Source organism: Ictidomys tridecemlineatus, chromosome 3 (assembly GCF_052094955.1).
Source record: "Ictidomys tridecemlineatus isolate mIctTri1 chromosome 3, mIctTri1.hap1, whole genome shotgun sequence".
NCBI classification, from domain to species: Eukaryota; Metazoa; Chordata; class Mammalia; order Rodentia; family Sciuridae; genus Ictidomys; species Ictidomys tridecemlineatus.
The window spans coordinates 124,432,340-124,493,287 of record NC_135479.1 but is presented as its reverse complement, the minus strand read 5'-3'; the positions used below and the strand labels follow the sequence as shown (position 1 = coordinate 124,493,287).

The window sequence follows — 60,948 nt, the reverse complement described above, 5'->3', positions numbered from 1 at the left end:
TATCTGTATCTCTCACAGTATAAAACTTTCAATAATTCTGGGAATCTTTAAAATCCAAGTGCCTTCCTTCTTGAGCTCCAGCTGCTGAAATTTATTTTGAGTAAAATCAGGCTCTGGTTGAGACATCAAGTCATTTATTCAGTTCCTAAGATGGCAATATTGGAGAGGTGGTAAGTAGAAAATGGCAGATTAGCTCAAAACTTTAAAAACATGCCTAGAGACTTCCCAACTGAACCTCTACATTTTTTCCTCCAGAAGAAAACCAGATTTAGTATGCTTCTCTGCTATTTTTGCTAAAAGGATTACTTTCTATTTTGATCAACTCTTGCCTAGAACATAGTTTCTGAGGGTCTTGCCAATATTTAAAGTAAAAAAATTTCATAGGGCCATAATGGTACCAATAAGTAAATAAGAAATAAGCAAAATAGGCTTCTAATCATCTAACATGTTCTTATTCCTAAAGGATTTGTTAAGCTCAGTAGAAGCCACTGGAGGTGGCTCAGTGGTAGAAGGCTTGCCTAGCATGGGGATCCTGGGTATGATTCCCAGCACCACACCCACACATACACAAAAATTTAAAAAATTAAATCAGGATCTAATTTACAGGAAAATTTGGACATAATCTACCAGTCTAAAATGAAATTATGCAAAGAAGTAATAAATGTTAGCTATAAAAAATAGCACTCAAAAATCATCCAAACACACGATCTTTCAAAAGTTGAGGGCTTTTAATTGAACAGAAGATACAATTTTTGATGAAAGTGATCAAAGCGTTCAATGCATGAATTTAATTAACTTGCATACGGCAAGGTAGGTGAGCCACAGAATTCTCACACACCATAATATAACAAAGGAACAATGTTGTCAGAGAATTATCTTCAGGTGAAGAAGTTTAAATAGAGTAAGAAATACACTATACATAAACATACCCACAAAAAGCCTAAAACTCAGGTTGTAACAAAGGGACCTACAACTGAAACAAATAAAATTTGAGAAAAGGGATTCAGTAATCTTTACAAATAATCTTAAGAGCAGACATTTCTGAATCAGATTGTTAATGACTAAAACACCCCAAAACTTTCAACAGCATTTTAGTGTAACCATGCAGATTTCCATTAAATATTAATTTTTTTGCTTATTTCCTTTCTCTTTCTCAAACTCAGCTATCTGATTAAATATATTGAGTAAATTTTGAGGTAAATTTTTTTTAACTCTGCTTTCTGATTGCTCTTTGCTATTTAGTCCATCTTCTTCTGGAATCTCTGTTTTGTTATCTTCCCCAGAATTGTCCTCTCTTTCATATTCTTGATTTGTATTTAACCGGTATCTTTGCTCATGTCTACTGAAATCACGTGATCCAGAATAAGCGTATTTTTTGTGTTTTTCAACTGACTTCCAAGAGTAGTCTGAACTTGCTGGTGAAGTGGAATACCTCACGGAACCTGGCTCCCACCTTCTATAGTGCTCTTTTCTTCCCTCTATGTCTTTTTCAAATCTCCTGTGACCATACATTTTTATCTTGTCCTCTGAATTCCTATAGAAGGAATCTGAGGAATTTCTTCTACTGGAAAAATGTCTTTCTGATTTATATGGCTTTTCAGTTTTGCTACTACTTGCCTGGGTTTTATAGCTATTGTAAAAATCTCTTGGATCTTCAGACCTACCTCCAAAATCATCTGGTATTTCAGCTGAAGAGGAAGAAAGAGGGCATTTATCCTTCTCTTTTACCTGTGTCTTTTGATATTGAAACCTGTCTTGCTTTTCCAGTAGTTTTTCCACTTCTTGTTTTTGGTTAAGAAAAGATGCAGAAGTATTACTTGGAACTGGATAGCACTCCTCTTTCCTATTCTGATCTATCTGACTTGAGGATGCCCTAGATGAATGCCTTTTGGAACTTCGAGAAGACTCTGACCGGTTCCTCTTTCGTTTCTTATGCCTTCTGTGATCAGAAGAGGAAGAGGATGAGGAAGAAACTGATTCATCAGCAGAAGAAACACTTGAAGAGGAGGATGATTTTCTTCTTTTCTTCTTTAGCCTAAAAAAAACCCAGTTCACTCATCAGATAATGTTAAATACAGAACTGTTATTAAATTATCCATAGTTATTTTAATCCTATTGTTTCACTTACATATTTCCTACAAGCTGTAGCTCAGATAAATGATGAAACAATAATCTGTTACTATGAGGTCCAATTTTTATCATCAATCATGACTTCTGGGAAAAATACCTATGTGGACAGGTGTCACTGTAAGCAGGTCAATTCTGAAGGAAACAGTGACATTTTCAATACTACCTTAAAAACTAAAACTATATTAACACACAGGGAGAAAACTGAAGTTTCATATCTGACCCTCTCTAGTTTCATAGTTTCTCCACCTTAGCACAACTAACATTTTGGACCAAATAGCTCTTTGTGAGGGTGTAGGTCCTGTGTATTGCAGGATGTTGAACAGAATCCTTGACCTCTGTCCACCAGATGCTAGTAGCATACCACCACTTATAACAACCAAATATCTTCAAACACTGATAAAGGTTTTTTGGGGAACAAAACCATCCCTAGATAAGAACCTGCTCTTCTAAAACATTTCTTCATGACAGAAAATCAAAATAACTTATTCTATATTTTAATTCTAAGATTAATTTTTTTTTGCATAATCTTTTATAGGAAAACAAGTTGAACACATACTTGTTAAGAATTCTTAAGACATTATCATTTGAAATACTTTTTTTTTTTTTACTTACTTTACCTCCTTATGGCACTTTGGGCTCAACTCAGTAGTTGCTTTAAGTTAAAAAATACTGAATATTATAGTTTACCTTTTCTCCTCTTTTAAGAGCTTACGCAACTTTTCTGCACTTGTTTCTATTTTCTTTGTTTTCTGCTTTTCTTCCTTTTCAGCTTGTTTTTCTCTTAATTCCAAAGATTTCTTTTAGAACCCAGATATCGGAAAAAACCACACGTTAAAAATAGCAGAATATGCAAAATAATATTCAAAAGACCACCCCCAACCAGAAACCCAATTTATTTTAATCAAATCACCATATTGCCAGCATTAAACAGTATTTGATTTTAACATAAAAAAATTAATCACATAGATGTTTGGCATTAATCATTGGAATGGCCAGAACAGTATTGAGGACCATATTGCAGTTGGTATCCCATGAAAAAAGGGGAAGCCATTGCAGTGGTACCAATGACCCAGAGTGCAAGAAGGGGGGAAAAAAAAAAGCATGTGGAAAAAAAGGAATTTTTTAAAAATTGAAAAATTTAAATAAGATATAAATTTTAAAGGTCAGATGCAAATACATATATTCCATTAATGTGAATTGAAGGGAGGAAATCACCACGTTCAAATACAAACCATTTTAAAAATAGCACAGCCCAGTTGGATGCATGATTACATAAGATATCATTTTCCAGTTTGTGGATGGGGATGAGCAGCACCAGATGTCACAGACACAGCAGCAATGGTCCAATTCAGAAGAAAATGCATGAGAAAACATCATCATCAGTATTACAGGAAAAGGCAGATGAAAATATGTCTCAAAAAGATTTTTATAATTAACTCAATTATACAGTAGCAACACTGATAATTTCATATTTACCAAGTAAGCCCATAGATAGTTTTCATACCTTTATACTGAATTTAGGTAAAAGGAATTTTCTTATAGGGCTATTTTTACTTTTGAATATAAACAAACAAAGAGGAATAGGCACTATGAAGCAATGCCAAACCTAATCAGGATAAGCTAAACCTAAAAAGGAACTTCATAATGTTCCACTAGGTAATCAAAAGTTTTTCCTAGAACATTATACTTTGGTATTACTTTTAAATATCTCTAGGTTTCTAAGAGGAAATAAAGAATCACCTGCATATATTTATGAAGTTTCTGCAAAGCATCCTCTGCATCTTTAAAAGTCTCATCCAAAGCCAAAGCTTTCTTATAGTAGCTTTCAGCATTTAAAAACTTTTCTTCTTCTTCTAGCCTAAAAGGAAGATTTAGCATTTTTATACAAACAGTAAAATCACCCAAATACACATATAGGCCAGAGGCTTATATGATGGAACTTATTAGGGAAAAGTCATGTTTACCAAATTATTTTCTAAAAACCACACCTAAACTATTTTTCTCACTGTAATTTATTTGATAAAAAAAGACTCCATAAAACAAATGAAAACCTATTACTAATAACTAACAATATTGGCAGATTTATTGTAGAAATACAGAAAGATACATGATAAATTGATGTCTGCAAATTTAGGGTGATCTCAAGCTTTAACATAAAATTATGTATATTGTCTTTTTTCTAGTAGTTTATAAAAAAATTTTCCTTTTTATAAAAATTTTTCCCCCAGAAAATCCACTGTTAACTTTGGGAATACACACACACACACACACACACACACACACACACACACACACGTATATATATCACAACTAGTTTGTAGATAATCATTAAATAAAGCCCAGATATCCATGCTGTGAAAAATCAAAATTAGAAAGTTTGGACACAGAGTAGTGAAAGTACTTTGTAAGATGCTTTTAGTTCAAAGAAGGAAAGGTACTGTAAAACTAACATCAGGATCAGTTTTGTGGCAGTAGACTAGATATAGGTAGTAAAGAATAAATCAAAGATCATCAATATTTCTGGTTTTAATAACTGGTTGATTTTGCCATTCCTCAGCTAAAAGATACCCAGTACATGGAAAATAAGACAAACATACCTTAGTAGGTAATAGCAATGTATCTAGAGAAAGTAAAGCAGTTCCAATCACTAATTAGAAGTATTTGTGAGTTAAAAAAAAAAAAAAAGTACTGCAAAATATTTGAAAAAACATTAGAAGAAAAACTATGCTATTAATCATGAACTGGCTCAATTATTAAAGCAGGCTATTACCAAATGATACTTAACAAGCATTACATTTCTTCAAAAAACACTACAATAAAATTCCACTGATCTGTTTGGTCATTAATTATTTGCTACGTAAGGCATTATGCCAGCATCTCAGTAATTATGTTTTTTCTTAGTGATTTGCTCTACCATTTAATTTGAATTTGTGGGTTTTTCCTGGATAGAGTTAGAGGCTGAAAATCTTATTCACAGATAGCAAAATCTTATTCACGATTAACTGAAGAACTCTCACTCTCTCTACACACACAAAATTTTTTTTCCTCAAATATTTTTTAGTTGGTGAGGGACCTTTATTTCATTTATATTGACGTGGTGCTGAGAAATCGAACCCAGTGCCTCACACATGCTAGGCAAGTGCTCTTCCACTGAGCTACAACCCCAGCCCCTTAATATATATTTTTGATGTTATATTATTAGAATGATTAAATTAGAAAGTAAATTCTTCATTATTAGAAAACTCCTAGTATATGTCTTGAAAAAAAAAATACTCTGGTACTTTTCCATCTATATTTTTATGAAATGAGAATATTCAGAGCAATAAACTTGAGACACCAAAATACACCCAATCATAAAAACTTGGAAATAAGGCAGGGAGGGGAAGAATTCAAAAGGACTATATTTAAAAAATATTTTCATCCAAAACTGAAATGAAAGGTGTTTTGAATTGAGTGAGCTAAAGATGCTTTTTCCTTATGTAAGGTTTTAATAGTAGCTGGTTCCATATTAGATCTCTAAGTTTGACACTTACTGCCCTCCTCTTTCTACAAGTGTTTGGCAGAGGTATTTTCTTGCATTTCTGTGAGTTGGACAGTTTTCCAATGCAAGCTCAAAATCTTCTATTGCTTTGTTCAGACTTCCTTTTGTTGCATATCTAGAGATATTAAATAAGAAAAATGTAATCTTGAGCTATTTATAAATATTTTTCAGATTTATCTTGTAAATATTCCTTAAAAATCCATAATTCACTTACAATGCTCCACGAGCTACCAAAGCTTCCACATTTTGCTTATCTATTTCCAGAGCTTTATTGTATTCATTCATAGCATCCACGTGGCGTCCAACCTTAAAATAATCAACTCCAATCTTCACACTAAAAATCACAAACATTTCATAAAATATCTAATAAAATTTTAATAAGTTTTAAAAGCAAAAGTCTTGAAATTTGCAACATACAAGAAGCACTCAGCATTCTGATATTTTTATAATAATTATGTTGATACTACAGTCAATCAATTTAATTTTGAAAGACATTAAAAATGCTGGATGAACTTAAGTCTGTTTTTTACAATGTAAGACCAATGTGATACCTACAAAATAGGCTAATGACAAAAAAACTTTATTTTATATGTATGAACACACGCTGATCTTAATGATTTAAGAATGCCTGACTTTCCGTACTCTTTTAGACTACATGATATAAGTGTTAAAACAAAACATCTTCCTACCACTTTAAGGCCCAAGACGCAGACTGTTTCTTTCTTAATGCAGAAGCATAATCATCTTCAGAGAAATTTTTGCTATTAAAAGAAAATCAAAGTTAGACTATAAACACTTTAAAACTAACTATACTTCACTCTGCCTGACATACAGGCACTCAACATTGAATGAAACTCAAGCAAGCAATCTGTATTCCATTTACATAGCAAAATCCTTCAACTGTCAGAAATGAATATTACTGTTAAATATTATTTTTTCTTAAGCACATACAAAAAATTTTTATAAAGTTTTTGCATCCCTCTTTACTTGGTCACATGATACACAACTGATCATGGATAAGAGTACTGTCCTGAAGCAGATGAAATTACCCAGTTCATTCAACCTGTCGCATATTTCTTTTGCTAGGCCAATGATGGTCAATATGTTATGTAACCTTTGAGTTTAGCCCATTCCCCTTACCACCTTAGAGAATAATACTGATGTTACTATACCTTTGTAAGCCTCTCATTAAAGATGGTGGATTAGATTCATCTATTCCAAGTTTTTCTAGAAGGAATTCAACTACTCCAGGATTAACAAATCCCAGAGAACTCTGCATGATATTTTCATAGGACTCCAAAGAATTACTATTTAGTTCAACACTCCTCCTTGGGGTGGGGGGGACAAAAATGCAAAAATTCAAGAATAACAAATAATTAGCATATCCCATTTCTTTAAAGATATATTATCATAAGATAAGGTTTAAATACTAATAGCATTTTTTTGTCTTTTATGGAAGTAAGTGGCACTATTATAAGATGGTTCATTCTACCAAATTTGAAATGCTCTGAGGATTAGAAAAATAAGATGAACTCATTTTATAATAAGAGAAATTAAAATTCCATCATTTTCAGAAGCCTGACTTGACTAAATTTGCTATTTTAATTCAAGAAATTTGTAATGAGCATTGTTGAGACAGTATGGATAAATACCTGTAATACAAAGGAAGCTCCTCAGAAGTAATTACACCTAGTTTAATACCAGACAGGTGTGGTGGAAGAGCTGAGCTATAAAGAGATACTGCAAGCTTTTCATGGTATCTGTCGATATCCTTGATTCCAGCTTAAAAGAAAAAAACTGATTAATAAAAAACAAACTAAAATATATATTAAATAAAACTTTCTCAACACTACCCTTATTAGACTACATTTTCAAAATTAATAAAAAATAAACAGCTGACTTTGTTATTAGTATGATGAACATGCTTACCTCGAATGATGTCACCAGTTTGGTAATATGATAAAGGATCCCCATGGTTACTGTGAGAAGGCACATCTCTTAATGGACAAAGAGCCTGCAATTAAAAATTCGTGAAAACACTATTCATCTCACTTTTTGTTGAGAACAGTATCTTTTCTCTTAGTTTTAAATTGTTCAATATAAATAGCTAATAATTGACATGAACATTTAAACAACCAACATTCTACAGTCTATTTTTTTTAATAACGATACAGTGATAATTCAATACATGTATAAAATGTGTAATTATCACACCAAGATAATTAGCATTTCCAACTTTTTATCATTTCTTTCTAGTTGGAGCCTTCAAACTCCTCTAGTTCTTCAAAAAATATATAATAAATTGTTGTTAACTATAGGCACCCTACTATGCTTCAGCACACTAGAACTTATTCCTCTTACCTAATTATATTTTGGTACCCATTAACCAATTTCCTTCTATCCCCCCATTCCCCTCTCAGTCTCTGGTAACCACTATTCTAGCTTTTCCTTTGAGATCAACTTTTTAGTTCCACATTATAAAGGAGAACATGCAATATTTTTCTTTCTGTGCCTAACTCATTTCTTAGTAGAATATCCTCTAATTCCCTCCATGTTGCCATACATGAGAGAGTTTCATTCTTTTTTCAAGGCTGAATAATATTTTTAATTGTGTACATATCTCATTTCCTTATCTATTCATCCATTGATGGACTCGTAGATTAAGCTAAAGTCTAAAATTTAAATAAGGATTTTAGTTACAAGAAATTTCCATGTCCAAACACAATAAACATTTTTAGTTCAGTTCAAATGGTAAAATCTCATGAATTGTTTTCTTTAGTTTTAGGAACCAAAAACAGATTTGCATTTGACAACAATAAAACTATAATCTGCTCATAAAGAACAGGATTCCAATAAAAATGAAACTTGAATTCTTCAAAGTTCTGCTTTTCTTCCTTTCTATGTGCCTGGACAGATAGCAAATATCAAATCTTTAAAAGTGACACATTATTAATTCAAGACTATTTATCTTAGGCCTTATTATCAATAGACAAATTTTATATTTATGTAAATTATAAATCACAGAAATTTTTTTCTAAATTATCCACATTCAAATGTCTAATGCTAAATATAAAATAACCAAGAATATGTTCAACTAGAAGATATAATTCCAGAATACCAATGGACTTCACCATGCCCATTTCTCAGTATGTAAAAAAGGAAACCCCTCCTGTAGCCAGAGTCCACAAAACCTCTAAATTCAGAAATGGAGAAAGAAGCTGTAACTCTCTCACCAGTAACTTTTATTTTTTAAGGAAAACTATTTTTATCCAATGTTTAATTTCCAAAGCAGATATGCTTAAACACAACTGGATGCAAACACATAATTTTTTGCGGAGATGACTATCAAAAACAGAAGTAATGTAGATAGGTGAAAAGACAGCAACTTACTGTGATTTCTAAGTGGGATATATCTCTCATGATGCCACTTCCTAAACAGATCAATACCATGAAAAAACCAAATTCTCGAATAGAACTAATTCTTCCAATCACTATATCACCACGCTCAATATCACGAAAAAACAGCTCTCTCCGGTCCATACTAGGTATCTCCATGAATTGCTCTAGAGGTGGCATGACTGCATAATGATCTGAAAAAAAAAAAAAGAAAGAAAATTTAACATCACTAACAATAGTTTTGACTTGTTTTATCTGAAGGACTGTTAAATCAAACTTCCTATGTTAGAAAGGTTTGGAGACTAAACTCACCTTCATTGTCTTCATTAACTTCAGAAGTTGCAGGTGCATCCGATTTCCAGGAAAGTGCAAAAAGCAGATCTGCTTTTTTGGAGATGAATTTTTGTATTTCAATGTTGTCAACTCTTTTCTCTTTTCTTAAAAGAAACAAAAACTTATGAAAACTTGTTTATTTGCAAAGCCGTTTCATGTCTAAACTTCTGATTATGAAAAACCCACTCCGTACAGCCCAGGAAAAAGTTTTAACCGGGCACTCCCCTCATCCGACAACTTGGAAGCGGAGGGCGGGAAAACCTAGAACGTGGCGCCTCCGGCTTCAGATAAGAAAGCCCTAGAGATTATAACTAAGGAATCCGTGGCTCGATCTAGCAGTACCAGAAAGTTCAGCTCGAAATCCTCCTTGCACACAAACCTGGTGCGCCAACCTTCTTTCACTCAGCACTCTGCACCAGCTAGCCAGTCTCACGTGCCACCGCTCCGCTTCTTTTAGGTGCAGCCCGGGGCTGCGGGAGCAGAGCCCGAGTGGAAGGCGTCCCCACCCCGGTCTCACAGCGGCGCAGCAGCACCATTACCTGCCCTGTAAGTGCTGCTGGGGCGGCGGGCCGCGGGCGGGCTCGGATGCCGACCCTAGGAGGCTCCGGAAGTGCGGATTGTCCTGCTGTTCGTTCCGCAGTAGGGAGAGCAATGACGACCCGTGGCAATTCAGCGACTGACGTAGAAGATCCCGGTCCATGGTGAGAGGCTGCGGGGTCCGAGAGCCGGTGGACTGCTAGGACCCAGTTCCGTGTCTACTGCTTGAGCCCGTGATCCCGGAGGCTGAGGCAGCAGCCTAGCAGCCGCCGGAAACACACACTTACTTGGTCACCTCCCGGAAGTGTTCCTGAGGCGCCCCGGTGGCCGCGCGGCGGAGCTCTACTTCGTTCTCGCGAAACCAAGCGAGATTACGGAAGCCGGAAGGAGAGCGCTAAGCTTATTCTGTGTTGGGGACTGAGTGGGCTTTCAGGTAGACTGCTTTAAAAAATTGACGTGGTGAAATAACCCGATCTCTAATCTAGGGTGAATAATTCATTTTCATGAGGCGGTGCAAAATGCCAGTACCTGAGTGAGAACATAAATCAATGTCTGTGTGGGGGATGTAATCACATTTAAACGGCTGCCCTGGAAAGGTGACCTGGAAGACTAAAGTGCAGAAGAAAGGAAGGGAGCTAATATTTTTTAATCAACTGGAGTTGTGTTTACTATTCTTACTCCATTTACTGTTAGCGATTTTAGAGTTACAAAAGACATATGCATATGCCATTCTAATGTTATAGCTTTACCCCTAGTAGAGGATAAGCAGGATTCATTAAGGATGATACTTATTGGATGCCTATTGTATATAGAGTAGTAACAAGAGAAATTAACTCTAAGCAGGTGTACTTGAAACCCAGTTGGAGATTTTCTAACTTTGGTTAATCCTGGTCTTAAGTGGAGGTAGCCACATTAGGTGCCAAGGAGAGACTTCTTAACTCCCACATACACAGTCATATTTGAATTTATTTTCTGTTGGGACAGATAAGGTTTTGATTTTGAAGGGGACGGAACACTGGATCTTTGATAGGATTGGAAGGAATGAGGAGAGCAAGTGAAGGGACTAGTTTGCTTCTCATTTTGGAGAAAGTAGTCTTGCTTATGTTGCTTCTCAAGGTGAGCACTGAAAGAAAATACTTTTTTTCCCACTTCTTTGCTATCTTAAAAAAACTTAAAAAAATATTTTTCTAAGAAACTTCCGGATTAAACAATATGAATAATTAAGCAAAGGGGAGAGAGGGAGAGAGGGAACAGTCGAGGTGGAGAAAATGGGTAAGGCTGGCCAGGCAAAACACATCTCTGATGTCTAACTTTAGGCTGATTTTTAATGTGATGTCAAATTTCATCTTTAAATAAACACATATGTACATCCTTTAACAAACACTCTAGATCCTGGAAATATAAAAATGAAGAAAACACTTCTGGGATGAAATTATGTCATTTGCCAAAAAAAAAAAAAAAAGGATAGAACTTAAGAACTTTATGTTAAATGAAATAAGCCAAATTTACCAAGTCAAAGATCAACAGTTTGCTCTCACATGTGGAAGCTAGGGAGTAAAAAGGAAAAGAAAAGTGGTGGGGACCTCATGAAAATCTAAGGGAGATCAGTAGAGAAAAAGGACCAGGGGGAGGGAGGAGGGGAGAGAAACACGAACTACTAGAGAATGACACTGGTCAAATTATCTTTTCATATTGTGTGCATGTATGAATATGCAACAATGAATCTGACCATTATGTACAATTATAATGCACCAATAAAAAAATTGAAAAAAACCCACTTCTGTTTCTTGAGTGGCTCACAGTTCACTGACGGAATAGACATAAGAAGGAAAAAATTTGGCACAGTGAAAAGTTCTATTGTTGTGAACACATATTAGGGTGTCTGTTAGGTCTCTCTTTGGGAAGTGAGGTAACAGAAGTTGCTGTGGATAAGAGGGAGAGGGGAAGGCAAGTATGTGTGGTCCAGGCAGAGGGACCAATATAATTAAAGATAAGAGGTATGAAAAAGCAAGATGCATTCTGGAGATCACACGTGTGATTGAGGTAGGTGGGGACATATTAGTTTATAGACATTTTCATTACATAAGTGTGTCATTTGAGGAGGGGTACAGATGTTGATAAAATCTCCTTTTTCCTCTGTGTGCACATACACACCCAGTTTAAAATAATAATTTATTTAGCAAAGAACATAAATTAGGTTAAGTAAGGTAGTCACATTAAATAGGAGCAGAAGCAGCATATCTCAGTATAGCTTTTCTTGGATCTTCCAGGGTTCCCAAAATAATATGCACAGCTGCTAGCTTATCTGCAAAAGATAAGGTCTTTTTTTTAAATTTCAGGAACTTTCATATTACCATTTGTAAAGGACATACAAATAATCTATTCATTTATAAGGACTATCTGTTGACAATTTTTTTTTCTTGTTCTTGATCCTGATGCAAACAATTTCAATAAGACCTCATTCTTATCTGGGGTTAAGGATGAGATGAATGTGTCAGGGAAGGCAGGTAGGAAGTAAGACCCCAGGGGGTCTATTATTTTATGTCTTCTTTTCACTTCTGAGCATCTTTTTATGGCTCTCTCTCTCTCTTTAAAATAGGCTTTTTTTTCTTAGAACATTTTAAGTTCATAGCAAAATGGAGTAAAAGGTACAGAAATTTCCCATGTATGTCCTATTGCTACATATACATAGCTTTCCCTATTATCAACATCCCCCACCCCCAGTGGCATATTTGTTATAGCGAATGAACCCACACTGACACATCCTATCACTCAAACTCTAGTTTACCTTAGAGTTTACTCTTGATACAGTTTATGGATTCGGACAAATGTATAATGACATGTGTTCAACATTATAATATCATGCAGAGTGTTTTTGCTATCCTAAAAATCATCTGGGTTCTGTCTGTCTTGACCCCAGAACTAGTGGCAACCGTTGAACATTTTACAGTTTTTGTATTTTTTCTTTCCCAGAATATATAATTGTGATCATAAAGTATGTAGTTTTTCAGACTGAATTCTTTCACTTAATAATTTAAATTCCTTCCATGGCTTGATGCCTCACTTGTTTTTAGTGTTGAATAATATTTAATTATCTGGATGTGCCATAGTTTATTTATCCATTCACCTACTGAAGGGCATTTTAGTTTCTTCTAAATTTTGGAGATTATGAATGACATTGCTATAAACATCCATGTGCAGGTTTTTATATGAACATAAGTTTTCACTTTTGGGGGGTAAATACCAAGGGGTGTGATTATTGAGTCATATGTTAAGAATATGTTTAGTTTTGTGAGAAAGACCAAAGCGGCTGTGCCATTTTGTATTCCCACCAACAATGAATGAGAGTTCCTGTTGCTCCGCACCATCACCATTGGTGTTGTCAATGTTTAGGATTTTGATCATTCTAATTGGTGTGTAGTGGTATCTTATCTTAAATTGCATTTCCTTAATGACATACAATGTGAAACCCCTTTTCATATGCCTATTTACCATCTGTACATCTTCTTTGGTGGGATGTCTGTTAGGGTCTTTGGCCCATTTTTAAATTGGCTTGCTTGTTTTCTTATCATTGAGTTTTAAGAGTTCTTTGTATATGCCTTTTGTAAATATTTTCTTCCAGCCTGTGGCTTATCTTTTTAGTCTTTTGATGGTATCTTTTGTAGAGCAGAAATTGTTAATTTTAATGAGGTTTAGCTTATCAATCTTTGCTTTTATGGATCATGCCTTTGGTATTGTATTTAAAACATCATTACAAAAACCACGTTTATCTTGATTTTCTCCTGTGTTATCTTTTTGGAGTTTAGTGGTTTTGTGCTTTATATTTATATCTATGATACGTTTTAAGTTAATTTTGTGAAGGGTACAAGGCCCATGTGTACATTTACTTTTCTACAAGTGGATGTTCTGTTATTTCAGCACTATTTATTGAAAGAACTGACTTTTCTCTGCTATATCATTCTGCATCTTTGTCTAAGATGAATCGACTGTACTTATGTGGGTCAATTTCTATGCTCTCAATTCTTTGGTATCTGTTTTTCTATTCTTTCTCCAGTTCCACTGATGAACCCAGCCTAATTCCATCTTAAGATTGGGAGTCATCTCGTCACAAAGTCATGAAAAGTTAATTTCTGTTTTACTATAAATTACTGCAATTTCTAAACTCGCTTGGAATGCCTGCCTGTGCCTTGAACTCACCCATGCCTGGCTTTCCTTGACCAGATAACAACTCTCTCTGAAACCTTAGTGGAGCCTAATAAATTCTGATTTTCCCTGACCAGATAACAACCCTCTCTGAAACCTCAGCAGCACTTCATAAATTCTGGTATTGGGACCTAAATTACTCCCTATCTTGAAATGTTGAACCATTTAGGTCATTAACCTACCACCTGCCTTTGTATTATGCTTGTCAAAATCTTGTTATCTGTAAATTCTCAAGACACCTCCCTTTTGCAACATTTTTGCTATAAAACCATGCTCAGAGAGCTGGGGTACTGTTCTCTAGCCAAGGGTTTTTCGGGAGAGAGTCCTGGACAGAATTACAAGCTTGATTTAATTTGATTTAAAATTGGAGTCGGTGGTCTTTTCTTTATGTCGTGGTTTTAACACTGCATGGTCTTTTGTTCCTTTAACAGTAAGTCTCAAAGTCAGGTGTTCCAACTTTGTTCTCCATCTCTCAACCCCCACTTTTTTTTTTTTGGAGGGGGAACAATCTCTTTTTGTTACTTAAGCCATATTGAGTAAATTTTTGGTTGGGAACCAAGAGTCTTAACTAATACACTAAGAAGTCACAAACTAGTAGCCTCTGCCTCTTTCACTCTGCCATTTTGAGAATGAAGAAACAAAAGTGGAGAGGTTAATAAATGCTTTTGCTGTTCAAATACTAACTTTAGAATCCTGTCCATGACTGTAAATCTAACCATCTTTCTACTATGCAGTGCAAGTTTAATGAGTTAGCTGACATTGTGTTTCTTGAGGATGTAGTTTTAAATATACATGTATGGAACTTATTTTGTTTCTAAATATTGGGATAATTTTAGGTGTCAACCTGTCTGTGAAGATATTTTTTAATGAGATTAGCATTTGAATCTGTGAATACAGTAAGGTAGATTGCCCTCTCCAGCATAGGTGGGCTTCATCCAATACATTAAGGACCTGCTTATAACACAAGCTGAGGAAGGAGGAATTTGTGCCTTTGTCCTGACTCAGTGCTTGTGCTGGGACATTTCAGTTCATCTTCTGCCTTCAAATTGAGAATTACATAATTGGCTCCTCATTCTCAGGCCTTTGGAATCAGACTGAATTGTACTACGAGCTTTCCTGGGTCTCCAACTTACAGATATCAAATCAAAGTGTTGAGAGCCACAGCTGAAGGGGCCCCAGCAAACTTCCAGCTGCCAGCAAACTTCCAGCTGCCAACTGATTGGCTCCTCTGCGGTGATGCTCATTGGGCTGTTTCCCTGCCCTTTCAGACCACGGAGCTGCTCATTGGGGGACTTTTTTTGGCTCCGCCCATGTGACCCAGCCAATCGGCCTCAAGAGCAGGAGGAGTGGGGGAGTTTGAGAGGCTTGTGGGAAGCCAGTGGTGGCAGTTGGGCTCTGAGGGTTTTTCCTGAGGAGCTGTGTGGTTTGGCGTGTGTGGTTCTAAAAATAAAGTTTGTTTCTTTTGACAAGTGGCTCCTGAATTGTGCCCTGCCAGACTGAGGCATCAAAGGGCTTCTCAGTCTCTCTAATGCTCCATGATCATGTGAACTAATTCTTCATGATATGATATAAATGTGTATATATCCCCTTTATTTCCATGAAGAATCCTGGCTAATGCACACATCCATTATTATGCTAATATTTAACAGTAGCCTTTAACCTTTTTTCCCCAATAATGGGGCATTTGGTTTCTTTCCTAAGCACATAGTGCAAGATATGTAGATTATAGTTTTGCTACCATATTATGTTGCTAGCTGTGTTCTATTCAAAATTCTTCTATTTAAAGTCACCCAAAGTGACTCAAGAAAGATTGAGATATACTAATAGAAAGTCTAGCTAATCAGCCAGAACTCATCTCTATTATTAGAGGAATAATTAGAACTATAAGTCAATCTGACTGATAAGGATTGATACATCTTCATTCATTCCAATAGTCTTTGAAAAGATTCTAACTTCTCTTTTTCCCATCAAAGAACAACACATCTCTTCAAGATTGGAAACATTGTCAGGCTAAACCACTTGAGGGTGCTATAAGATCATTGTGGTATCAAGTGTATATACTTTACCAAAAATTCTGAGTACCAAACAAGGAATCAGGGATAAGGAACCTATCATACAGAATTATTTTAGATAATTATGTCTCTATTATTTCTCCATCTTTTAGTGACCAGTAAATGTTTTGAGGATTTTATTTTAATGTAAATAATTCTCAATGCCCAGAATTGATTAACTTGGGATTTTTAGTTTACTTTTTCCCCCTAGAGGAAAGTTCACTGGTTTTAATTCCAATCTAGGCTGGTTAGTTCTGAAGAGGCCCAGAGTGAACATTGTACAATTCCAGAGTGAGGGGACAGAGTAGAGGTACATTTGCACCCTAACCCCTGTATGGTATGCATCCTGGAGGTGTGCAGTGCCTGACCTTATGTAGTAGCCATCTGTAGTGGTGACCTCCCAGCATTTCTTCCATGTTTGGTCTTTGTTTACAAACAAAGCTAGGAAATAGAAGATATTTCAGAGTAAATCCATCATGATTTGAGGTGGGGGGGAATGATTGAAACGTGTGTAATACTGACATGAAATGGGTTTGTTTGCTGATGTTCAGATAGTTATGACTGCTTATAAAGACACACTTCTTAAATTCTTAGATTCTCATTTTGTAGTAATTTTTCAGAATGCTATACAAAGAACATGGGAGGATTACAACCAAGAAAAATTGAAAGCTTGATGTAAATAGGTACTATTATTTGTCAATAATCCTGAATTGCTTTGATACCCAATTCAATGCAAATTAGCCATTTTTTAAAAAACATGAGAGCAATTCATTGTTAATTATGAAATAGCAACTTTTTTTTATTTTATTGATGAAAGCACCAAGAGAATTTCAGGAATTAGAAATGTATTGGTTGGTTATCTTATTACCTTTCTTAATGGAATGCACAGGAAGATTCAGTATATCAGGGGAAGGATTTAACTTTGGTCCTGGATACTTTAGATATGGCATTTGATTATCTGTAGACAGAGTGGTCAGCCTGTCAAATGCATTAATGTATTCATTCATCGAATATTTGTTGAGAGTTAGGCACAGTTTCAAATGTTAAGGATGTAACAGTGGAAAAAATATATTCTGGAGGGAGATAGATAATGAGCAATCAACATAGTAAATGAGTAAACGATGTAGTACATTAACATCCTGCAGAAAAAGGATAGGTAAGGGGCATTGAAAATGCAGGGGGATAGGTGTAGTAGTTTTAATTAGAATAGTTAGGAAAGGTCTCATTGAAAAGGTGACATTTAAGCCAATACTTGAAGGAGGTGAGGCATTTGTCATTTAACTTATTTGAGAAAAAAGGCAGAGGAAACAGCCAGAACAAAGGCCATAAAGGGAAAGGCATTTGGTATATTTGAGGAACACCAGGAAGACAATGTGGCAGGAACAGAGTGAGCATGCAGGTGTATGGTTTTGTGGCCACTGCAGGAACCTGTTTTTCACTGAGAGTGGTTGGGAGTCACTTCAAGGTTTTAGGCAGAGGGGATTATGATTTTCATTATAAAAGCATCACTTTGGTGACTTTAAGAGCTGAAATCAACTAAATACCTATTGTTCCTAAGTGGGAGGGAATTTGATATAAGGATAAATATCTCTTCTTATTTCTTAAGAAATATAATTTTACTTTAAAATTTACCTGTCATTGCATAGAGTGAGAACATGAAATTTTAATGGAATCAGACTAAGATGTAAGAAAGTATTACTCTGAGGTCTGTATTTACCATAGTGGAAAGAGCATTAGCCCAGGAGAATTTGGGGCAAATCATCTAATCTCCTACCCTTCTCTTGTCACTTTTAATATTAAGGGGTTAGACAGTGAACTTTGAGATATAACTCTCAATGTTCTCTGTCAGAAGATAGAAACAGTCCAAGTGATAAGACTGTGTGTCTGTCTTTAAGCCACTGTGCTTTTTCCAAGTAATCGGTATGAAGTTATTTTCTTATTGTACTGCAGTGCTGGTAAGCATGTGTTCCTACTGTGGCTGGTCCCTTTAAATGAATAAGATTCTGTTTTTCTTGTGGTTGTGGTTACAAGAAGGACCAGCAACAGAAATCACAGGAAGAGATTGGCTAATCACTGTTATAAAGTCTCAGTGTGATATTTCTATGAGGTATGAAGATTCTGGGCACTGATATTCCATTTTTCCAGTGCAGACATTCCCTAGCTGGGGATGTAGCTCAGTGACAGAGCACTTGCCTAGCATGGGTGAGGCCTTGGGTTTCATCCCCAAGGAGTCAGGGGGACCTCAGTGTAGAACTTCAAGTCTAGCATGGCAGTCTGATATATTCTAATCCAACTAACTGAACACTATTGTAGAAATCACACTGATGATATATTGATGGTTAGATATCATTGCTATATAGATCAGGAACTCAATATTAAGTATCAATATATTCTACCATGGAAAGCCAGCTTTAGTTAGAAATTTGTTCATGAGCCTTGAATAAAAAAATGCAAATCAACAAAGACAAAAGGTAAAAAAAGCAAAGAAAACAAACAAAAAGCCAATGTAGCCTATCAGGTGATGTTAATGACTGTCATTATCAAACTATGTAATATTATGAATTTATTTCCTGTATGTGGATATTCTGCTAAGGGAATCAATGATCTGTTCACCTTGGCACACTTTCCCAGTTCTCTCTCTCTTTTTCTCTCTCCCTCTCTCCATATATGTGTGTGTGTGTGTGGGGGTGGTATTTGAAAACTGCTTTCAAATGCAGTTTTCATTTTTAAAAAACATTCTGAATATGGAAGTCCAGTGTAAAAAAGAGATGACAACCATTGAGGCAAGTCTGGAAGCAATGACAGGAAGATAGTGAGAACTCAACCCAGTAATTCCTTTTCCTTTTAGTTCCCACCCTCCCATCCCGTGTGCACATCAAATTGTGGCTGGAGAGGTAGCTTTAAGAAATGTCTCAGACTTGTTAACAGATCACTTCTGCAGGCAGAGTTCTATATCTTCGATCAGGTTACAGTTAAAGTTAAAATCGTATGCTAATCAGTCTCTGTCTATACTTCAGTCACTTTGCAGTTGTGCATTTCTCATATACTCCATCCACACACACATTTTCTCTTCTACTTGTATCCAATTGAAATTGGATGATGATTCCTGTTCATTATGCTTTGACCTTTCCTAGTTTCACTTTCTCAGAAGGTAATTTTATTTTCCAGTTCAGGAGGGCTCAATAAATCCCTTAAAAAAACCTTCATAATCTGGTCTTTGCCTATGTGTCCTAACTGATATTCAACCCCTCTCCTTCAATGATCATTAGGATTAAATCACATAGATTTTGTTATCTTCTAAATACTCCAAATTTTTCTCACCTCATATATTTTGTTCTTGCTGTTTTCTGAAATGTGCTTCTTTTAATTTTCTTTCTTTTTATCTTTGGGTTTCACCATAAAGAATACTTCTTCTCTAGGCTGGGGTTGTAATTCAGTACTAAAGCACTTGCCCGACATGTTTAAGGCACTGGGTTAGATCCACATAAAAATAAACAACAAAATAAAGGTATTGTGCCCATCTACAAATAATACATATATGTACATATACATATATATATCCTTTAGAAAAAAATAATATTTCTCCCTCATAGCACTCCACTTATTTTCTTGTTTTAATCAATTTATTTGTTTTAATTAGTTATACATGACAGCAGAATGCAGTTTGATTCATAGCACACATTTTTCACTTCTCTGGTTATACATAAAGTAGAGTCATATTATTCGTACAATCATACCTGTACTTAGGGTAATGATGTCCATTTCATTCCACCATCCTTCCTACCCCCATGCCCCCTCCCCTCCCCTCCCCTCCTCCTCCCATCCCTTCCTTCCCCTTTTCACACATTTATTTTCATTGTAATACTTAACATAGTTGTTTTTAAAAAATCTTATAATTTTTTAATGAGTGCATTGTAATTATGTGTATTAGATTCACTATTACATATTCATTCATGCACACAACATAATTTGGTGAAATTTTAATATAGTTAAAATAGAATACCTGTCCCATTAAACTCTAAGATATATAAAGACAGGACCATATCTGTCTTGCTCATGACTCTGTACTCAATGATTCACTCAGTGCCTGGTGCACATCAGGCACTAAGTGAAAAATAACTATTTATAAAATGAGTGAAAAAATAACTATTTAAAACATTTGCATGTACATATTACATTTATTTAGAGTAAGGGATGGGACATAATATATCATATATATGATGGAGCAAGGCTTAGTTAACAGGCTGAGTGGAAGGGACCTGAAAATCAACTTCAGTTGGGGCAATAGGGTCATCTGTTGGCTTGGGAGGTAGTTATGGCAAACAGAGCATGGCATTTGGAAATAATGGCACCAGACAAAGGCATTATTTTACAACATAGATACATTTTATCCACAATGCAGAATGGATTAAAAATGCTTTTTGGACAGGTGCACGGAACATGGTGACTCAGTATTCCAGGAGTATGTCACTTGATTTGTTTTTTAACTTGATTCTAAAGGAGGAGGGTTTTTTTTTTGTAAGCTTAGGTATAGGTTAAATAATTACTAATCAGAAAAGCAATTGTAATCTTCTTTTCTCTTCCCTTTATCCCAGCACTTCCCACTCAGGTTTCCAGGTTCACATTTGGTTTTCCCTTTTATGTAGTTGTTGATTTAATTTTATTTGTGAATAGGTATATTTTCTCTGTGGTGTTCTGTGCTTTCAGAACAAATAGCACCAACAGGATGTATATTTAAAAAGAGACTTCGTGTAAGTAATTGACTCGTGATTATGGAGCTGGCAAGTCTAAATATATAGGGTGGGTTGGCAGGCTGAAGTTCAAGGAAGAGCTAATGCTGCATTCTGCAGGCTGCCTGATGGAAGAATTTCCTGTTGCTTTGGGAATATTAGTCTTGTGTTCTAATCAGCTCTTCAAGGGATTGGATGAGACCTCACATAATGGTGAGCAATCTGCTTTATTCAAAATCCATTGATTTATAAGTTAGTCTTATCCAAAAACACCAACACAGAAATATCCAGAATAATGTTTGACCACAGATTTGGGGACCATGGCTCAGCCAAGTGGACACAAAATTAACCATCAAAATTGTGTTCTACTTCAATGCCATATTTTAAAATGATGAAGCCAATCTGGAGCAGTGCATCACCATGATGGTGAAGCAGCTGTAAGCCAGGCTATATGAAGAACAGCTGAAGGAACCTGTAATGTTCAGAAATTCTGCATCACATTGTCCATATGCAGTAGCAGTGTGAGCTGAACCACTGCTTTTTACTTATAACAGAGGAGTAATATGAATTATAGAGATTTCATAGGTTTTTGATCTAAAATTGCATTGATTTCATTTAAAGGCCTTTATCAATAGATAAGTGTATAATTTTCTAAACCTGTAATGTTTTTATTTTGCCACTTATAAGATATAGGATTTAAGATATTTTTTTTCTCCATGGTGATTTCTGGAAAATAACTTTCATGTTGAATACTAGGTATAAAATCATCACCATTTTACATAGGTTATTGACGTGAGATGTATTCTATAGCTGAACTATCAAATATCACTCCTAGTTGTAGCAATCTAGGGTTTTGCTGTTAAACATTTCATTCCCATTTCTGTGGCCATATTTCAATTCCTCTCACCAAAAATAGTAAACAAACCAACTATCATATGAGGAAAAGTTTTTGGCTTTGCTTTTGTTTTATTTTTTCTTGATTTTTCATTAGCAGATGATCCAAAATTTATTATACTCATTTTCATTGGCATCATGGAGACTAGCATGAATATGAGAGTTGTAATTATTTCATTCATCTAATATTTATCAAATACCTACTTATTCCAAACAGCTGAAGGTGATGAGAATTCAGTGATGAGTAAATCAGAAAAATTCCAATTGAAAAATATAAGATGAGTGCCCATTGCTGATGTTTTGCTTTCATCTGAAGAGTCTTCCTTAACTCTAAAACCTATGGCCTTGAGTATGAAAGGAAAGTAGACTATTTTTATTTATTTATCTATTTTTGTGGTGCTCGGGATCAAATCCAGGGCCTTGCATGTGCTAGGTAAGCACATACCACTAAGCTACATCCCAAATCCTATTTTAAAACTTCTATCAGCTCCACAGAATAAAAATACTAGTATCTTATATGATTTTAAGGGAAGAAAAATATTCAAAATAGCACAATGTAATTTCACAATGAAAAATACCATCACATTGATTATCTTTGTATAATAAAAAATATTTTCAAGCCTGTGCCATTGCTTCTTTTTTTCCTGCCCCAAATTAAAGATAATTAATTTCCTCTATTGCATAAAGTCTCTGTAGGACTCTTGGAGTGAGTGGCATAAGAATGAAATTCTTATACCATTTACTAGAAAAAAATTTTATGAAATATTTTGGGTTTTACATAATCCTTTTTATAAATACTCATGGAGCAAGGTTTTAACTGTAAGACAAGTATTCTCTTGATAGACTACCAATTTTAATTAAACAAAAATACATTTTAATAGGAAAGCAGATTGATAACAAATTATTGTTGTGATTTTCTTGGCTAATCTGTCTTTACAAACCTGCTTGTCTTTTTCAAATATCGATGCCTTATCTGTACACCTGAAACTTTTTGTCATGCTTGTCTGTTTGGGTTGTGCTCTCTCAATTTCCCTGAAACTTATAGGTGTTCATTTAAGTTTCTCTGAAAATCTATGCAAAACCATCTTCACCTGGAGCATGTGGTGCACTTCTTTTCTAAGGTAAGCCCTACCACACTTACCATGTCACGTCTTTTTTTTTTTCCTTCCATATTTTATATTGGTGCATTATAGTTGTACATAATGGTGGGATTTGTTATTACATTTGCATGTGTACACAATATCATATCTTAAGTCTAGGGGGGAGTTATGCAAATTCTTATAGATCTTCCTTATGCAAGTCTCCTATTTACTCTTCTAGTGCATTGTGTTCTATTCCCAAAGGCCACAAAGTGATCAAATAACACCTAAGAAACTTTTTAAAACTTAATTACAATGTGAGAACTTAATTTTTCTTTTTATTCTTCAGGAAATTGCTTTTCCTTCCTTTTTCCAAAAGTCATTTCTAAATTTCATCTCCCTCTCCTTTCTCTATTCTCGTATATTCCTTTTTGTCCTGGTTTGTGGAGCAATCTTCTGGCTCTATCCCTGCACATTATATATCTGGTCTGTGGTCATTGAAGTAGTAATAAAATTTGACTACACAATATAGCTTACAAACCTATAGAAACTGAGGATAAGTTATGACAGTACGGCTTATGAATTAATTAATTATTTTTGCTGTTCAAATGAGTAAATAGTGATGCAGTCTTCAGCTGGGCACTTACCATAGAAATTTGACCACTGTTTTAGGGACTGTCAGTAGTATTTTAATTGAAAAGAAAAATCAAAAGCCCTGTCTTCTCCTTGCAGCTATGACTGAGTAGCTGGTAACAGACTACTGGTAACAGACAAATCCTCTGTCCTGCTACTACCCCACAAAAAACCTGGACAAAATATATGAACCAATTGTTTTCAGACACTGCATAATAGTCAATGCAGGACTGTCTCTGAGAGAAGGAAAATAAATTAGATAATTCCTGGAATTGTCCAGTTTTCTGGTTAGAAGCACTTAATAGGCAATGGTGCAGAGAGGTGAGACCCACTCAGCATGGCAGCCTTGCTAAGATGAGGGAAACAGATATGAGAGATTGGGAGACCTCAAAAAACTGGAACTGATGAGGCAGAGAACCAAAAAGGGGTAAGCCAAGCAGGAAAAGAACTCCAGAAACTTGCATAGATGTTTTTTTTTCATATCTGAATACTAAGCTACGTGTATATAGGATGAGACCTCACAAGGCCAGACAAAGAACAATGACCAGGGAAAGAATAACTACTGGGAAGCCATGAACTGAACAACCATAAGAATTTCACAGGATGGAGAGATGTTTTAATTCTGACCAACTAGTGTAGAAAGACCTGCTGAACATTAGGTCAATTCAGATCCCCAGAAGTCCATACTCTTAGTTTAGTACTAAAAAGAAGGACTAAATCTAATCCTCAAGTGCTCTAGATTCTTATTAACAAAGTTGAAAAAGAAGCTTCAAAATAATCAAGTAAATTAATTACCTGACCGAACAAAACTCAACTCTTTTTAAAGAAATAAATAAAACTCTTGCAACAATATAATTTACTATATCCAACATTCATTAAAAGTCACTAGAGATTAAAAAAATAAAAAAGCATGAAAATGTGACCCATATCCAGATGAAAATCCCATCAACAGAAGCAGTCTTGGAAACAATAGAGGAGATAATAGAATGAACAAACAAGAATTTATTCATAAGTTATAAATAACATGTTAAGAGTAGGAATGATATACGATGGTGTGAGGGGGAAGGGAAGGAAAAAGAGAGAGAGAGAGAGAGAGAGAGAGAGAGAGAGAGAGAGAGAGAGATAAGTGCCACAGTAGAATGGGTAGAGAATAGTGATGGGAGGGGAGGAGGAGAGAGGGGGGACAGGGAGGGCAGCAGAATACAACTGACACTAGGATTGCTGTATGTATACACATGGATGTATAACCAATGTGATCCTGCAATCTGTACATGTGGAAAAATGAGAATTCATACCCTATTTGAATCAAATGTTTGATATGTCAAGATCATTGTATTGTCTTGAGCAACTAATAAAAATTAAAAAAAGAGTAGGAATGAAGATGGAAACAAGGAAAGATAGATCAGCTTTTATTATATTTTAAATTTAAATTTAAAAAAATTTCTTTAAATGCAGGCATCTCCCTTAGAATGAATTCTGGTTCAAGTATCAGGAAGGAAGTGGGGGTAAATTACTTTTCCTCCTCTTTTACTGATAGATTTTCTCTTTGGCCTTAACCTTTCTCTCTGGAACTTTGGTAGGCTTGCTGAAGTTCACCATTGTATAGTAACTTGAAAGCAATGGATCAGAGAATGCTGGAGGCACAGTTTGCACAGGTGAGTGCTTATTGGCCATTCTTGGTCCAAGAGGTGTATGAAAAAGCAGTGAACATTCCACCAGAAAGAATATAGGTGAGGAGAGACTCAACATAGGTAGAAGGTTTATCCGTTTTGGCCAGGATGGGACTCCTGATGAAAATGGGAAAAGATCAGATTATGTTGCTGCATCCTGGTAGTTGAATCACTGTGGGGAAACATGATCTCCATGGATACCAGTTCCCTAGAATGAGACCAATTAAGATCCCAAGTGGACAGCTCTTCCATTTGGATGTCATAGTGACATTTGTTTAAGTCCCTTATAGTGACATTTGTTTAAGTCCCTCAGATCAGCAACAACCAGGAGGAGAAAGAGGACAAAAACGAAGCACACTAAATACTGAGTTTTCATTTTGGTACATCTCAGTTTGTTTCACAAAATGGTTTCCTGCTCCCCAGTAGCTCTTCTAAGCATGTAGCTCTGGATTCATTACTGGATAATTTTAGGGATGTGCTTATTTCTGTAAAGGAATAAACATGAAGCCAGCCTGTGAACCTATGAAAAGCTAATATATTTGGTGTAGGTAAACAATTTGAAAACTAATTTGTAGGTACATTATGGAAGGAAAAGTAAAAAAAAAAATTGTAATAGACAGCTAAAAATAAATCGTGTTCTTTATTATTTTAAAGAAGCTATGATGATAAAGTACTTCACTTTCTTTTATCAGCACATAGACAGCTGCAATAAAAATCTCCATTTCCCCCATCAGTGTGATCTGAGAGAACTGAATTGGTTAAAGCTTTTCTTCTCCAAATTCAGACTGAGTTAGGGGAAATACACATCCAGGCTTATTCCCAACAGCTCCTTGCTACTTACTTGATAAAATTACTATGAGTTATAAAGTCATATAGTGTCCCTGGTTAAAATAAAGCAGCTACATACTCTCTTTACTGCATCATAATATAATTCATTTCAGAGAAAGACTTTCATTTATTCAAGATTTGTTTTGAGGGCTGGGATTATAGCTCAGTGGTGGGGCATTTGTCTCACAAGTGTGAGGCACTGGGTTCAATCTTCTGCACCACATAAAAATAAATAAATAAGGGCATTGTGTCCATCTAGAACTAAAAATATTTTTAAAAAAGATTTGGTTTGAAATGTTATCTAGTTTTAAGTCAGTTGAACTTTGTTGGTTCTTGGTTTCTAAATAAGCTGCTCCTTTTCATCTTAAATTTCTGTGATTATGCAACCCTTTAGGTTTCAAAACCACTTATCTTGGGAATAAGTAATATACCTTTTTGAATAAAATAGTCCAAAGTATTGAGGCCAGAAGGCAAAATGGTAGTTAGTGTAGGCAATGAATGATTGGGTCAGAAAGATGGGGGCTGATTCACAAGGAAATAAAATACACCAACTGTTGCCAAGGTTACCTGCTTCCAGGGAATTGTCACTCCCTGCAGGGTGTTGTAGGAGTTGTTAATGAATGCCCCCTGGGCCACTCCCTTCCTTCCTGTACCCTGGGCAGCTTTGTTCCCATCCTTGGGTCACTCCATCTTTTGGCCCACCTTTTGGTCACTAGTCTTTAGGCAGGATTGGGGGAGGAGAAGGCATGAGAATAAAGGAAATCTAAAATATATAAAATCTAAAATATATAAAACCCCCACTTCCTTTAACACCCAGCTCTGAGGCCCCTCTCTTCAGAGAAGTCTATCTCTCTTCTATCCTTTAAATAAAAGTTGCTTTCTATGCCTGCCTCAGTGTTTTTCTTATTGGGTGTTCAATCTTCATGTCAGGGAAATGGGACTTGGCTCTGATTCTCATCACTGATATCAGTATCATGCTAGCATCAAATTAATTCATTAATTCAGCCAGAAGTTTGGGAAGAAAATTTTACTAACAATTAAAAGAGAAAGGGCTCCTCTTTTTCTGTAGTTAGCAGCCAAAACAGAATGCCTGAATGCCTGTGTTGTGAAAATGTGCTTACAGAATCTTGAGAACTAATATAAATAATTAATAGTACAACAAATCAAATTATTGTGATGGGAAATGTATTATGTACATTCATACAAATATGAATGTGTGTGTGTGTGTGTGTGTGTGTGTGTGTGTGAGAGAGAGAGAGAGAGAGAGAGAGAGAGAGGAGAGAGAGAGAGAGAAAGAGAGAGAATATATCTTTTGTTTCCTTGGTAATGTGGAATTTTATTTATTTATTTATTTATTTATTTATTTATTTTTTTACTGGTTGTTTTCAAAACATTACAAAGCTCACGATATATCATCTTTCATACATTTGACTCAATTGGGTTATGAACTCCCATTTTTACCCCAAATACAAATTGCAGAATCACATTGGTTACACACTCACATTTTTACATAATGGCATATTAGTGACTGTTGTATTCTGCTACCTTTCCTATCTCCTACTATCCCCCCTCCCCACCCCTCCCATCTTCCCTCTCTACCTCCTCTGCTGTTGTTCAATTCTCTCCCTTGTTTCCCCCTTTCCCCTCACAATCTCTTTTATATAATTTTGTGTAACATTGAGGGTCTCCTACCATTTCCATATGCTTTCCCTTCTCTCTCCCCCAACTCATCTTTGTTTAATGTTAATCTTTTCCTCATGCTCTTCCTCCCTGTTCTGTTCTTAGTTGCTCTCTTTATATCAAAGAAGACATTTGGCATTTGTTTTTTAAGGATTGGCTAGCTTCGCTTAGCATAATCTGCTCTAATGCCATCCATTTCCCTGCAAATTCTATGATTTTGTCATTTTTTTAGTGCTGCTCAGTACTCCATTGTGTATAGATGCCACATTTTTTTTTATTCATTCATCTATTGAAGGGCATCTAGGATGGTTCTACAGTCTAGCTATTGTGAATTGTGCTGCTATGATCATTGATGTGGCAGTATCCCTATAGTACGCTCTTTTAAGATCCTCAGGGAATAGTCCCAGGAGGGCGATAGCTGGGTCAAATGGTGGATCCATTCCTAGCTTTCCCAGGTATCTCCATACTGCTTTCCAAATTGACCTTACCAATTTGCAGTCCCACCAGCACTGTACAAGTGTACACTTTTCCCCACATCCTTGCCAACACTTATTGTTGTTTGACTTCATAATGGCTGCCAATCTTATTGGAGTGAGATGGTATCTTAGGGTGGTTTTGATTTGCATTTCTCTGACTGCTAGAGATGGTGAACATTTTTTCATGTACTTGTTGATTGATTGTATGTCCTCCTCTGTGAAGTGTCTGTTCAGGTCCTTGGCCCATTTGTTGATTGGGTTATTTGTTATCTTATTGTTTAATTTTTTGAGTTCTTTGTATATTCTGGATATTAGGGCTCTATCTGAAGTGTGAGGGGTAAAAATTTGTTCCCAGGATGTAGGCTCTCTATTTACCTTTCTTATTGTTTCTCTTGCTGAGAAAAAACTTTTTAGTTTAAGTAAGTACCATTTATTTCTTCTTGATATTAACTCTTGGGCTATGGGCGCCGTCCTATTAAGGAATTTGGAGCCAAACTCCACATGTAGATCGTAGCCAACTTTTTCTTCTATCAGACGCAGTATCTCTGATTTAATATCTAGCTCCTTAATCCATTTTGAGTTAACTTTTGTGCATGGCAAGAGAAAGGGATTCAGTTTCATTTTGTTGCATATGGATTTCCAATTTTCCCAGCACCATTTGTTGAAGATGCTATCCTTCCTCCATTGCATGCTTTTAGCACCTTTATCAAATATAAGAAAGTTGTAATTTTGTGGACTGGTTTCTGTGTCCTCTATTCTGTACCATTGGTCCACCTGCCTATTTTGGTACCAGTACCACGCTGTTTTTGTTACTATTGCTTTGTAGTACAGTTTGAACTCTGGTATCGCTATACCTCCAGATTCACACTTCCTGCTTAGAATTGCTTTTGCTATTCTGGGTCTTTTGTTTTTCCATATGAATTTCATGATGGCTTTATCTATTTCTACAAGAAATGCCATTGGGATTTTAATTGGCATTGCATTAAACCTGTAGAGAACTTTGGGTAATAACGCCATTTTGATGATGTTAGTTCTGCCTATCCATGAACAGGATACATTTTTCCATCTTCTAAGATCTTCAATCTCTCTCTTTAGGGTTCTGTAGTTTTCATTGTATAAATCTTTCACCTCTTTCGTTAGGTTGATTCCCAAGTATTTTATTTTCATTGAGGATATTGTGAATGGAGTGGTTTTCTTCATTTCCATTTCAGAAGTTTTGTTGCTGATATACAGGAATGCCTTTGATTTATGCGTGTTGATTTTATATCCTGCCACTTTGCTGAATTCATTTATTAGCTCTAGCAGTTTCTTTGTAGACCCTTTCGGGTCTGTTAAATATATTATCATGCCATCTGCAAATTGCGATAATTTAAGTTCTTCTTTTCCTATTTTTATGCCTTTAATTTCTTTTGTCTGTCTAATTGCTCTGGCTAGTATTTCAAGAACTAAACTGAATAGAAGTGGTGATAGAGGGCATCCCTGTGTTGTTCCAGATTTTAGAGGGAATGCCTTCAGTTTTTCTCCATTTAGGATGATGCTAGCCTGAGGTTTAGCGTATATAGCTTTTACAATGTTGAGGTAAGTTCCTATTATCCCTAGTTTTTCTAGTGCTTTGAACATAAAGGGATGCTGTACTTTGTCAAATGCTTTTTCTGCATCTATCGAGATGATCATATGGTTCTTGTCTTTAAGTCTATTGATGTGGTGAATAGTATTTATTGATTTCCATATATTGAACCAGCCTTGCATCCTAGGGATGAACCCTACTTGATCATGAACAATTTTTTTGATATGCTTTTGTATTCGATTCGCCAGGATTTTATTGAGAATTTTTGCATCCAAGTTCATTAGAGATATTGGTCTGTAGTTTTCTTTCTTTGAAGTGTCTTTGTCTGGTTTCGGGATCAGGGTGATGTTGGCCTCATAGAATGAATTTGGAAGAGCTCCTTCTTTTTCTATTTCTTGAAATAGCTTGAAAAGTATTGGTATTAATTCTTTGAAAGTTTTGTAAAACTCTGCTGTATACCCATCCGGTCCAGGGCTTTTTTTTGGTTGGTAGTCTTTTGATGGCTTCTTCAATTTCTTCCTTTGTTATTGATCTGTTTAAATTGTGTGTGTCTTCCTGACTCAATCTGGGCAGATCGTAAGACTTAAGAAATTTATCGATATTTTCACTATCTTCTATTTTATTGGAATAAAGTATTCAAAATACTTTCTAATTATCTTCTGTATTTCTGTAGTGTCATTGTGATATTGCCTTTTTCATCCCGTATGTTAGTAATTTGAGTTCTCTCTCTTCTTCTCTTCGTTAGCATGGCTAAGGGCCTGTCGATCTTATTTATTTTTTCAAAGAACCAACTTTTAGTTTTTTCAATTTTTTCAATGTTTTTTTTGTTTCAATTTCATTGATTTCTGCTATAATTTTAATTATTTCTTGTCTTCTACTACATTTGCTGTTGTCTTGCTCTTCCTTTTCTATGTTTTTGAGGTGTAGTGTGAGTTCATTTATTTGTTGGTTTTTTCTTTTTTTGGGGAAAGAACTCCAAGAAATGAATTTCCCTCTTAAAACTGCTTTCATTGTGTCCCATAGATTCTGGTATGTTGTGTCTGTATTGTCATTTGTCTCTAAGATTTTTTTTTATCTCCTCCTTTATGTCTTCTGTAACCCATTGATCATTCAGTAACATATTGTTCATTTTCCATGTGATGTAGGATTTTTCCTTCCTTCTTTTATCATTTATTTTCAGTTTCATTCCATTATGATTAGATATGGTGCATGGTATTATCTCCATGCATTTATATTTACTAAGAGTTGCCCTATGGCATAATATATGGTCTGTCTTTGAGTAGGATCCATGTGCTGCTGAGAAGAACGTGTATCCACTTGATGATGGTTGAAATATTCTATATACGTCGGTTAAGTCTAGGTTATTGATTGTGCTATTGAGTTCTATAGTTTCTTTATTCAGCTTTTGTCTAGAGGATCTGTCTAATGGTGAGAGTGGTGTGTGGAAGTCACCCATAATTATTGTGTTGTAGTCTATTTGACTCTTGAACTTGAGGAGAGTTTGTTTTATGAACGTTGCAGCTCCATTGTTTGGTGCATACAAATAGATAATTGTTATGTCTTATTGGTGGATGGTTCCTTTTAACAGTATATAGTGTCCTTCTTTATCCCTTTTGTTTAACTTAGGTTTGAAGTTGATTTTATTCGATGTTAGTATGGCCACTCCTGCTTGCTTCCGAGGGCCATGTGAGTGGTATGATTTTTCCCAACCTTTTACCTTCAGCCTGTGTATGTCTTTTCCTATCATATGAGTCTCCTGAAGGTAGCATATTGTTGGATTTGTTTTTTTGATCCAGGTTACTAGCCTATGTCTCTTGATTGGTGAGTTTAGGCCATTAACATTTAATGTTACAATTGAAATATGATTTGTACTTCCAGTCATGTTTATTTATTTATTTATTTTAGTTTGGCTAGTTTTTACTTTTTGGTTATTTTCCTCCCCCTTTACTGAGATACCTCCTAGTGTTAGTTTTGGGCACTATTTTTCAATTCCTCTTCTTGTAGTATTTTGCTCAAAATTCTTTGCAGTGCTGGTTTTCTGGCTGCGAATTCTTTTAGCTTTTGTTTATCATTGAAGATATTAATTTCATTGTCAAATCTGAAGCTTAATTTTGCTGGATACAGTATTCTTGGTTGGAATCCATTATTTTTCAGCATTTGAAATACATTGTTCCAGGATCTTCTCGCTTTCAAAGTCTGTGATAAAAAATCAGTTGTTAACCTAATTGGTTTACCCCTGAATGTATTCTGCCTCCTTTCTCTCTTAGCTTTTAATATTCTCTCCTTGTTCTGTATGTTGGCTATCTTCATAATTATATGTCTTGGAGTTGGTCTATTATGGTTTTGAATGTTTGGGGTCCTGTAGGCTTCCAGGATTTGGCAATCTATTCCATCTTTCATCTCTAGGAAGTTTTCTAGAATTATTTCATTTAATAGGTTGTCCATTCCTTTGGTTTGATTCGCTATGCCTTCTTCTATCCCGATGACTCTCAAATTTGTTTTTTTTTTTTTATGACATCCCATATCTCTTGAATAGATTGCTCGTGGGATTTAAGCATCTTTTCTGTGTTGACTATATTCTTTTCAGGTTGATAAACTTTGTCTTCATTATCTGATGTTCTGACTTCTACTTGATCTAGTCTATTTGTAATATTCTCGTTTGAGTTTTTAGTTTGGTTTATAGTTTCCTGCATTTCTAGGATTACTGTTTGATTTTTTTTAAGATCTCTATCTCCTGGTAAAGCTTGTTCTTTGCCATTTGAATTTGTTTGTTTAATTCATTTTCAAAATATACTTTTATTGCTTGGACTTGCCGCCTCATCTCTTCTCTAATATTCCTTTCCATCTGAGTTTGGTATGCCTTGAGTTCTTTCCCTATCCATGTTTCTGATGCTTCTAGGTCCTCCTGTAGATTTTAGTTGTCTTGCATTGTTTGTACTCCTTTTTTCCCTTGTTTTTTCATGATGTTCACGCTACTTTCCAGCTCTATTTGATTGCTGTGTTTCTGCTCTCTTCTATAAATTTGTTTTGGTTTTTTATATCTCTGTTGTCTCTCCTTTGTGCTGGTAGACTATACCTGCTAAAGTGGATTTCGCTGGGAAGGAATTCTGATGGCTGAGCTCCAGTGACGTCACCTCTCTGCTATAGCGGGCCCCAGGCTCCTTGCCGGGGTGTCTGAATGGGGGGGTGGGACTGGACTGTCTCTGGTTGGTTTCAGCTCCCGGACACCGGCGGCCGGGCGGACTCCAGCCGCCCAGTTGCTCGGACAGCTGGTGGGCTGTCGCTGGCGGGCGGGTGATCTCTAGCTGCCCAGTCACGGGGTTGGTAGCCAGCGGGCGTGCGGTCTCCAGCCACCCAGTCACAGGGGCAATGGGCCGGCTGTCGCTGGTGGGCGGGCAATCTCTAGCCACCCAGTCGCACGGTCAGTCGCCGGCGGGGGGGCGAACTCCAGCTGCCCAGTTGCATGGGCCTGGCCTCTAGTCCCCTGGTTTCTCCTGCTAGACCAGATTTCCCCTGAGTGATGCCTCTTGGCAGTTCAAACTGTACTCTGGGCTTGCCATTTGTTGGGCATGGAGGGTGGCTATTGAGATCCCTGGCACTCTATTGTTTTGATTTTTTCCGCTTGCCCCTCCCCTCGCACTGGCAATACAGGTTTCATTTTCCCCGCTGATTGGAGGGGGAGTTGAAGATCGGATGTCTCTAGTTTTTCCCGAGTCTTTATGCAGGCTTGCTCTGATAATCCCTCCCTTGGAGAGCCTAGGAGAGATTTTATGCGAATTCCCTGCTGTATGGGAGATGAGCTGAGTAACATGCACCTGTTTATTGTTGGAATCTGTCGGAGAGTGGTTAATTCAGCCCTCCAAGATGGTGTCCGCTGGTTTCCTTGGTGGAGTTTCCATTGTGGGGGTAGAACTGTACCGCTTCCTTCCCTGTCTGAAATCCCGAACTCAGCCCGGGGCTCCGTGAGTGCTCAGGCGGCAGGATTCCAAAGAATCTGCAGCAACGTTTCTCCCTGCTTGCTGGTCGCTTCTTGGCGGCTCCCCCTCTGTCTGTAGCCATCAGTCAGCCTGGATCTCCGGTCGCACAGTTGGCTCGTGTATGAGACTCAATTACCAGACCTTGGTGCTGGAAATTCTTCCTCTAGGTTTCGGTGCACCCCCATTTTGCTGTAAGTTCCTAACAAGATAGTTTTTTGTCGTTCTAATTCGTTATTCACCCTCGCAGTGGCACGGTACACAGGGTGTGATGTACTCTATTCTCGGCCATCTTGGGAATGGTAATGTGGAATTTATTTATTTATTTATTTATTTATTTATTTATTTATTTAAAGAGAGAGTGAGAGAGGAGAGAGAGTAGAGAGAGAGAGAATTTTTAATATTTATTTTTTAGTTCTCGGCAGACACAACATCTTTGTTGGTATGTGGTGCTGAGGATCGAACCCGGGCCGCACGCATGCCAGGCGAGCGCGCTACCACTTGAGCCACATCCCCAGCCCGGTAATGTGGAATTTAGATGGTGGAATTTGTTATCATATTTTTTTACTACTATACATACCTAACATAAAGGTTCACATGTTCATGAATATCAAGATTAATTAAGAGCTAAGAAGTATTTTTGATTACTGAAGAGAACTTGAGTCATTTGTTATCTGTTGTCTGTCTAGCATCCATTTTTTTCTTCAAATATTGGTAACAGTACTCTAAATTTTCCTCAAAGAACATCCTTTCCTCACTCTCTGCCCTGTACTTTAGGTAGCCTAGAGCACTGAGTCTAAAGATAAGCATGTGACTCAGTACAGACCATTCACCATGTTTAATTCCTATAATTAAATTCTGGTTTAGGAATGAACAGGTGACTTGATTAAGCCAGTGAGTGTCAAGCCTAGAAACTCTGATTAAACTATTGAGTTGACTTTTTACTTTTATTATCTTATTTTTTTATTAGGACTTTAACCTAAAACTGCTCTCAGATATCTTTCCACCTCAAGAAGACTTTTGAGTGAATTCTACATGGAAGAGAACAAAGTTGAGAGATGAAAAGGTACTGAGTCTCAATGACATCCTTTGAGATACTGAGTCAAGCTGCACACGAAGACAGATCTATCCCTAAACTTTTCAGATGCATAAGAGGATAAATAGTTGTTTTCTTAAACTAACTTGATATAGATTTTGTTACCAGAAGCAAAAATGTGCTATAATGTGTGTTTCCCTTCCCTTTTATAATATTCACTCTTTACTCTTTCCAACCTCTGTGCCTCCAAGGATTGACCTGTGTAGACTACATCAAAGAACTCATTTGCCCTTTAACTTCTGATTGTGTTCAGTCACAGCCTGGAGAGTAGGTCAGATATTTATTCTTTAAAGGTTCTCCCTTCCTAAATCACAATAGATTGGCTGGTCTTCTAAAGGCTCCAGAGCCAGCCAAGTGCCCTTTTCTCTCCATGTTTGAGTAGCTGTTTTCTCACTTCAAACCATCAGACCTAGGGGACTAATACCTTTCACAATTGCTAGCCCCAAGATTAAACATTACTCCTAATTGATTTCCCTTAATCTTTTCTATACATTTATAAATATATTAAATTCCCTTAAATTTCCCTGTTTGTATGAGCTATTTCTTTCTGCCAGGACCCAGAATGATACATACTTTATTCATCATAATTTTCAAAATAAAATGGAAAATGCAATAATTTTAAGACATAATCCAATTTGCCACTTGAACAATGTACTGCTTGATATTAAATGCTCAGCTGAATGTAAAGTATAAGCCTTCAGACTTTTTGCAATGCATGCGATTTTAAGAAGTCATTGGTGAAGGGACTTGAGAGTTTTTGACATCTGTACAAACTGGGAATCATTTTAATATTTGGATTCTTTTCCATTCATGACTCTCAGAAACAACATTTTAGTGCAACCATGGTGGTACCTTCTTTATTATCCATAGTTGTTCTAACTAAGCATCCCCATGTTCTCAGAAATTTATGTTTTCATTTTTCAAGGTCTTAGAGGGCAACTTGAATTTCTGTGCCTAAATGAAGAAAATAATTTAGAAATACACCAAATTAAAAGGCAACAACTTATAAGCAAGTAAAGAATTGATCTATAATCACTGAATTTATATCTCATGATTATTTGCTCAATGTTTTCTCTTATACCATCTATGTAAGTGGGATTCCTAAGAAAATTAACAATATTAACAAAATTGTAAGTTTATGTCAAAAACTACTTATAAGAACAAACATTCTGTGGGTCTTTATATACTTCTGAAAGATACAACTAAAAACATGTTGATTTTAAGTTTATTAACTGAAGTAATTAATGGATAACTCAACTAGGTTATCATGTAATTACTTTTATATTTTAAATATTAACATTATTTCAAGATGATTTATCATTTAAACTTTTTGCCTTTAGCCTTTAGCCTTTTCTTCAACTATTCTGAATTGATGAACACTGATGAGTCTTTTAAAATGATATATTAGAATAGTTAATTATACTGAACATAAATAATGGATTAACTGCAGGGACTTTCAATATTAGCTCAAGGCTATGAGTATATTAAATAGCCAAAGGAAGCAAAATATTCTTTATACTTTGAATTGAAAACACTTAAGTCAGTCAAGATACTCTCTCCACATCTAGATTTCCCTGGCTTTTACAGTACAATTTTACATTAGACAACAGTTAAAAATAATAATAAAGATATGATTGACATATTTTTATGAACCACAATATCTACTGATGGTGGTAATCAAAATATTTGACATTTCCCCTGACCCAAGAAAAAAGAATCTAAACCACAAGTTTGCTAGATGTATCTTGTCATGTGTATAGCACAGTCCTTTTAATCTCTTTCAATAGCAAAATTTAAAAAATATGTGCCAATCTTCTCAGAAATCTCACAGATAAAATGTTAAAGAAAAAAATGTAATAGTAGTTAATCTTACATAAGAGTTCTGTAGCAGAAATTTGTGCTTTGGTTTATAAAAGTCAAAAAGTAGAAATAAGTGGCCTATTTTCACTTTCTAAGATTAAAAAAAGTTTAAAGTTAACAATATGGTGGAGTTTCTTCCTTCTAAGTCATAAAGGATTTTGTTGATGACAAAAGTATAGTAACATGTGGCTTCTGCTCTGAAGGAGAGTGTAATCTAATTTAAGAGAAGTTAACTACTAACACAAAGCAGTACAAGTGGCTCTAACAGGTTCAAAGGCAGAGATTCTGGAGGACCACTAAATGAAGAAATGTACAGAATGTTGGTCATGAGTATAACCTTGGCTTTAATACTGGTTGCTTTATATGTTATTTGACATTGATTAAATATTCTAATAATTTTTTCCTCTCTCTCTTTTTAAAGAGTATTTTATTATGTTGGGGTATAACACATTAACATGTCTCCTCACTAATCAGCAAAGCCACTGAGTCACCAAAGTAGAAAATAAATGGTTTCCTTTTGGAGCATTCAAACTTCTAAGATGTCAAGTCTGTAAGAAGACTTCCTACAGAAAGATGCAGTTGAACAGTGCTCTTGATTTAAGATAAAGTCCTCAAAGAAAGTTACTTACCTGGCTATCCCACAAAATCATTTTGAGGATCTGTCTTATGCTATGAACTTTTCTTCACAAAATTCTCTTTTTTTTTCTTCAAATTCTTTTAATAATCTTCATAGCCATCTTACTTTTTCAATTCTATAATGCCTTACAAAGAGACTACCTGGAGTACTTAAAGGCCCCTTAAGCCTCATATGTCCAAAACCTGAATGAATAGTTGGATTTATTAAACCAATTATGTTTAAACTGATAGCTGTAATTTTCATCCCTATACCTTCAATAATCCATACACCCAGATACCTTATACATCTTAACTGGGATATATGGAATAAAAGAATAATGAAGAAATCTTAAACTTCATTCAGTGGATTTAATGTTATTTTAGTAATTTTGCTACAATTTTAAAAGAAGTCCAGTATTTAAAAATTATTGATATATAAGGAAAAGCAAATAAGTAAATATAAATATATTGATAAAATTAAGAAACAAGACTTTTCAATGAGAAAAGAAAGACTGAAATAAAAGAAATTAATTAAAAATATGTTAATTTCAATTACAGATATCAATAGAAATAGGAAACTATACCTTTTGAAAAAATAGACTTTATTTTTAGAGCATTTTTAGATTTGCAGGAAAATTCAGCAGAAAGCAAAGAGAGTTCCCAGAAGCCTCTTCCTACTACTCCTTTTCTCTTAGTATTAACATCTTGCAATAGTGTGGTAATTTATTACTCTTGATGAACCATTTTGATATATTATTATTAATTAAACTCTATAGTTTAAGGTTCACTCTGGGATGTGAAGTTCTATGAGTTTAGAGAAATGCATGATGTCATATAATAATTATTTTTATAATATTATATAGAATTGTTTCCTTATTCTAACAATCCACAATATTGCACTTCTTCATTTCTAATGTGGAACTTGCACTTCTTCATTTCTGCCTCAAACTTGGCAATCCAATAATATAACCATTTATATAGTTTGTCTTTTCCTAATTGTCATATATACAGTAGATGGAATTATATAATACCTTGCCTTTTCATATTGGCTTCTTTCAGTTAGCAATATGCATTTAAGTTTTCTCTATGCATTTACATGGCTTGATATCTCATTTATTTCTTTATCACAGAATAATATTACATTGTATGGATGTACTGAAATATTTTTCTTCTTTCATTCATTTGACATGTTGATTACTTCTATCAACCTCAGTGCTGAGTGGCAACTGCTATACAGGATAGTGGAGGTGACACAAGCAATCTTGAAGGATTAGTGTGAGTAGAACTGGTATACAGTTACAACTGGGCCATTTGAAGGGATGGGCAAGCACTCCAGGTAGAGGAGAAAGAGTACAGAGATGTGAGACAGCATGCTACATTCAAGACTCTGCAGAAACTCAATATTGTCTATGGCATATGGCAGGTGGGGGCTGGGCTGATAAGAGACTATCCTTAAAGAACTTTACATACCCTTCTAAAGATTTTAAAATTTATTCTGGATAAATGGGTGGCTGGTGAAGGTTAAAAAGATATTTAGGAGGGTAGATAAGGCAGTTTTTTTTTTGCCCTGCCCCTTTATTTTGGAACACAGAAACACTGGTATAATATAATCTCTGAAAGATTATTACAATCTCCTTTTGAAACCATTTCATTTTAACTTGTGTCCTTTTTGGAGGGCTAGTGTTTTGATAAACTATTGTTGAGAGCCATGGCCAGGTCAAGATGGTGCCTGGCATTTTGCCAGAAGGAGGGTTCCTGCTCCCTTGGGTGCCCGCTATTTTTGAGCTCTCCCGGAGTTCCTAGAGAGTTTGCGGGTTGAGTTCCGGTTGAGTGCTCCCAAAGTTCCCGAAGTTCTGGTGGAGCTCTCCGGGAGTTCCTGGAGAGTTTGCGTGGGCAGCCTGCTGCGTGAGTTATATTCCTTCCTGCTTGAATCTTAAAGTGGCTGGTGATTTGTGCTCAGCCAGACTGCGGCAAACTATATTTCTTCAATGTAAATTAGTCTATTTGACATTTTTTTTTATTAAAAAATTTTATTGTATACATATAAGGTATACAGAATAATGTTATAGGTAAACATATAATAAAAATGTGTCTATAATGCAGCAAATTAACATTCATTGTCTCATATAGTTGTCATTTCACTTTGTTTTTAGTCCCTAAATCAAGTCATTTAGCATGAATTACAATGAATTATATTGATTTTTTTATTTGCTAAGATTCTGTGGCCTAAAGTATAGTCAGTTTTGGAAAAGACTTCATGAGGAGGTGAGGAGAAAGTCAACTTGTCTTTTGATGGTTGAAATATTTTATAAAAAAATTAATTTTTAAAAAAATTTAAATGGATCTGTTAGGTCCATTTGATTTATAATATTTTTTAGGTCTGAATAGTCTTAAATGTTATGTCTGAATAGCCTATCTATTAGTAAAATTATCCAGTATTATTGTATTATGGTATATCTGAACTTTTAAGTTGAGTAGTGTTTGTTTTATGTAGCTAGCCATAACTATTTACTGTTATATATTCTTGTTGGATTGTTCTCTTTACCAATATGAAGTGACTTCCTATATCTCATTAATTTTCACTTGAAGTCTGCTTGACTTCATGACAGTAGATACTCCTGCTTGTGTTGGAGCTCCATTTGCATGGATTATTATTTTCCATCCCTTGATTTTCAACCTCTGGCTGTCTTTGTGTGTAAGATGAATCTCTTGCTAACCCACAAAATTACAATTATCTTGTATTAGACAAAGATGCCAAAAACATGTACTGGAGAAAAGATAGCATCTTCAACAAATGGTGCTGAGAAAACTGGAAATCCATATGCAACAAAATGAAATTAAACCCCTATCTCTCACCATTTACAAAACTTAACTCAAAATGGATTAAGGACCTAGGAATTAAACCAGAGATTCTGTGTCTAATAGAAGAAAAAGTAGGCCCTAATCGGCATCATGTGGGATTAGATCCCAACTTCCTTAATAAGACTCCTATAGCACAAGAATTAAAACCATGAATCAATAAATGGGATGGAATCAAACTAAAAAGTTTCTTCTCAGCTAAAGAAACAATCTGTGAGGTGAACAGAGAGCCTACATCCTGGGAGCAAATTTTTACCCCTCACACATCAGATAGAGCACTAATCTCTAGGGTATATAAAGAACTCGAAAAGCTAAACACCAAAAAACAAACAAACAAACAAACAAACAAAAAAACAACCAACCAACCAAACAAAAACCCAATCAACAAATGGGCCAAGGACCTGAATAGACACTTCTCAGATGAGGATATACAATCGATCAACAAATATATGACAAAATGCTCATCATCTCTAGCAATCAGAGAAATGCAAATCAAAACTACACTAAGATATCATATCATCTCACTCCTGTCAGAATGGCAACTATTATGAAGACAAACAACAATAAGTGTTGGCGAGGATGTGGGGAAAATGGCACACTCATACATTGCTGGTGGGACTGCAAATTGGTGCAGCCAATATGGAAAACAGTATGGAGATTCCTTAGAAATCTGGGAATGGAACCACCATTTGACCCAGCTATCCCTCTCCTTGGTCTATACCCAAAGAACTTAAAAACAGCATACTACAGGGACACAGCCACATCAATGTTTATAGCAGCACAATTCACAATAGCTAAACTGTGGAGCCAACCTAGATGCCCTTCAGTAGATGAATGTATAAAAAAATGTGGCATATGTACACAATGGAATATTACTCATCAATCAAAGAGAATAAAATCATGGCATTTGCAGGTAAATGGATGGCGTTAGAGAAGATAATGCTAAGTGAAGTTAGCCTATCCTAAAAACACAAATGCTGAATGTTTTCTCCAATATAAGGAGGCTGACTCATAGTGTGGTAGGGAGGGGGAGCATTGAAGGAATAGATGAATTATAGATAGGGAAGAAGGATGGGAGGGGAAGGGAGGAGTCAGGGAATTAGCAAGGATGGTGGAATGTGATGAACATCATTATCCAAAGTACATGTATGAAGGCAAATTGGGTGTCAACCTACTTTAGATACAAACAGAGATGAAACATTGTGGTATATATGTGAAATAAGAATTACAATGCAAAAAACAAACAAAGTACATGTATAAACACATGAATTGGTGTGAACACACTTTATATACAAAGATATGAAAAATTGTGCTCTATATGTGTAATAAGAATTGTAATGCATTCCACTATCATGTATTTAAAAAAATTAAAATCAATTAAATTAAAAATAAAAAAGAGAACACAAGAGAAGCAATAACCTTGGCTGACCCTCAACAGGCACACAGGCACCTGATGTGTGAGGTCATCCAATCACGACTCTATAGTGGCTCCATTTTTAATCTCCATTTCCCAGATTGTAAAATTGGTTTGGAGAGGTTAAGTGACTTGTCCAAGGACACAGATTAGAAATATTGGAACTCAGGAATGCTTTCTCCAGATCCCTGTGCTTAAAGTCTGCAAAATTCTGCCTGGGCAAAAGGATGAGAGCTAAAAATAAACTGATTATTTCCTCATCTGAAAATAAAACTTTGCACAAGGATCAAAGAAAAAAAGCAAATCAAGATCTGAGTCCTCTATCCTTAAGTCCATCCTTACAAAAAGGGTCAGCCTCAGCCTGGGGAAGGATGACCCAAACAGGAAGAGAGATGGCAAAGGTACAAGTGTTTGCCACACTCCAGGGAGCCCCTGCTGTTCTGCTGGGGAGGGAGGAAGCGGCCCCTGCTCCAAGTTAGTTCTTCCCATGCCAAGACTATTGATCCAGAGTGACAGTGACATAGCAGAATGAATTAAAAATACGTGTTCAGAGCCATTATTGCTTCAGAATATCATAAGCAGCCAGCTAGTGTACATTTTAATATGAGTGGAGGAGTGCATGGAAACAGCAGGGAAGGATGGGGGAGATAATGTTGAACATTGCAAAGAGGCAGAGAAGTTCATCTGCTGGAGCTGAGAGAACACAGCTCCTTTGAGCAGAAGCCTTTTAGCCACATCACTGCACGGTTCTTTCTCTTAGAGGCATATATGCATACTTTTGGGTTCTAAACATATTACACATAATATGTAGAAGCAGACTTGTTTATTGTAGTGGGTGGAAATGCCTTGGTCATATTTCTGAATCCAGAAGTATTATAATCAAAGTGGAGCATTTGAGGCACCTGCGACACATTCAGAGAGTTCTCATATGGCTGGGAATCACCCAGAGGCTGGGGAAGACAATTAGGACTTTTAACCCATGTACTGCATTTCCAGACCTCACCTCTTCCAATTTTATCTCAAGTCCCAATTGAAAGATCAAAACTGGCTCTCCAATTTGTCACTTTGCCTGGTGCTAGTGTGGCTTCACATCCAGTGAATTTAAATACATGAGATTTAAGAAATTAAAAAAAATGAGTCTCTTGAAAGCAGAATGTAGTTGGATTTTATTTTTTTAATGTGTTTTGCCTGTCTATGTCTTTTAATTGGACCATTGAGACCATATACATTCAATCTTATTATAGATGTTCTAATTCCTGCATTTTGATTGATCTAATGTTCAATTTGGTCCTATTTATCTCTTGTTTATCTACTCTTCTAATGAAATTTGCCTTTTGTGAGCACTGGAGTGTATAATGTTCCTTTAAGTATAAGGCTAGCTTAGTATTTGTGAATTATTTTAATTTCTGCTTAGCTTGGAAGATATTTATTTCTGCTATAATTCTGAAGGGTGGCTTTTCTGGATATAGCAATCTTGGTTGACAATTATTTTCTTTCCTGGATTTTAGAGTTTATGCTAAGAAATTAGAAGTAATTCTGAATGATTTACCTCTAAGTGTGACCTGATGTTTTACTCTTGAGGCTTTTAAAATTCTATCCTTGCATTTACTGGTAAATGAATTGGACAAAATAGCATCATGCTAGGTGAAATAAACCATACCAAGGAAGTCAAGGGTCTTATATGTGAAAGCTAGAGAGAAAAAAAGAAATAAAAAAAAGGAGATCTTGTGAAAATAGAAGGAAAAATAGTTTAGAAACAGGTTACCAAGGGTAGAGAAGAAGGGAAGGTAAAGGGGAAAAACTGGGGAATAAATTTGACCAAATGATGCTACATCCATATATGAATATATCACAATGCACACCATTTATATATATAAAACCTAATGCATTGATTAAAAAATAAGTAAATAGCAAGAAGACCAATGGAACAAAAGAAGAGGATTGGGGGAGGGAGGTAAAAAAAGGGATAGTAATGGGGATTTTAATGGAGAAAAATATGTAATATTCATTTATGAATATGTCAAAATGTACCCCACTACTGCATATCTTATAATGCACTAAAAACAAATCAAAATGAAACAAAAGAACAAAAACAAAATTTTAACCTTGTTCTGTAGGTTAGGTATTTTAATTACAATGTGTCATTGGAAGGTTCTTTTCTCATCTTGTCTATTTGGGATTCTGATTGCCTTCTGTATGTGAGTGTCAATCTCATTTCCAAGGTTTGTGGAAAATTTTTGTTATTATTTCCTTGGAAAGGTTATTGGTGTCATTGACCTGTATCTTAGATCTCTGTTCAAGTCCAATAGTTGTTAAACTGGGTCTCTTAATGTTGTCCCATAGTTCTTGTATATTCTGATTATAGTGCTCATTTCATTATATTATTTATTTATTTTAATTTTCACGTATATATCCTATATATGTTGATATATATATATATATACACTAATGGCAACCAAATTCCTGCTCACACATTTTCATATACATTCAGTTACATAATCATAAACTATACCTAAAATAAATTATAAATACACACCTCAAAAGAAAAATAACTATATACAAATTTATATGCATTTAAATATTTTCATGAATATTTTTACATATATTCATATTTGTATTCCTGTATGTGAATAAAAATGTTCAATCCAGGGGGTTGGGTTGTGGCCCAGTGGTGGAGAACTTGCCTTTCCCATGTGAGGCACTGGGTTCAATTCTCAGCACCACATATAAATAAATAAATAAAGGGCCATTGACAACTTAAAAAATATTTAAAAAATGTTCACTCCATAAACTAACCCTATTTTTCTACATTAGTCCTATCCCTACCAATAGAACACAGAGAAACCTCTATACATGTAAATCATAACATTTCACATGAATGTACCTATGTAATTGGGAATGTAATTCATAAATTTACATAAAACACATAGATATTATATATATATATATATATATATATATATATATATATATATATATACTCATTTCCAAAGGCATAACCCAGCTTTCACATGTAATGTGACAATATTGCTCACCTTAAAAATGTTTATAGATCACAGTGTATGTGTGTGTGTGTGTATATATATATATATGTAAATTTTGATATATAATATTACCTCTATATTCATGTTTATATCTATGTATATTGAGGTATCTATTCCAAAAGTAACCCGTCTCTTAAACCAAGGCTGTAACTCAGAACTTAAAACCTAATCCTACCCATAATCATGAGCCTTTTAAACAAAAATTATAAATATAACTTTGAATATCTCTATGTATTTTCACATATATATTCTTTATATGTTTATATACATTGATATATATATACATATAAAATACATGTACCCTAATGGCAACCAAAATCCTACCCATAAGTTTTCACATATATTCAGTTACATAATTATATTATATTTACCAAAATTGTAAATATCTATCTCAAAAGAAAAATAACTATATACAAATCCATGTCAATTTAAGTATTTTCACATATATAATCATATTTGTATTCATCTATTTGGATAAAAATATTCAAACCCAGTATTATTGTGTTATGATATGCTTGATTCTTGAAGTTGAGAAGGGTTCATTTGATATATGTAGATGTTCTGATCTACCAGTGAGCCACAACCACAGCCCCTTTCTTTGTTCCTTCTGATTAACTTTGGCTTAAAATCCACATAGAGGACAGAATCCCTACTTGTTTATGAAGTGATATGTTTTTTTCTCATCCTGCACTTTCAGTCTATGATTGTCTTTGAGATGGGTCTGTTGAAAACAATATATAGTTGGGTCTTGTTTTTAATTCACTCTGCCAGTGTATGTCTTTTGATTGATGAGTTTAGGCCATTAATGTTCAAGATTATTATTGAGATATGATTTGTATTTCTGGTCACTTTGGTTTATTTCTAGTTTTTATTTGAATTAGTTTCTCTTTTGAATGACTATTCCTTTAGTGTAGATCTTCCCTTCACTGGTTTTTACTTTTTTTTTCCATTTCATCTTCATGGAATATTTTTTTGAGAATATTATGGAATGCAGGCTTTCTGGTTGTGAATTCTTTTAATTTTTGTTTATCATGAAAGATTTTTATTTCATCTTCAAATCTGAAGCTTAATTTTGCTGGTTATAGAATTCTTGTTTGGCATCCATTTTTTTTTTCAGAGCATGGTATATGTTATTCCAGGACCTCCTATCTTTGAGGGTCTAGGTTGAGAAATCAGCTGAGATCCATATTGGTTTCCCCTTTTATGCAATCTGATGTTTTTCTCTTGCAGCCTTTAAAATTCTATCCTTATTCTATATGCTAGGCATTTTAATTATCATTTGCTTGATGTGAGTCTGTTGTACTTTTGCACATTTGGTGTTCTGTAAGCCACTTGTATTTGATTTTCCATTTTATTCTTTAGATTTGGAAATTTTTCTGATATTATTTCATTGAAAAGATTGTGCATTTCTTTTCATCTATCCCAATAAATCTTAAATTTGTTCTTTCTATGTTATCCCATAATTCTTGGAAGTTCTATTCATGGTTTTTTAATATCTCCTCAACTCAATTTTCAAGATTATATATTTTGTCTTCATTGCCTGAAACTCTGTCTTCCAAGTGATCTAGTCTGTTGGTGATGCTTTCAATTGAATTTTTAATTTGGTTCATTGCTCCCTTCATTTCAAGGATTTCTTTTTCCCCCCTCAGAATCACTATCTCTTTATTGAAGTGGTTTTTTTTTTGCTACTTATATTTTATTTCTTACATCATATTTTACATAGCATATCAGTTTAACTATGTACATTCTAAACTCTTCCTCTGACAATACTTCCACTGTGGTGTTGATGGATTCTGTTATTGGAGTATCTTGGTTTGCTTGGGGTGATTTGTTCCCTTGCCTTTTCATGTTGTTTTTGTGTCTATCTATATAATGGTATGGATCGGAGGCAGTAGAGTTTCTATCCTGTGGACTTTTAGTGTCCCTGAAGATTTTCAATACCTTGCTGTTTAGGGGGAGACAAATAATAATAATAACCAATGCAAACAATTTACAGCATTAAACCAAATAGTTCCTACTATTTGTGATGTGTACAATGAAAATTATCACAGTAACAGAATTGATAAGATAAGTTATTGCCTTTAATAAAAACAGCAAGTTTGCAAAAGGGCTTACATTTTCAAATAGTAGACAGGGAGAAAACAGAAGTGATATAGGTTGTGATGATTATGAAGGAGGAGAGAAGACAGAAGTAAAAGATTAAAGGCAGAGTGAAAGAGAGAACCATAGAGATTGGCTGTTAGCAGAAGAAAAGAGAGAATCAAGGGAAACAGGTAGGGTAAAAATATATATAAAGCAAAATTTTAAAAAATTAAAAATAAAAATAAAAGAATACAAATCAACATTAAAATATACTAATCAAACATCCTAGTTCACAAAAAGAACAATTCATGTAAAATAACTGGTTTCACATATGCTAGAGATGAGGAGGAAAAAAATAGGAAAGTATATAAATGTCATGTACCAGTAAGGTTACAATTAAACAGTGAAAAAAAATTAAAAAAACAAAAAAAGAAAAAAATCTTGATAGAAAGTTAAAGAATTCTGTTGGAGCTGAAAATATTCTCAGCTTCTCTTCTCAGAAGTTTTAGGTGGGGTTTTCTGGAGTGTGATGCTCTATTCTGTGGATTGCTGGAGTGAGAGAGGTAATCCCATGGGTGGAATTCCTGGAAGCACAGTTTAGGCTGAGGTGAGCTCTAGGTTCTTTGCTGAATGCTAATTTTTCTGGAGATTTTAAATCAGCACACCTCCAGGGCCCAACACTTGTTGGTTCACACTGGAAGACTGTGCCCCAAGGAAACTCTTAGTCCTTAGTCCCTGCTTCACCTGAAGACCCCACATTTCCTAGTTTTGGGTTCAGTCTCCAAACAATTTCTCCCACCCCTGCCCTTGCGATTTCCCAGCCAGATGCATTTCCCAGCCAGTCCTGCAAGCAGTTGGGTTGGGGGTGAGAGGGTAGAGCTAGGTGCATTTCTGTGACCAATTGTCTTCTGTATAAACCTCTCTCCACTTTTGATTTTCTCCTGGTCACTTAAGCACAGTCTATGTCATGCAGCGTGTGTTTATTGGGCCTGTATTTCGCACCAAACTCAGATTTGCCAGGAATTGGCTTCTTCAGTTGCCAGCCCTTGTGACACAGCTGCAAAACGGTTCCTTCCTTAGTCCTCTGCATGCCACCTGGAGAGATGACGGCTTCTTTTCCCACACATGGATATCCTACCACATGTCCTTCAGTTTTGCTGGGCAATGTCCTTGGTCTCTAAACACTCTGTACTCAGACATGCCTTCGACCTCCTCAAAATCGGGGTTCCTTTAATTCCCTTATCTCTCTATTATGCTCACAGAGGGACCTCTCTGGCTGGAGTTGTTGGCCTGGCTGTGCCACTGGAGATTTTTCCCTTTATTTTATTATATCCACTCTCATGTGTCCCAACTCTGCTTTTGAATGTCCAGGTTTAGATTCCAGTAAAAAAAATCCACCCCCACTTTTGTTTGTTCACTTACCTTGAAGAGAAGCTTTCCATCTGCTTTCTTTGTTTCACACCGTGGAGCAGCCAGGAACGTGACCTCCTCTATTCTGCCATCTTGGATCTCTCTCCAAAAGGAATTCTTAATGAAAAATGAAAGAATTGTCTTAACTGAGTCGTTGCAATTGTGGTTAAGGATGTATATTTCCTGCCCATCTTTTCCATTTCTTCTTGGGCTCTGTAAGAAAAACTATTCCTCCTCTTGTGTTGACCCCTGGGCTGCCAGCTCCAGTGGAACTGAAACTGGTTGAAATAGCTCTCAGCTTCCCTGATCACCAGTACAAGGTAGGAAGGAACAGGAAGTACTGTCTATCAGAGTTTTATCTAGATCAATGCACTCCCAGGTTGGGTCTGGTGCAGAACTCTATATGAGAAGTTCTGGTAGCTGGGGGTTACCTCTGATTGGAACATTGGCAATTTGTTGGGTGGTATCTGTTCCAGAGGGATCATAATAATACATCCTGAGGCCCAGGAAGATGCCAATTTCTGCTAGGTATCTGGATCTCAGGGGCGTTCAGGGAATTCTACTTGAAGGTTGGGGTCAACCAGCCTCAGTGGAGGGGTTCCCATTGTAATTCTGTTAGCTGGTTTCCATTTGGATATTGTGGCATCAGTTTGAAAATTCTAGGTCTTATGTGAAAAGCATCATATTGCTTTCAAAATCAGTCCTCTTTTCTATTTTGGCTGGTGGTGTCATACTGTATCTTTCCATTTCCTCATTACCCTAAATATGGCTCTACTGAGATACACCAGTGGCCTCCTAATTTCTAAATCTAGTTTTTCATGCAACTGAAATTCCCACTTTCTTGTTTTCCTTCTTTGACTTCTGCAACTCTGAGCAACTATGGCTTTCATCCAATTTCCCTGATTACTTTTCCCCTTCATCTTTCACTGGCTTCTCTTCCTCTTTCTAAGTTAAAGGTCCAGCCCTATACTCTGCTTTATCTCCCATATCCCCCCTTCAGATATTTCCTCTATCATGATGACATAACCATCACATAAATTAAAATGATCAAATCACCATCTCTAGTCCTGACCCTTTTCTTTAGCTACAGAGATACATCTGCATTTTATTTGCCAGATGTTTCTATTTGCATATCCTGTCATCAGCTTGAAAATTCTATGCCTAAAATGAAATGCATCATTTTACTGTCAAAACCAGCTCTTCCCTTTTCTATTTCTGTGGGTGGTACCATGATTCTCTCTATCATCCAGCTTGAAACCTCTGATTCAGGTTGGAGCCTGTCTTCCCTTCCTAGCTTCTCCCATTCATTCAGTTACGAAATCTGTTTTTTCCCTCATAATGTCCCTGCACTCATTCATTTTCTCTGGCCCCACAGGTGGATGTCCTCATATACTACACAGACAGCTGCTTCTTTCTGGACCCAGAATATCTGAAGCATGGCGTGGACATGAAGGTATGGGGTGAGAAGTGATGATAGCAGCTTCATAGATAATTGTTCCAAAGTGACTTGTTCATGCTACTTTTGTTTTTATTGCTGACAGGTATCATTTTATTTCATGAATGAAACTAGTGTTAAAAGAAGGAGCTGTTCTTAATGTTGTCACAGTCAGAGATGCCATTCTTTACTGAGGGGAAGGAGTTAAATGTAGACATACAGGCAGAGAGAACAGAATGAAGGCACAAAATGGACATTAGAAGAGTTGAAGAGAGGAGATATGAGCCTTATCACTCAAACCACATTGACTAAGCTATATTGTAGGCAGAGTGTTCTGAAATCCTTATTGTAGCATAAACATTGGGACTGTCAAAAGGCTGTGTGAACACTAGAGCTTTTGCATCACTGACAATATTTTTAATTCATATTTTTGTTGCTTTGAATTTTAAACCCTTCTCCCATCCTATGCTTTTTGACGGAAAAGTAGGTTTCTAAGAGATAAAAACCACTTTGTGCATTCTTTGAACTTTGCTTGGATACTTTCTATATGATGTTTTTTTCAGCTATAGGAAGATATTCCACGGTTCTGGAAGCTATGAGAGAGAAAACTGCAACAAAGTCAAGCATAAAGGTCTTTGTGTAGCTGTGGGCTGTGATTAAAAGTTACTCTGACAATTGAAATAAAATAAAAACACTATACTAAGTCTTATTTGAGTGTAGGCAGGCCAGCCAAGGCTGAACGCTGCCAAGAGACTGCTCTGTTCTCTTCCTGCAGTTGACACATACACATTATTCATCTCCTTTAGTTTCTCCAAGACACTTAACACAGATTGTCCCCGTTAGTGCATCTCCCAGTGAGAACTTTTGCTTCTTTGTAGTTTTAAATTTATATCTATGGTACAGAGCTTGCCTAGCAATGTGAGGCCCTGGGTCCAATTCTCAGCACCACACACACATAAAATCTGTGATGTGATTCTGGCATAATCTATATTGAAGAGCTGTGAGTACAGGTATAGGTTTCTACAAAGAGATGTTGCAACTTTGATTTTGGTGTACCCAGTCTATATTTCTCTACTTTGCTCAGACTCCCATTACCAAAACTCCCATTTTCATCTTTTTCTGTTTTTCTAAGGAGGAAGATTCCTTATCCTGGTATCATTCACTGTGTTTTAGTTTGCAGGTTCTCAAACTTTAATGAGCATAAATATAACTTAAAAGAGCTAATTTAAAATGCAGTTTACAACTCCCTAGTCCCCAAATGTTGATTTGGTACGTCTGGGATAGATTTTTTAATAGATTTTCTAGTTTCCTAGTGTATTGCAAAATCCTTCTGTAGAAACCAGCTGAAACCCTAGACCCACTAGACACTAACCCCCTGTTCCTCTTTCCTTGTGGCCCTTGGAAACCACTATTCTACTTTCTGTCTATATGAATTTAACTAACCTGGAAACCTCATATAAATGGAATCATATTGTAGAAATCACATTCAACACTGATTTAGTGAATTTCAGAAAATATCTTTTCTTTCTTAATTTTTGTGTATATGAATTCCCGTTTTTCTTTGTAGATGAAATTTCAGGTGTCAAAAGGTATAAGAAATATTTAGGGGCAGAGTAAGTAAAAAACCTACTTGGTTATGTGAAGATGATGGTGATTTAAAGTTTATAGTATTATAATTTTAACACATTTGTTAAAATGTGTTATTTTAACATTTATTTATAAATATATTATAAAATTATGTTATAATGTATTTATATAACTTATAAATATAGTATAACTTATAAATATATTATAACATATATTTGAATAATATTCTGTTATGTACATGTGTATATCTATATCACATTTTGTTTATCCATTCATCCATTGATGAACACTTGGGTTGCATCTACCTTTTGGCTATTGTGAATAATGCTCCTATAAACATGGCACACAAGTCTGTTTAAGAAAACTAAAAAACTTAATTACGCATCTTAAAAAATATTTTAAATAGAAGATGATCAGGAGTCAGCGGTCTTTTTGTATCATCATCAATGGAACAATTAGGCTGTGGTTAGCCAAGTGAAGAAATGGGAAGCCAACTCCCTGCCACACCTTTTATTGTTCCAAATATGCATAAGATTTACCATTCTAATCATTTGGAGTATACATTTCTTTGGTTTTAAGCACATCACGTTGTAGTAAGTCACCACCACCATCCACCTCCAGTGCTTTTTTCCTCTTCCCTAACTGAAGTCCACTAAACACTAACCCCCAGTTCCTCTCTCCTGTGGCTTTTGGAAACCACTGTTCTACTTTCTGTGTATATGAATTTGACTAACCTGGGAACCTCATATAAATGGAATTATATTGTGGAAATCACATTCAGCATGAGACCAAGCACCACTTGGAAGTTTGGAGAACTCAGGTTTCTTACTCCAGCGGACCCAGGTGAGCTAGTGCTCTGAAATTCTGGGCCCTGATCTTTTATAGAAACTTTGCCATCATTTCTTAACCATTACAACATGGGTGGGTCTGAATTCTTGGCCCATGTGACCAAAGCCCATGAGCAGTAATTCTTGTCATAGCAGCTTATTAAAGCAGAACAAAGGCAGTGGAATATCTATCAATGATCGTGGGAAGTGGCCTTTACCACTGGCAGCAGTTTCTCAAGGTGACTGCAAGTTTACACCCCTAAGAGACATAACTCAATCAAAACTGTTCTTACAAATTTATAATTCAAACAGCAGGTAAGTGACATAGTGACCTATGACTCAACCTAACAATTAAGTGACACAGCTACATTCCTTCAAAGTTCAGAAAGTTATAAAGCACTATTTCCTTCTTCAAGGGTATTTGTCCTTTTGTGATTGACTTACTTTACTTAGCCAAATGTCTTCAAAATTCACCCATGTGATAGCAAGTATTAGAATGTCCTTGGTGAATAATATTCTGTTATGTATGTGTGTATATCTATATCACATTTTGTTTATCCATTCATCCATTAATGAACACTTGGGTTGCATCTACCTTTGGCTTTGTGAATAATGCTTCTATGAACATGCCACACAAGTCTGTTTAAGTAAGAAAGTCCCTTTTCTAATTTAGGGGAAAATCCTTGAAGGTAATTTTTGTACTTTTTAGATTCAAAAAGTTTCTCTTTCCTCAGCTACTTATAAATTTGTTATAATGCTATCATTGCTTGCAGAACACAAAATTTCTGGTGATAGGTCAGCTGCATTATTTATTCATCTGTTCTGACACAAATAACATAATTGCTCAATAGACAGTGAAGCCTGCAAGTGAAATACCATTCCAGAACTGGAATACAGGTTTGCCGACCAGTGACCTGGAACCAATCCATATGTAGTAGTACCATGATATACATAATATTGAGGTATTAGAGAAAAATAAAAATATATCAGAGATCCATTAAGCCTGTAACAAACTTTTTTCTAGCTCAGGTTTTTTTTTTGTTTGTTTTTGCAAGGAAGAAAGGAAGGTGGTTTTATCAATGATGCAGAACTCAAATGATTGAGTATCAGGTGGATGTGCTTTCAAAAGGTATAGGTAAAGAGAGCCCAGAGCCTGTGCTGGAATTATAGGTTAGAGAGAGGTCTGGATGGATGTGTGAGAATATGTCTTTGGGGTATCCCATATGGGGATGTTTTTCTAACTCTACAACTGTGTTAGTGTACTCAAGGTAGTTTCTGACTAGCCACTGAAAATTCTCCTCGCTCTAGTCTGAAAGGAAATGAAACAGTCTCCTAACCCTCCTGGAATTTATACTCTGATTATGGAGAAGTAGAACAGTTTAATGAAGACAAATAGCCAAGAAAGAAGAGAGAGAACCAGTGGCCCAGACAATGGGAGAAGAGAGGAATTGACATGAGCTGATGCATTTGGAAGTCATCTCAGAAGTTGGAGGTGGGAGGGCTTCACCTGGACCTGGAAGAACAGTTTTGGATGTTGACCTTTGAGAAATGTTAACTTTTAGACAACAGACCAAACACATAAGGGCAATATTTGGCATTTTTTTTGGTGTTTGTGTATGTGTGTGTGGCAGGGGGAGGTAGGTAGGACTTGCAATATTATAATGATCTTTCTTTAAAAAAAAAGGTAAAAATAAAACACTTTTTATCCAAGCTGCTCTTTCCTTTATAAGAACGTCCATATTTCCAACTCACACACACAAAAAAACTCTAAGCTTTTTCTTTTTTAAGATAACTAGACACCATAGCTTGAAAAGATTATCTTTTCAAGGACATGTTGCAGTGTCAGGAACCATTTAGCCACATCTCTCAACTTTGCATATTGGGTCAACCTGTATAAAACTTGCAGCTTAAATTCGGAGCACATATCAGAGTAACAGGTTGGTATTTGGCAGAACTGGGTCATTAGATTCATTGATAACTTTGTACAGAAGATGCCAAAGGAGTTAAGCACAAAAGGGCTTTTAGGATTCTGTACATCTGGTAAACTTATTGGTAGTTTTGCAGTTTTCTGCGATGTCTGAATCAGCAATTCTGAAGCACAACTTGCATAATGTGCACAATAAATAGTCACTAAAGAGCAATTAGAACAAATAAGCATTGAACATTCAATGAAGAGGAAGTTTACACATTTCCCCAAAGTAATTAACAGTCTCTTTCCTTGTTTTGTTTAAATTTTGTTTTTACCTAAATTACCTTAATGCTGCCCTTAGTGAAACAGTTTAAAATAACTTGCTGGAGTTGGATCTTTCTTTAAGTGTTAGCAATACTGAGGTTAATTGGACCAACTTTGTATTTGAAGCTATTGAGTACAGATCAGTAGGGCTGATGTTTTCCAAAGAAGCCTTTCTCCCAGTAGGCCTGGATTTTAAGACATGGAAATTTGCACAATCATCTCTGGTGCTCAACTTTGTTACCTTCATATTTATAAAAAACAAAATACACAGAAACCTAATTACTTGGGATCATTTTCCTGGAATGGGAAGACTCCTTTCTTCTCACATCTTGGCTAACAATTAAACAAGTAAAAAAGTGGCATCACCTCAGGTGGAGCCACGCAAGCTTAGCTATTCAAATAGTAGTCTTGTGGAAGAGAGGATGTAGGAATTTCTGAAAACAGAATGTCCATGACCTTAGAACCAAGGTGTCAACTAAATAAGATATGCCCCTTTCCTTGACAAAGGACATCTCTTTTAAATCTGCAAAAATAATGGCTCTCAATTTTTCTGAGTATACATAATGTACAGTCACATTGGTCATACAGTCGCATACAAACACAGTAAAAATGTCTGTTTCATTCTACTATTTTTCTTATTCCCACATCCTCTGCCTTCCCCTCCTTTCACTTCCCTCTACCTAATCTAAGGTAACATTTATTTTTATTTTTAATTTTTTTTTGCATTATCCCATCCATGTATGATACATTGAAGTATATAAGTGCATTCTACTGTCGTGTATAACTAATTAAAACAAAAAAATAAATGTGATTATTATTCACAGATGTAAAGTTGTGAAAAAAAGTGCCAGATTTAAAAAAGTTTTGTTGCCAATATTTAGAGACTATATTCTAAATGCTAGGCTACATCCAAATGCAGTGTATTTCCTATTACCTATTTAGAAAATGAAACTTTACTGTTTGATTGACTGAATAAACACATCTTAAAAAAAATAAAAAAAATAATGGCTCTTAAACCTTTTGATCATTGTCCAGTGGCACAAGAACTTAAGGATAACAGTAAAGCATTCCTGTTAACATCTGCTCACCTACTACATTCCAGGAGAGAATTTTATGTAGCTGTTTTTAAAGCATTCCTATTAATTACTGCTTACTCATCACATTCCAGGAGAGAATTTTAACAATGAAAGTTGAGTAACTCAATTAGAACAACAATTCATCTTAAAGACCAGTGAAGAAATGTAGACTCCAAACACTACTTGAGTAAGCATATATAATTATAAACAATAGAGAAATCAAACAATCTTCAAAAAACTGGATGGATAAAGTTAAGCCTGAATCAAACTTCTGAATAATTAAAAAACGAAATTGCAGTAATTAACACCAGAAGCAATTCATTCATTCATTCAGCACACAAGTTTATACATACACATACACATACACACACAGACAATGAACACCTACCATGTACAAGACAAGCTATGACTATGATGAAAAAATAGACATTGTCTGGGAGCAATAGACTTTAAATCAATGAGTTGATAATGACTATAGAAAGTACTATGTAATCAAAGCACAATGTTGGTTATGATGGGATGTATAATATCCAAGAGGTAATTTGGGGGATGTATCACATAATCTTTGTAAAAGCTAAAACAACACAGAGATGGTAAAATTCTGCTATTGAATTAGTTTTAGTTTCTTATAGCCAATTTTTTAAAAAAATATTTATTTGTCTTGATAGTTATACATGACAGCACAATGGCATTTCGATTCATAGTACACAAATGAAGCACAACTTTTCATTTCTCTGCTTGTACACAATGTACAGTCATACCATATATGTACCTAGAGTAATGATGCCCATGTTATTCCACCATCTTTCCTACCCCCATGCCCCCTTTGCCTCCCTTCCCCTTCCTCCTCTTTGCCCTATCCAAAGTTGCTCCATTCCTCCCATGCTTCCCCCACCCCACGCCCCACCCCACCCCCAATTATGGATCAGCATTCACTTATCAGAGAAAACATTTAGCCTTTGGTTTTGGGGATTGTCTTACTTCACTTAACATGATATTCTCCAACTCCATCCATTTACCTGGAAATGCCATGATTTTATTCTCTTTTAATGCTGATGAAGACCCTAGGAAGAGTTAATGTTGTAAGCTCAAGTTCAAAGGCACTATACAGGCAAAATTAACTCTTTAAAATTTCTTCTTCCTTAGGGGACAAAAGAGGTAATATCTCTCTCTCTCTCTCTCTCTCTCTCTCTCTCTCTCTCTCTTTCTTTCCCCTCTTAAGACCTCTTAAGGTCCACCCACATTGTGGAGAGTAATGTTTTACTCATTTAAGTGTTAATCTCATCTAAATTATACCTTCGTAGCAGCATCAAGAGTGGTATTTGATCAAATATCTGGGTACCATGACCTAGCCAAGCTGACTATAAAATCAATCATCACATTTTCTTAACAGATCTTAGACAAAGATTTCCAGAGTAATGACAAAACACTTGTTTATAACTTCCCAATGACTGGGACTGATATATAAAGTGAAGCCAATAACAATGAACTGGTGTTGAGCCAAAGTAATTAAGAGTGATTTTTAGAAAATGTGGTGTGCTAACTCATGAAGAAATATGTTGACTGTGTGGATATATAATAAATCAGTTGCAGCAAAAATCAAAACCAAACCAAACCAAACCAAAACAAAACAAAACAAAAACACCAAAGTTCTGAATAAGCAGAGATTTTTGACAAAGGCATTATTTTAGGAACCTGAATTTCCTTAGAGTTTTTTTTTTCCCTCAGCAATCAAGAGGCAATATGAAAATGAACTTAACTCAAGATGTCAGGAGGCCTAATCTCATATTTTGTTTATGTAGCTGATTTAGGGGCCTGTTGCTTTTTCAGATGCTCTGAGACCTTAGATATTTGACCACATGAGCCTTGGACAGGGGCAGGGAATCTTTTAGAGCTCCCAGACTTTCTCTGAACATTGATCTTTAAGGAGATCACCATTCCTTTCTGACTAGAGAGCTCTGTCTTGATTATCCCTTTGGTTTTACCAAAATTCGACAGGCCATTGCCTCAATGCATCCAATTTCGTCTGAACCTTAAATATAACACTAAAATGAGACTAGAAGTCTTACACCACAAAAGAAGCAATCAGAAGACTGACCTCATGGCCTGTCTCTGGAATTTCCTGTTCATTTTTCCTCTGGGTAGCCCCATTTATTAGTCTTCTAGTCACCTTCACTGAGTCTTTTTCTAGTTCCTATAAACTGAGATTGTCATTAGGTCTGTTGATATCTCAGCCCAAGAATAGATGCCAATTCCTTATTCCTCTTTCTGTATTAAACCTGTTCACCCTTAGGGCCATTTCTTCCCTTTAAATTTCAAAATCTAAAATTAATTTTTTTTCTGTTTAATCTGATAGTCCATCAAGGCATACTTTAATGATATTAAATTTGGGCATGGTTTGAATAGTTAACTGGTAAATGCTTACTGTTTGTCAAGCAATTTTTTTGAATCTTATAGTAATAATCAGGTGAATCATTACTGTATTATTTTGATGATTAAAGAAAAAAACAAGCTCTATAAGGTTAAAAATATTCCTCAAGGTTTCCAAGCATGTAAATGTCAGGCACAGGATTGTGAACTCAGATTTGTTTGAAAAGTCTCTCTTCTTTCCACTATGCTATGCAAGCTGAGAGATCAAGCTTTTGTGTTTCTTGTTAGATGATACTTTATAGGACCAGCTAATATAATTTATGAGTATGCAAGACCACCGTCTCTGTAACTTTGTCAGCTGTGTTTTTTCGGTAGTTAGAGTGGAGTATGGCAGATGTCAGGAAGCAACAGGCATCTGCTATAGCCAGAAATCAGCACCCACATAAACATCAGTTGCCTAAATGTTTTCTTTCATGTATCTTGATATTTCTCAGAAGTACACCATCTGCTCATTGAACAGATAACCAGAAAATATCTGTAGCAGTTTTTCTTGTTATCTCTTTTCTTTTTCTTTTTTTTTTTGAAGTGGTATTGGGCCTTGAAACTAGTGTCTCACACTTGCTAGGTAAGCACTCTACCACTGTGCTACAACCCCAGCCCTTGTTATCTTTTATAATGAATTACTTTGATTCTTATACATACTTAGTCCAATTCTGCACAGGAGTGGAAAATATCTACCAGTTTATGAAGGAGGTGTATGTAAAATAGATTAAACATGAAAGCAGAATAAGTAGAGATTGAGAGCTCAGGCTCACACACACAAAGACAAGGAGTATTACTCTGAGAGGTAGAAGCTTAAAGAGGCCAAGTTGAACATAGAATAGTGATTATTCTTGGAGTGACTTTTCTCCCACTACCCCCCTTGCCCTTGCTACTCCAGACCCTCCCCCTTTTGCCTACTGCAAAAGGGTTCTCAGAAACTGACTTCCTCCCTCAGATAGTCTAGAGTCTATTCCCCTATTGTATTCTGCTCATCTGTTCTACTAGGTGCTGATGCCTTGTTGGTTGTAAAATATTTTGAATGTCATTCTTTGGTTTGATACCAACAGTTCAATATCTGTTTCACCTCCTGGGTGAGCTATGGGAGAGATATGTAGAAGTGATAAAATGATCTAACTCAGTTCCAAGAATTGGTTTTTTTCTCTTTATTTTAATTTGTTTATGTTTTCAGGTTTTTATCTATGAACTTGAAGCTAACAGAGAGAAACTGGCTTGTCCTTTGAATGAATTACTAACTTATTATCTCACCTTAATTCCTTGGTTCACTGCAATTATATTTTACTTTTGGGTTGTTTATTTTAATGACAGAATCACAGAACTCTAATCCATTCTCCAGATAGAATTTAAAATGATAGATCTAATCTCAGAAAGTTAGCAGAGGGTACAACTTCAAATCTATTTTCTAGAAAATTAAATGCACAGTCCTGGTTAGCAAACAAATAAGCCTATTGCTCTTAATAACTGTTTTGAAAATTGTTAGCTAATGCCTATGGAAGAACTCAGAAACCATCCAGTTTAGAAATTTTTAGTTTTATTATTGACTGTACATGTGGATGTCAACTCATAGGTACTGCAGTGAGACATCTAATGTAAAGAAAATGGATTATATCCACTGTATTGTGTTTTATTAATCATCATATCATCATCATCATCATCGGTGCTGTAAATTGAAACAAGGGGCACCATACCACTGAATTACATCCCCATCCCATCCCCTTTTTGAAAAGTTTTAAATTTTGAGAAAGAGTCTCACTAAGTTGCCCAGGATGGTCTCAAACTGGTGATCTTCCTGCCACAGCCTCCTGAGTCACTGGGATTATAGGCATGCATTACAACGCCCAGCTGCCACTGTATTGTCTTTTGAATCACTAGATAGCCATTATTTACACAGATGTTTAAGTGAAGAATTGATACTTTCGGAACACGTGAATAGACTCTTTAGGATCTTTCCTGAAATCCAGCTGGAAATGCTGCTTTTCAACTTCTTTGTGTTAGCTACACTGATCTATATAATTTTTCATTGTTAAAAAAGTCATTTCCCAGAAGCAGCAGCCTTTTCTTTTTCCTATACATTATGCACCCATGTGTTTTAGTCAGCCTTTTCACTGGTAAGACCAAAAGACCTGACAAGAACAATTTAGAGGAGGAAAAGTTTATTTTGGAGATCACAATTTCAGAGGTCTCAGTCCATACATGGCCAACTCCATTGTTCTGTGTTCATGGTGAGGCAGAACATCATGGCAGAAGGATGTGGAAGAGGAAAGAAGCTGAGGACATGGCAGTTAGGAAGCAGAGAGTGCTCCATTTACCAGGGACAAAACATATCCCCTAAATGTATACCTCCCGTGACTCCTGTCCTCTAGCCGCACTCTACTTGTCTACAGTTACCACCCAGTTAATCCATATCAGTAGATTAAGTCATGATTAGATTACACTTCTCCATAGCCTACATTTTGCCTCTGAATTTGCCTGCATTGTCTCACACAAAAGATTTTGCGGAACACCTCATATCTAAACTATAACAGCATGCCATCTAATATGCCACCACAGTTTTTAGAATGCTATCAGTAATTATTTCAACTAACAAACTTGAGTCTTAGCCAGTGATTTATCACTGTAATGATGAATAGATAATACCTAGAGAATAAAAGACTGCTGTGCAGGTAGGCTTTGCCACTTAAAAAAAAACAGAATACTTAGGACTGTCTAGAAAGTTTCCAAAATTGTGATGAGCAAAGGAAGCAGGGGGTAGCTTTCATTTCTGCATCTCCACATGGCATGGGATTTTAATGCAGTAATTATCTTAGTGTTTAATGCTAATGAGTTAACTCTTATCCAAAATACATAGCAGTTATATCTTGGAAGGAAAAAATAGAGAACATTGCACAACAGAAGTTCGAAGACTCCAGGAAGTTCTATTCAGATAAACAAAATATATTCCATAATAAAAGGAGTGGATAATGAGGCATGAGGAAGTATTTGGAATCTTAAAAGAAAGAGAACACAGTGAACTGTGTTCTGAGAAAGAGGAATCAAGAGGGGAACAGAACCAAAGGTGAAACATCTGTTCCATTTTGAAAGCAAAGTGTTATTATGGGTAGCCAATTCTGGGTAGTGTGCCCAAAGATAAAGGGGTGGCAAATTCAGAATTTGACAGGATTAACATGTAAATCTCATGATCCTGTGAGTATTATAACATTGAAAGATGATAGAGCTTGGAGGAATTAATTCATTTGGTTAATATTTAATAAGAGTTTA

The 60,948-nt window shown here is 35.7% G+C and overlaps 1 protein-coding gene and 1 long non-coding RNA gene across 6 annotated transcripts; one reads left to right on the top strand and one right to left on the bottom strand.

Moving 5' to 3' along the window:
* Positions 1-709: 709 nt before the first annotated feature.
* Ttc14 (tetratricopeptide repeat domain 14) lies at positions 710-10,247 on the bottom strand. Of its 5 annotated transcripts, none has more exons than XM_005330263.5 (12): positions 9,940-10,247; positions 9,380-9,504; positions 9,062-9,261; positions 7,601-7,685; positions 7,324-7,453; positions 6,844-6,999; positions 6,361-6,432; positions 5,886-6,005; positions 5,664-5,786; positions 3,871-3,988; positions 2,818-2,927; positions 710-2,035 (listed from the first exon to the last, which is right to left on the bottom strand). In XM_005330263.5, the coding sequence occupies exons 1-12, from the start codon at positions 10,098-10,100 to the stop codon at positions 1,123-1,125; spliced, it is 2,313 nt and encodes a 770-aa protein (XP_005330320.2). In that variant the 5' UTR covers positions 10,101-10,247; the 3' UTR covers positions 710-1,122. The 5 variants fall into 5 exon arrangements, 3 of the variants coding, with proteins under 3 accessions (XP_005330320.2, XP_021585482.2, XP_077899827.1); XM_021729807.3 differs by lacking the exon at positions 9,940-10,247 and adding an exon at positions 9,780-9,924; XR_013436656.1 differs by having other exon boundaries at positions 1,922-2,035; positions 2,129-2,927.
* A 14-nt stretch (positions 10,248-10,261) lies between these two features.
* On the top strand, positions 10,262-50,210 carry LOC144376332 (uncharacterized). The gene is made up of 5 exons (XR_013436658.1): positions 10,262-10,370; positions 34,693-34,788; positions 38,507-38,568; positions 49,478-49,555; positions 50,101-50,210. It is a non-coding gene; the product is annotated as an uncharacterized LOC144376332 (long non-coding RNA).
* Positions 50,211-60,948: the final 10,738 nt, after the last annotated feature.

Bases quoted from the DNA above. Each gene is read 5' to 3' on its own strand.
- Ttc14 (XM_005330263.5), bottom strand. From the start codon at position 10,100: ATGGACCGGGATCTTCTACGTCAGTCGCTGAATTGCCACGGGTCGTCA. The intron at 7,000-7,323 runs GTATTTATCCAT...CCCCACCCCAAG, and splicing joins GAGCTTCCTTTGTATTACAG to GAGGAGTGTTGAACTAAATA. The intron at 6,006-6,360 runs GTAGGAAGATGT...TGTGATTTTTAG, and splicing joins GCGTCTTGGGCCTTAAAGTG to TGTGAAGATTGGAGTTGATT.